The 70756-nt window shown below is 45.8% G+C and overlaps 1 protein-coding gene and 1 long non-coding RNA gene across 7 annotated transcripts; one reads left to right on the plus strand and one right to left on the minus strand.

Moving 5' to 3' along the window:
• Positions 1-2706: 2706 nt before the first annotated feature.
• LOC147650119 (uncharacterized) lies at positions 2707-17803 on the minus strand. The gene is made up of 6 exons (XR_015276966.1): positions 13743-17803; positions 12102-12167; positions 9376-9513; positions 9099-9280; positions 6342-6541; positions 2707-5906 (listed from the first exon to the last, which is right to left on the minus strand). It is a non-coding gene; the product is annotated as an uncharacterized LOC147650119 (long non-coding RNA).
• Positions 17804-30679: 12876 nt separating this feature from the next.
• On the plus strand, positions 30680-56094 carry DOK5 (docking protein 5). 6 transcript variants are annotated; one of them, XM_086852758.1, is made up of 8 exons: positions 30680-30994; positions 44507-44614; positions 50530-50644; positions 50763-50882; positions 51592-51781; positions 52127-52262; positions 53874-53994; positions 55473-56094. In XM_086852758.1, the coding sequence occupies exons 1-8, from the start codon at positions 30929-30931 to the stop codon at positions 55538-55540; spliced, it is 924 nt and encodes a 307-aa protein (XP_086708884.1). In that variant the 5' UTR covers positions 30680-30928; the 3' UTR covers positions 55541-56094. The 6 variants fall into 6 exon arrangements, with proteins under 6 accessions (XP_086708884.1, XP_086708885.1, XP_023795565.2 ...); XM_086852759.1 differs by having other exon boundaries at positions 30719-30994; positions 51631-51781; XM_023939797.2 differs by lacking the exon at positions 30680-30994 and adding an exon at positions 31148-31382.
• Positions 56095-70756: the final 14662 nt, after the last annotated feature.

Raw genomic sequence — 70756 nt, forward strand, 5'->3', positions numbered from 1 at the left:
CCTCCTGCCATGGCAGGGTGTGGAGAGCTTGCTGCTCTTTGATCCTAAAATTGGGATTGGCCATAAATACAGAGCTGGTGTTCAGGGAAGATTGCTCAGTGCCACAGATCTGATTTTCCCCTCATTTTCTCTCCCTTCAGGGTTTTATGTGTGTGATGCATTTTTCCTGCTGGCTTAGTCCTTGCTACAAAAATCTGAGGGCGTTTTTGCCCCTGGGCTGTCCAATTTCCTTGTGTGCTCTGGCCAACTGTGTTTGCAAGTCATTACACCTCCAAATTTTTCAGCTCAGCCTCTGAATTTCTGTCGTTTGCAGAGCTCCTGTGCCAAGCCATCATTTGGTATTTTTATATGTGTAAAGCAGAACGTGCAGGAAACACTTTTTTTATTCTGGAGTTGTCATTGCAGAAGTGACTTTGCAGATGGTGTGTCAGCTGCTTGGAAGTGTTTGACAGCATCCTGGTTTTGCCTTTTAATAACCTTTCTGTCATGAAGATCTGCAATTGTTTTTGAGCTGGCACTTAGTCTGTTCAGCACCCCATGTTCTGAGGACTTTTTATTTTTGGTAGATTGGAATCTGCTCTCACCAATAATGTTTCCTTTACCTGAGCAAGAGAACTGTTCATGAGGCCCATGAACCAACCCCTGGTGCTCTGTTCACCCCAAACATCTTGTGAATCATAAATATAAATATAAATATAAATATAAATATAAATATAAATATAAATATAAATATAAATATAAATATAAATATAAATGTTGGAACATCCAGGTCAGAGTGCCCAGAGTTGGGGGTGACATTTGAGAGGCACCTGGAGGATGAAATGTGTCACAAAGTGCTGTTCTTTAATCTCAGGGCTTTCAGAGTGCTGGGCTGAGGATCCTTTCCAGATGGAATCACCTGTCCAGCTTTTATCTAAAATACAATTTCAATACAAGTTCTGTTTTGCAAGTGACAGAGTCACCCATGGCTGGTTTTTTACCTGGCTGCAGCAATTAAAGCAGTGAAATACAGGTGAAATTCAGCTCATTTTGGTGCCTGCTGTCAAGGAGATCCCAGGTTTTTAAAGCTTGGTAAAACACGGTGGGATTCAATTCCTGCACTTGAGGTATTTTCAGGGCTTGTTTGTGATCCTGGATCTCTGGTCACAGGATCCTGTTTGCCACAGGATGATCTCCAGTGGAACTTTTATTAATCCCCATTTTGCAGAGCAGATCTGGCATCCATTTACACTCCACAATACAAATGTGGTGGCTAATTATTCAGTAATTATAGGAAATGGTGTGTAGCTGAAGCACTGATAATTTTGTGATAATAAAATCACATCCAAGGGCAAGAAGAGACTGAATTCTGAATACTGAAGCCACATTTTCTGTAGGAACAACAGAACTGAGCAGTTTGCTTTGCATGAGTCAGTGGTTCAGATAATTTATCTAATGTTATTCTAATAGTCTGATTCATGAGACAGAAAAAAATATGAATATATATAGGCATAATAAAGCCTGACAGAAATTATTTACAACCAGCTTTGTCTTTATTTAGATTGCATGAGTCACGCAGAAAATCAAATTATTTTGTAATTAAACTTTGACTGCTGCTAGGGCTGCACAGAACCCCAAGCACAGGCCAGGGAGGATTCCCCCAGCAGGAGATGGAACAAGTTTGCATTCAGGGGAATTTCATCCAGCTGATAAAAGGTGGCATAAAAAATGGAATAAATAATTACAAACTCGAGGAGAACATGGGGATGTGCTCAGTGTTGGACTCCAGACTAAGCCAGGACTGCTCCCAGCTGTTCCTTCAGGAAAAATTCTTGTTGGAATTCTCAGCACAGCCCAGCAAAGCGAGGAAAAACCTTGTTCAGTGGAGTTTTGGAGTCTGCCAAGTTTTACCCTTAAAGCACAGGACAGAATTACATCAAATCATCAAATTTGGGTGTTTTTTCTGTCTTTCCTGTAACAAACAGGGTTGTGCACACCAGACTTACAACACAGAGCTTTGGGGTTTTGTGAAATTCTATTCAGAGTTTAAATTTCTGCTGTCTCTTGGGTATCTGGGATAAATCTGAATTTAACCAAGCTCCTGTGTAAGGCCTGGACTTTGATCAACAGCCTACAGCACACAAATATATATTTATTTATAAGATAAAACCTGGCTGCCTTTGGGCACAGTCAACTCACAGGAAAATTATTAATCCCAACACAGATGGGCAAGGACTGCTGGTAACTCCAACATTGCTTTTTATTAACACTTGGGGGGAAAATAATAAAATTTTCAGTTCCATTGCTGTTGTGAAATCACTTTCCCCCCAGTTTTTAATCTTGCTGTTAAAAGTTCAGCCAGAAGAGCTTTGGTTTGATTCTGAAAATGTCTCCCAGCACCAATGCTGAACATACTTGGGATCAAACAGCCTCTGGGAAAGGTTTTACAACTAAACTTGTCTCTGTTTGTAGGGGTTGGAGGGTGTTCAGGGGTTTGTTATGTGTGTGCTGCCTAAAACAAATAATTGTGCTCATTTCAGCTCCTGAAGAGTCGTGGGTGAGCTGGGGATGTTCAGGGTGGCGTTTGTAGGAGTTGACTTTGTAGAAAATGCTGCTACACGTAGCAAAATAGAATAGAAATATTCAAATAGAAATATTAAAAATGACTATTTAAAAATAGAAATAATAAAATTTACTATTTTTATCTAAAAGAACAAAGTGGACTTCACTGTAGAAGACTGACACATTTTATTACAGTCACAACACTTGATTTTAGACAAGTGGTAGAAAAATCAACTGCAGAATTTATTTGACTCCTAAATTTATTTGTTAATTTGACAGATCTACAGTTGAAGATCTATTTCTAAATATCTAAATACAAATTTGCTTTTACATCTAGTGACTGCAAACCCCAAAGATGGTACCCGAGGTGCAGAGTGTGGGATCCTCACTGCCTGTGGGGCTCAGGCCGTGTTTTTATCTGGGTTTTTGTCTCTCACCAGGAGTGAACAGGAATGAACCCCGAGCCCTGGATTCTCTCCTGAGCCCAGCCTGATTGAGGAAGGGTCCATGGGGTGAGGGGAAGGAATGTGGGCTCTGGATGCAGCTCTGAGCTGCTTACACACCCAAATCAAACCTGTTCCATACCTAATCCAAGCCAAGCAAACAATTAAAGCTATAAAATATTTAGAAATGAAGAAAAACCACCACAGGCTCCTCTGGGCAACCTCCTCACCCTCAGAGGGAGGAATTTCTTCCCAATTTCCCACCTAAACCTCCTCTCTGTCAGTTTGTTCCATTGATTTGCTGATAAGTGCCTACCAACACAAGAACATATACAAAGAAAAAAATAAAAAAAATAAAATAAAACATAAAATAAATCACGAGGCTGCTGATGAGCTCAATTTGAGAGGCTTGGGCTCGTGCTAAACTGGGATGGGAGGCCTTTGTCCCTGTCTGTACCCCAGCCTGTCATTAGCCATTTGAACCCACAGCAAATGTTAACCAGGGAAATCTCTGCTGTTTGGAAATAATTTATTGGAGGGTGTTCTCATGGACAAAGAACTGTCAAATACCATTGGCACAGCCTGTCCATCTTTTGTGGGTTTTTTTTTTTAAATATAAAGCTTGGAGCAATATGGTATCAGTCTGTAGATTAAATGAAAGGTTGCAAAGTAGATGCTTTATCTGATTTTTCTGTACAAGAAGGCACAGATTTGCTACTGGTAATTCATAGGGCTCAGGAGAGATTTCATCTGCTCGTCACCCGGCGTGTTCAAGAGGAAGAAATGTTCCTTTGAATCATTGCAAAGCACATCAGGATTCCAGGGAGCTGAAACCACCAGGATCATTCCCTGGGCTGCTGTTTGTGCAGTGCAGGACAAGCTCACATTTCCAAATCTGATGGCATTTGGTGAAGTGGAAGAAGGAAATGTCAGCAGGGCAGTGGCAGGAAAATCCTCGAGGAAAGGGAGCAGCACAGCCTCAGGCAGGCTGGAATTGTCAGCAGAGCTGGGAATTCCTGACAGGAATTTCTGCTGGGGTTGCTGTGCTTGGGCTGAGCAGCAGCATGGGGCTGCCAGCAAAGCAAAGCTCTGCAAAGCCCCAAGGCACAGGTTCCAAGATTCCCTGGCTTCCCATGGACAGGAGTGTCCTTCCTGCTGGAATCTGGGACTCTCCCTCACAGCTGGGGATGCAGGACACCACTGCCTTGTGGGAGATTCCTCTCTGTACTGATCAGGAGAAGGTCAAACCCATCCTCACTCATCCTCCCAGATTTCCCCTGCAGTATCAGTTTGGGGGTGGTGGCAGCTAAACCAGAGGAGGAATTGATTTTCTGGATGTAGAGCGCAGAATTTAGCCGGAGACAAAACTCATTCCCACTGTCAGACACGGGGTTGGATTGTGTCCTTCATCCTCTTTTTGGGCAGCTCCAGACCAGCTTCGTACCTTTGGGTTATTTAGAAAAAGCTTTTGAAGTTTTGCTGAACAAATTGCTTTCCAGTGAGAAAACAACAACTTTTTCTGAAAAAGGGAGAGGTATTTTTGCCCAGCTCTAACAAAGTGATTGGAGCTGGCAGCTCAGTTATGAAGTCAGAGTTTCATTTTTCAGATGTTACACGGCCACCAAAAGACTTCCACGGGAGGAAGAAGTGTCAGTAACAAATGGTTACCTGTAGTAAGAATTATTCTGTTGTCTGTGGACTGCTTTAAAATCTGATTTTGACTTTCCTCAAAATTATTGTGCTGCAGGAGATCAGGCACTGAGACAGGAATTGCAGTTCTGACATCCCAGCATCAACATCCCAGCTCCCAGCTTCAGTTCATTATTTCACCAACTGTGTCACCTTTATTTCCTTGGTGACTGAAGTGATTTGGCAAAGCTCACTGAGATTCTTGAAATGCTGTGTTCAGAGAACCTGTAGATAGGATGGATTTTCTGTTTGCAGTCAAGTATTTTAATTATCAAGTTAAAAATCCGTCTTTTCCTTCTAAAAGAGAACACTTCTTGTGTGGGGTGGAGATTTGGTATGCAGAGCTTTAAAAAAACTCGGGCAGCTACAGAAAAATCTGAGTCCAGAGCTCAATTATTTTTGATTTTAGTGCTTGAGTTTAGTTGACGGCAGTGTGTCCTTTAGATTGTGGATAAACAGATAAATTTGTAGATAATTAGTTCCAGTAAGCACAGAGCATCCAGCAGCACAAAGCTGATGTTTCCAGGGATCTCATTCCGCCATTGGCTGAAGAATGTGTTTAACGTTTTCTGCAAACCACAAAATGACTTCTTTTCTCTCCCTCTGCTGTTTGATTTGCCCTGGTCTCTTTGCCCACTGCATTTTTCCCATCCAACTTCCCCAGTCACTCTGTAATTCTGATGATTAAATGTGCAATTAAGGCTTAAGCACTATTAGCACAAGGGATTTGGAAAGGAGGATGAGGCTGTAACACTGACATCAAATTTCAGTGGCAGCAGTGCTGGAACAAAAATGTGACTTTCATCCTTTGGGGAAGGGCTGGGTGCAAATTCCTCACCAGGACCCCCTGGAGCCAGCAGCAGCCCTGGAATGGATTTATCCACATCAATTTCTGGAATTCTGTGCGTGCTGACAACATACAAATAGCACAGCACAAATGATATTATTTTAACTTGTTTATCAACTTGTCAGAACAACCCTTTCCTTATTTTTTTCCCCCCGGTGCAGCGGTGTAAATCTGACTCATGCAGAGAAAGTCACAAAGATGCACTGGCCTGTCTGGATTTCCAGCAATATTATGATGAGAAATACATTCATTTGTCCGTATGGAAAGGATTTAAAGGTTGTTGCATTCATTTGTAACCAGAGCCTGAGCACTTCATCACACAGACTCGCTGCAGCAAGGAAATTATCTCTTCTTCCCAACTCCATTAACAGCACTTTTACAGAGTCCTGAAAAATATAAATATTGGAGGATGTTAATGGAAATGACACCTGTAGCTGATGTATGGGTGCCAGGAAATGTGATTAAGTGCCCTGTTAATTAACTCCTTTGCTCTGGTACTTGGAAAAGTGGAGTCATTTTTTAAAGGTAGCTGAACTGCCTGGAAAAGGGCACTGCTCTGATCTGGGGAAATGTGGGGGTTTTACCTGGAGAATTTTACCTGCTTCTGATTTTAAATACTTCACTTCTACTGCACACCTGATTTCCAAGACCCCAGCAGAGATATAGAGCTGGAGAATCAGTTCCAGGACCTGGTTCACTGCCCATTTATTTCCTTTCCTTGAAATATCTGAAATACTGTCAGGATTATTTTAAAATATCCCATTGCTCCCCATATAAAAATACCTAAGATGATGATTAACTCTCAAAAATGGGATTGATACCATCAGGATGCTCCTCTTCAACTGCTCCTCCTCTGGCCCAAGCAGCTTGCAGAGCTGGGGACAAATCCTCTGACAATCTTCATTGGTGCAATTCATTATTGGGCATAAATCGTTCCAGGTTTGCCACAGATTTTCCTGCCCAGCTCTGTCCATGTGTTTCACAGTGGTACAACCTTGGTGAAGAGACACAGGGGGTTTTCCTGCATTAAAACAGAAAAAAGGGCACCTTTTGGTTCAGGAAATTAGAGCCAACAGCAGTGAGTTGTACCTTTCAGAACAGCAATTTGTTGGCTATTTAAGAGGGGAATATTAATCCCTGTTAGCTTTCATTCTGGTTTTTTTTTGAGCTGCTTTCATTGACAGAACCACAAGAATAATGGTTGTAAAAATGATCAGCCCAGCTCTGAACCATGAACTCGCCTCTGGTTCCCCTCATTTGCATCCTGCAGCTGTTAATGAGTTAATGACAGGCGCAGGTTTAATGAACAGAGCATCAGTGAGGAGACAGGGGAGTGGATCAGAGTTCATGGAGCTGTTTTAATTACCCCGACTTCAGGTCATTAGCTGCATAACTACCTGTGCACGAGCTGATCATTATCCTCTCGTGGCACTGATGAATTTGGGGTCTGTTTGGACTGGGAAAAATGCAGAGATCCTTTCCATGAACAATTCACTGCTGGATCAGAGGCTGAGCACGCTCTGCATGTCTTCCCTCGCCCCTCGTGCTGCTGCACATTGGCTTTAATTACGATTTTCCAGCCTGACTTTCAATTAACTTTGCTGCAGGTGGACAGGAAATGCTCCAAGTCTGTAGGGCTTTGCTCAAAGAATCAAGCTACGAGCGTTTCATTTTTCATAAAGGAGTTGCTGAGTGTTCTGACAGTTTCTAGAAGCTGATCCTGGTTGTGTTGTCCTTGAACTCAGAGATGCCTCGATTCCCAAAATCGTGTGTAAACCAATATACAACATAATCCCTACCCCTGATAATTTTAGAGTGGATTTTTGGCAACTGTAATACACTTCTAAAATAAATGGAATTTATTTTAGCTGCTCTGAAAAGGGTGGCTTAAAATGTACATGGGGTAATTTTTTCCTGAGAGGTTGCAAACCTGTTTAATCCATTTTCCTCTGCACTTTACATGTGTAATTGCACTTGCCTGCAAAGAGCATTTGAGTGAATGCTCAGATCAAAGGAGCTGACAGCTCACATAACAAATCCTGTTTGCTCCTAATAGAGCTACAGGGCTGAGCATTTGCATGTACTAATCTGGGGAATTTTTAAATATCTGAAGTTACACTGCAATCAAATGGTATCAATCTCATTTCTAACAGTTAATCATCATCTTAGGTATTTTTATACGGGGAGTGATGGGATATTTTAAAATTGTCCTGACAGTATTTCAGATATTTCAACCAAAGGAAATAAATAGGCAGTGAACCAGGTCCTGGAACTGATTTTCCAGCTTTGTGCTTCTGCTGGGGTCTTGGAAATCTCGTGAATTATACACGTGAACACACAATTGAAGGATTTAAAATCAGAAGCAGGTGAAATTCTCCAGGTTACAACCCTGAAAGATAAAGAAATATTGAAGGTCTCCAAATTCCATCTGACTTACACAGGACAATGACTCTGATTTAAAGCACTGAGTAACCACCTGAGCAGTTTGCAGAGGGACTGAGGTTAATGTTTAGTGTGCACTGAACATAAAGCACAGGTGATGCTGGGGACTGGTTTATTCCATGTTCTGCCCTTCTATTTCCCATTTTCCCGCATTTATCTTCAAAAACCATAATTAAACTAATGAACCTCTCTGTCTATTGCTTGTCTGACAAGGAAATCACTTTCAGACACTTGAAAAACTGAGCTCAGGAATTACTCAGCTGGCTGAGAGTTTGGATCTGAGCTATCCCTCTCTTTTAAAAGCCATTAGGAAGGCTCTTGACACGTGGAATATTGGAATTGTAATCTGATGAGGAGAAGCAGCAAAGGAAAGACAAGTTGCAGTCAGGATGAATTTACTGTCAAAGCTAAACTACTTTTCAGCAGCCCTCATTTCCCAAGGAGCAGCTGGTTTAATTCTCTGAGCCAGCTGCTGATCAGTAAATGCAAAATCAGAGGTGGGGATTGAAAGAAGTGTTGGACACCCTTCAAAATCCCACAGGGCTCCAGGAATTCCAGCCCCAAGGAAGGGATTTTTCTTCCAGTTTCTTCAGGCTGGAGAGCTCACAGCCTCAAGTGATGGGATGTTTGGAAGTTGTGCCTTCAAAATTAGGTGAAGGAAGCAAAGAGAAGGCGGAGTTTGGGTGTTGGGAACTTGGTTTTGCAGCAAGAACTTGAGGCTCGGATGTATTTCCAAAAGTAACACCTGGAGCCTGTTGTTCCCATAGAACTCCCTTCTTCCCATTTCCCTGTGCATTGAAAATCCAGTTGTTAGTTAAACAGCTTATTAATTAATACAGGATCTTATTAATAAAACAGCTTATTAATTAATACTGGCCTTCTTCATCCCTCCAGATGCAGAGGGGTCACCTAGAGGTGTTGCTGACAAAAATGCCATTTCCAGCCTGAGTTTGGAAAGCTCCTTTGCAGCTTTGTTTTTTTCAGGAGTTTTGTTCAGGATGGATCCCCAAAGGGCAGCATTCCCTAAATTCACTCCCACTCAAATATCCCAGCAAAGGAGTGAGGGCAGGGTTTGTGTGTGGGGCTGGGTGAGGATCAGCAGCACATCCAACCCAAGCAGCTCATTTTTCACTCACTTTCCTTTGGTGCTGCCTGCAAATCCTGGGAGGCAATTCTGGAATGTGCTGTGGGTTTGATCCCGTTGTACCTTTGGAGCAGCAGTTCTGATAGCATTCCTCTCGATTTAGCACCGAATAAATGTCAGCTGTAATATTTTATTAAACTGTTCCTGCTTCTTCAGCTTGTTGTGTATGAGATGCTGGATGGTTAGTAAAAAAAAAATAAAAATAAATGGATTAAGAGAATGCTACATTCATTTTTCTCTAACTTCTGGGTCAAATTTAATCAGCTTACAAGTCAAAGAATGCTTTCTGCCACAGCAGTAAACACAGCTGGGATCCAAAGTGGAGCTTCTGGGGGCAGAAAAAAGGCCCATGCAGTTGAATTGTCAGCTAAATTCTTCTTTCAGGCTCTTTCTCACTGCTTGTGATCCTTGGGAGAAAGAAGCAACTTTTTAATTTCAGCAGGCCAGGCTGCCTGGGCCCCAGGATTGCTCATGTGGCTCCTGTCAGACTTTTCTCATCTCTAAGAAATCCCAGCTCTGCAAGTGCTGAAGGAGAACATTTATTTCTCTGGTGAAGCTCAAGTGGAGGGATCAAAACTAGAGAGGAAAGAGATTTATTGTGTGGTCTGGTTTTGTGACAATAATCAAAGCTGTCTGCAATATTGCACAAGGTGATGTCCCCAATAAAGGCAGGGGAAGGTTGGGAATTTATCATCCCTTTATCAAATTCCCCTCTCCTGGTGTGCACAGGCCTCATCTGTGCTGGGAAACAACAGAGCAGGAGAAAGGAGGAGCCTGACTTCACTGACAAACTGCAGGGAAAAAATGACTTTTTGTCAAATATTGACTAAGAAAATTGTGATATAATACATTATCCTCCACAGGTCTTCTTAATTCTGACAGTTACAATATAAATTTGGGATCTATTTTCCCCTTCGAGTTGGTTGCACCTCACCGGGATAATGTAACACCAGGATAATGTAACACCAGTTTAATGTGCTTTTTCCCAAATGCCCCATTGTGCTTTCAGCCATTTACATTTCTGACACCTTAATGCACACTCTCTGCTGCTGAAATGAATGTTTCATTAAAATAATTCAATAGAATCATAATTTGTTTTTATCTAGTTACGTGTCCTTTCAGCTGGCCCTCAGAAGAATTCAGCTCCTTGTCTCACTGCTGCAATGATCCAGCCCTGAGGAATTTTGGTGGGGTTTTTTTTAACCTCTGGATGCAATAAAACAGCTCTGGAGGGTCCCAGATTTGACATAAGCTGTGCCAGGGTTTATAGAACATCAGGGAATTTCTGGACCTGGAGAACAAGCAAAAAGATTTTTGGCTTGAGCACATCCACATCTCCAGGTGTTGTTTTTTTGGGAGGCAGGGAATGCACGTGGGAAAAGCAGGACACCTGGGAACCCCTTCCCACCTTGCTGTGGACACAGGGCTGGAGCAGTTGAATCCCAACTTGTTGGGATTCAGGGAATGGACAGGCAGTGCCAGGAGGTGGGAAAACAAGAGCCTCAAATTCTCCCACCCAGCAAACCCCAAGGTCTCCCCTCTCACTCTGCAGTGTCAGGAAAGGGGAAATTGCTCAGAAATTCCTCTCTGACACTTCTCTTTATTTATTCTTTTGACAGGATTGCTGCTTCATTAAAAAATGAAGGTTCATTGCCACCCTTGGGCTGTCCATAACCCAAGCAGAGCCTTTTGGGGAGCTGATCCAAAAGATCCAAGCCTGGCATTGTTTCCATGAATTCCTTGTTGGGAATTGCCCCTGGAGGAGAGCAGAGACCGAGGGCAGAGCAAAGCCCCTGTCCTTGGGAAATGAGGCTGTTCCCAGGTGGAGAGCAGTGTGGAAGTGAGGCTGGAGCAGAATTCCCACTGTTCCCACCCCTGCCCAGTCTGGGCACAGCAGGAGCTCTCAGCTGGCTGCTGCACAGGAACATTTTGCCCAGAGTTTGTCAGGTTTTGGGGGAAATCTGCTCGGAATCAGGTTCCCCCTTCTTGGGGCAAGGAGCCAAAGGCCATCTCTGGCTCAAGGTCACTCTTTGGGGTGGCCAAAGCCACACAGAACTCGTGGTTCTCACCTGAACTGACCAAACCTTCAGATCCTGATCATTCCAAGGGACTCCTGAATATCCTGAGGCCACAGGAACCTTCCCCTCCTGCTCTCCCTCCAGTGCCCAGCACTTTGGTTGCTGCTTTTGCCATTTTTTCATTGAAATTCCCCTCTAAAAATTTAAATTTTGTTTTCTTCAGTCAGAATCTCACCTGGGCCACATTGCAGTGGAAAGCAAAATTGTTTTGCTGGCATTTTTTAAATGCTCAGAAAAATGCTTTTCTTTTTCATTTTTTTTTTTTTTTTTACAGTCAGTGCCAGTGTAGCTTAATTAGAGGAAAGCAAGGAGGTTCATAAAGCACTGCTGTATTAATTACTACTGAAATATTACAGGTGGCATGGTGAGCACAAATCTCGTGGAATAATTTCACCAAAATTTGTGACTTTCTCTGTTTTCCAGCTCCTGTTTCTAGTCTAACTGAACCCAAAGCAGAATATCATTTTCTGATCACAATATTATTTTTTTTCTCCGATTGTTTGTAAAGCAGTGAATTGTACAGCATGTTCTGAATATTAGAAAGCATTTCCTTGCTTGGTCAGGATCCAGTAATAAGATAAATTATAATGAGCTAATTTCAATTCCAAATGAACTCATTCCTGTGCTGGCTGCTGAAAATGCATGAGCCACTGGCACGAGCAACTTGGATTCTTCCTTCTTCTTCCTGCCCACAGACAACATCCAGGCTGGAAGAGCTCAAAATGAACAGTTTGGAGAAGAAAATGAACACCTGTTCCAGCATTGCATTGTCTGGCCTGGTTTTGAGCTCCCAGAGTGCCCCACAGAAGGTTTTTAGGCACAGGAGCAGGGAGTGGTGCCTTGGGCTGTATCAAATCCCAGTGGGTTGGAAGGGTGAGGAAAATCCTGCTCTGTGCCAGCCTGGGGTGGGGGCTCACCTGCTCTGGTCAGGTCACACAAGTGCAAAAATCACTTTGCCAGCTCAGTTGGTGTTTGTGTCAGGTCTGAAACACAAGAAAGAGGGACATAAAGGCACTTAAACCCTTGAATTCCTCCCTCTAAAACACATTTTTGGGTAGTGGTAGCTAATCCTTTTTAAATTGAAGTCTCTGAACAAGTTCTTAAAAACCCACAAAATATCCCCCTGCTCTTGTCTCAAAATCACCAAGATTGAGATAAAAAGATATGGACTCTGCTTTCTGCTCCCATATTTCCAGTGTTTCAAAGGATTTTTTTTATATCAGTATTCAGTGCTGCAACACAGACTTTAAATGCCTTGAGCTCTTCTAAGAGGGATTTTAGCTTTGTTTTTTAGTTTGGGAAGACTCGTGGCAATCAAAACGTGAATCTGCTAAAATCTATGGCAACACAGCCTAGTAAATGTTAGCAGGGCTGCTCTCTGTGGCAGAAAAACTAGCTGGAGCTGGTTAAATTGGAATGTAACTCCAACCAATAATCAAATACAAAATATTCTGGTGGAAGGAGTCCCTGCCCATGGCAGGGGGTTGGAACTGGATGTTCTTTAAGGTCCCTTCCAACCCAAACCATTCTGTGATTCGAGGATTTTTTTTAAGCTGAAACTCCACCAGACTTTTCTTCCTACTCCCTACCTGCCCTTCCCATTTACTCTGTGTGCTTTTAAATAGACACCAAATATTCATTTCTGAGAGCATTTGAAACCCCAATTCACTCTTCCCAACAGCTCCAGGTTTTCATGCTGAGGCTGGGACAAAACTGATGATTAATCAGCCAAGCCAGTGACTGGAAATCTGATTTTGAGTCAGCAGCCTCAGTTTCCTGTGCTCGAGGAGGGGAAAACATCGACCTTTGTACCTGTCAGTGAGCACTGACTCACTGCTGATGAATCTGGAGCTGATGTGCACTGCTGGAAAGCTGAACCAGGGCTGCAAATCCCCGTTTTGTTTTGCCTCAGTGCTTCAGACGGGCCTGGGGAAGAGCCTCAGGCTTCTCCTGTCTCATCCAGTTATTCCCCAGCACCAGGAGTGTTGCTTCCCAATAAACCATTCCTCGCTGGGAGGTGAGCTGAGATCCCAGCTGGAGCTGGGCTTTGTCCTGGGGGGAAAGTGCAGTCAGGGGGAGCTGGCTGGGAATCTGCTGGATCCCAGCAGGAAAATCCTCCCTGGGCAGTGTGGGGGGAGCACAGGTCCCATCCTGACCCCCCTGGGGCTGCAAGGGAGGCTGAGGAATGGCTCGGGGTCTGCTGTTTGTCTCTGGAGATTCAGGAATCAAACTGGCTGCTTCTGACAGAACTGGGAGAAAATTTGGGCAAAAGCAGCAAAGAGAACAATTCCTGTTGGCAGCATAGGGCCAGAGAGACCCAGAACATCCTGAGGATGCTCTGGACCCCAGCTTGCATTCAGATATAACCTCTGGTATAAAATAGAAAACAAAGCAATTAACCTGCAAAATTAACTGCTGGGGTTATTCAGTGGAGCAATCCAGAACTTAGAGAGGATGCTCTGGACCCCAGCTTGCATTCAGATATAACTTCTGCTCTAAAATAGAAAACATAAATAAATCAAAAATAAATAACATAAATAGAAAACAAAGCAATTAACCTGCAAAATTAACCACACCCTGCTCCATCTCCAGCTGATCCCAGCAGAACATCCTGGAAGGCGTGGAGTGAGAACACTGAGAACATGATTTTACAAGACAGAATGTTTTGGTGAGCTCACTTTCCCTCTCCCCTCTCCTCACATCTGTGGTTTAAGTGTGACTGGAAAATGTGCTGAGGTTAAAAACTCCAATTCCAGCCAAGGTGAAGGATTCTTCCCTTCATTTCTTCTAATTCAGCTTAATTGCAAAATATTTGGTGTGATGTTAAGTTTGGCTTCAGACTGGCGGCATGGTAATGGTTTTAATTTTCTCTTCCAGCTTGAAGACTGCCTTGTAAACATTGGCTGACAGGCATATCTTTCATCTCACTGACAGCAAACTGATCTGTCAAAAATCCCAATTAATATTCCGAGAGGGAGAAGAAAAGTAATGCAATTCAAATCAGGTTAAATCACTTGAGTTAAGATTTGGGATTCCTCTCCCTGAATCTCTCAGGTGCCTCTTGCAGGTGTCATTCTGCAGGTGGGATGTCCAGCTGCAGTGGAGCTCTGCCTGTTTGTGCCTCCAGGGTTTATTTGCAGTGTCCTTGTCCTGCCCAGTGCTTCTTTCCTAGGTCATTCACTGCTGCTCCCATCGCTTCTGCATTTCCCTCTGTGAAAACATTGTTGATTTCCATGCATTCCCTGAGCTGAAGATCTCGGATAATTTCTTATTTACGTTTTAAAAGCCACCAAGTCAAACTCCCAGCACTTTCTGCACACTTTGAAGAGGCTTTTCAGTGCTGAAATCGCTTCTCTGCTGAGCTGTGGTTGAAATTCAGGGATTGCAATGGGCCAAGTGCTGCTCCTGCAATAAATTTTCTGGTCTTGTAAGGCAGCTGAGAGCGGGGTTTGATCCTGTTGTTAATCACCATAATGGTAAACAAACCCTAATGTTAGGAATGCATTAAAGGCAATGAAAAACAGCATTGCAGAGGAAAGTGGCGGGTGGCTGCATTTGCTCATTATCCACTGAATAACCCCAGCACTTAATGCCTTTGCAGGCTAATTGCTTTGCTTTCTATTTTAGACCAGAAAAGTCATATTTGAATACAAATTGGGCTGCCATGTTTATCATGGAGCATTTTTTTAATGACTAATTAACTTTCTTTTGCATTTAAACACTAAGGCCAATTGAACTCCAGGCTCATGAGCACCACTCTCTCCTTTGGGGAACACATTTAAAATTCCAGCAAGGGATCTGAATGCTTTATATGCTCTTAGACCCTCACTTCAGATCACTCAAAAATCAAAGTGATGCTGCAAAAGACTGTTTGTTGTGTGACTTGCAGAGTTCTCTGCTGTTTGCAGAGCAAAGCAATGAAATACGGAGGTGTTTGTGAAATATTGTTCAGGAGCGATCACTTCAGGCACTCCAGTTAAATCTTCCTATTTGCCACAGTAATTGTTCCTTTATAATGACAGCGGGGGTTGGAAAAGAATAGTTTGGTTTCTGAAGATTGAGTTTTGGATTGGAGGATTTTTTTCTCATAAATCACAGAATCTTGTGACTTTTGCCTGATGCCCACCCTGTCCCCAGCCCAGAGCACTCAGTGCCACCTCCAGGAATTGCTGGGACACCTCCAGGGATGGGGATCCAACCCTCCCTGGGCAGTTCCAGTGCCTGAGCTCCCTTTCCATGGGGAAATTCCTGCTGCTGTCCCCCCTGAGCCTCCCTGGCCCAGCCTGAGGCTGTTCCCTCTCCTCCTGTCCCTGTTCCCTGCCAGCAGATCCCAAATCCCCCCCGGCTGTCCCCTCCTGCCAGGGACTTGTGCAGAACCAGAAATTCCCCCTGATCCCCCTTTGCTCCAGGCTGAGCCCCTTCCCAGCTCCCTCAGGAATTCTCCAGCCCCTTCCCAGCTCCCTCAGGAATTCTCCAGCCCCTTCCCAGCTCCCTCAGGAATTCTCCAGCCCCTTCCCAGCTCCCTCAGGAATTCTCCAGCCCCTTCCCAGCTCCCTCAGGGATTCTCCAGCCCCTTCCCAGCTCCGTTCCCTGCCCTGGACACGCTCCAGCCCCTCCAGGTCCCTCTTGTGAGGAGCCAGAACTGGACACTGTGACCTCCCCAGCTCCCGGGACAGAGGGACAATCCCTGCCCTGCTCCTCTTGGCCACACTCTTTTTGATACAAATTTTCTGGTTTTTTAGGCCAATGGCATCCAGGCTTGTCCACAAAGGTGAGTTCAATCCCTGCAGATGATTTAGCCCGAGGGAATGATGTATTTTTAACAAATTGCAGTTGCAGCACGCATTTCCATGGCAGGGAGCTCATGCACAGATCCGTGCATGAACACAATTTCTGATTTTAGTTCGTATTTTGGTAACTCTCTTTTGCGGCTCCAAATGCACAACACTGCAAATCCTTTCAAACAGGATAGCAGAAAATGCTCTCCCCCACACAACTTCGGTCTCTAGTGAATTTTATACACTGAGTGACATTTTGGGCATGAGGAGGGTCTTGTGTTTATTTAAAACCCCAAACACATCCCAGCGAGGTGTGTCCTGAGCTGACCTGCCAGTTTGATTTTCTCTGGTTTTTTTGGGAAATGAGTGCCGTAGGGGCAGCAAAAGCAACTTCTTTTGTTCTGTTTAATTCAGCATTTGCTAAATTCCAGCATAATTCCTGCCAGGTATTGCCAGAGAGCCTGGATCTGCCAGCCTGCCTGGGTGTGCAGATGTTCCAGGCTCTGCCTGCCAACTTCCCGGAAGATTTTTCTCTCTCTCGGACTGGGTTACTAAGACAACAGCTCCACTCGATTCTTTGAAGCCAATTCATTATTTGAACGAGCAGAACGAGTCCTTCTGCCACTCCTTGCAGTTTCTCCAGTCATTTTTAGCTCTCCCATTGCCTCGGGGTGGTTGCAGGGTGCTGACTTGTTAATTATGCAGCCTCTCTGTTCTCTGGAGCTCTCACAAGGTGCTGGCAGATGCTGCTGGACCAGTTTTCAGTGAGATCCAGGTCTGGGATGCTGCTGTGTGACAGACACAGGAGGATCAGCTCGGGCCCAAAAGGCAAATTCTGGGTTCCTGGTGCATATTCATGAACAAATCCATCAAAACGAGGTGGCAGCGCGTCGTGGTTTCAAATTATCGTGATTCACTTCACTGTAACGTGATCTTTGCAACATGCACTGGACTGAGAATCCAACAGTGGGAGGAGAACAAATACATTTGGCTTGAGAAGAATTTCTTTAAATGTCCTGAAAACCAAAAATGAATGATCCTTAAGGAATCCAGGAATGTGGCTGAGCTGCAGCATTACAGAAATTCAGCATTCCTACATCGCTGTCAGTGCTCCCTGTGATGGATCAGAGGGATCCGTGGATTGAGTTAAGATTAGTCCTTCCAACATTTTTAAGACTGAGCAGTGAAATAATTTTGTTGTCTCCAGTCCTTAATTTGAGGCACTTAAAAAAAAACCACTGAAGATGAGCTTCCTAGAGATTTGATCATTGCTATAAATTTTGCATCGAAGGTGCTCCAGGATAATGAAGATGGTTGGAAAACCTGGACAGAGGGAGAAAGGTTAGCTGAAGGAAACATCCTAATTGCATAAATCATTACTCCAGGGCAAAATGTAATGAGAATTTTTTAAAACATGAGCTGTCTGCACCCAGACATCCCTTTAACCTCGTGCCATCATGCCACACCAGTAATTGTTAATTTTAAATGAATTCCTCTTCCCCCTCCATGTCAGTGATGCTTTTGATTATTCTGAAGGAATCACAACAATCCTGAGGGCTGATTTTCCTGTCAGAGCAGCTGCTGGGTCCCCTGGTGGGAGCAGGTGACACTTGTGGCCATGCAGATCTCAAATGAAAGGGCTGCTCTGGTGTCACGGGGAGGATTAAGAGGTGCCTTGTTTGGTGGCAGTCCATCCTCGCTCTGCCATATTAAAAACCTGTGGAAAATCGCGATTTTGGGGTTAAATCCCTCACTGCACATCCTCCCCTCTCAGTGGCAGCCCTGGCTTTGGCACAAGGGGTCACTCCCTATGTGCAGATGTTCCACTGGGGCACCTCCCTGGGCCTGGGCCTCCCCTGACTCCTGAGCAGGAATAAAAACCTCCCACACAGCAATGCTTTAGGATTTTAGCCTTTATATTTTCCATCTATTTGTAACCTTGTTTCTTTAGTGTGTACCTCCAAACTCCATGCACAGAGTGAGCTGCTGCTTCCCCAATTTGTCAGACACAGCAATTCCTCTCCAGGCCTGGGGATCAAGGTCACCTCACTGCCCCAGGCCCCAGAGATGGAAACAAAAGGGAATTGGGGCAGCAAACTGGGGGTAAATTCCTTCATTACCTGCAGCTGGAATTGGAAAATTAACCCCAATGTGCAGCTGGACCAAACTTATAAAAGTGTGGAACCTGTGACATTTTTGGCCCTGGGGGGCTTTGTCTGCCCTAAATGTCCCTGAAGGCCCTTCAATAAATATACCTGCTTTTTATTCCCTTAATTCTGTCTGGCCTATGCTTTTAGGTAAACCCAAAAAGGCATCAATAGGACGTGGTGGTGGAAATGTCTTTGCAGTCACAGGTGAAAAAACAGGAGCAAGACTAAAGGAAGGTTTTTATTCAGTAATGGCCTCGTTTGAAAGAGTGATAGTGAGGCAGGGCTGGCTGGGAGAGGCCCCATCCATCCCCGTGATGCCTCTGTGTGGCTGCTCACATTTCCACAGGAAAAATCGTCTGCCACCCTCAGCTTTTCCCTCCCCCCGGGGGAAATGCAAATCTCCATTTAGCTCACTGAAATATGAAATATGAAATCCCAGCTTTGGGATTGCTCCCACCTTCACCCCAGCTCTCATTCCTAACCTGGGGTGTCACCACTAGAATCTCCTTCGGGGATTTTTCCCCACTTCCAGCAGACAAATGAAGCTCTTTGTCTTATTGTTTTCTCTTTTATTCACCGAGTTGGAGGTTTGATGCAAATCCCATTAAGCTCCCGGTGTGTGTTGGATGGTTTTCCTCTTGCAGAGCTGCTCTGCTTTTCCTTCTGTTCCCTGCTGGGGAGAGGTGAGAGCCTGCAGCAGCTGCTGTCTGGCCTGGGTGTCTGCTCCTAATGCTCCTCTTCTGCTCGCCAGCATCATTTGTGGAGCTGGGACCACGCCAAGAGAGGGAAATTGGACCAGAAAAAAAAAAAAAAAAGAAGAAAAAAAGAAAAAGAGGTGATTTAACTCGCATTTTAGTAAATTAAAAACAACCAACCAAAACAGAACCCCCAAACCCCACAACATGGCAGAGGATTATGGGCTTTAATGCAATTATGGGCTTTAATAAACGATGCTTTTAATTGTCTTGTGCTGCTTTATCTGGCAGCGAGTCAGACGAGGATGCTGCTTGTAATCAAACCTGCTCTGAAGCACAGACCAGGCTCCCCCAGGGCAGATTTCCACCGGGAGTGCTGGAGGAAGGGATGGAGGGGACATTTCCAGGCTCTGGATGCCCAGGACCCCTCTTTGCAGGGAAATTTTGGGGTGGCAGATCCCAAACGTTGCCTCCTCCCGGCTGCTGGGAACTGCTCTGCTGGACCAGGCGTGCTTTTGGCACAGCCCCAAAGGGCAGCACCGTTTTTGTTGGGATTTGTGCTGGTTTTGACACGTCAGGGTCAGGAGAAGAGCCAAGGTTCCGCCACTTAATGGTGATAAAAAGATAATATTGTGAGGGTGGCTGCTGGAAGGAAAGCTGGTGTGGTTTGGGTCTCACCTCAGCTCCTGCTGCCTCTGGAATATTGGAGATGCTGAGGGGTCTTCTCACAGCTCTCGCCAACCCTGAGAGCGAAGCAGAGCTCAGGGAAGGAATGTGAATCACAAATATGATTTTTTGACTGGGTGTTGGGTTGGTTTTTAAAAAACACTTGATTTTCCCCAAATCCATGAAGATTGATCAGCCCCACAATGCCTGGGGACATCAAAGTGGATGGCTCCATTGCAACTGCAGTGGCTTCATCTCCCAAATGACAGCTTTTATCTTCCTTTGGCTTTCCTTTTTTAAAGTCATATCTGACTGATTCTGAAATTCTTGTCACTGAAAGACTGAGGAGCTGTGAGCAGCGCTGTAATATTTGCTTTTATCTGTCATGTATATTTTCACTTGCTTTGAGTTAATTTGTCACATATTTTATAATTACCATTAACCATCTGAAGCCTTCTCTGGATGAAGTGCTCTGCCAGCGTGGCCGTTTGCAGTCACTCACTTTCAGCAGATTTTTACATTAACATTTTGATCTTTTTTTATATTTTCAGGGCCTGCCTTTTAGCTTCACCACACTGGGTTTTGGCTTGTCATGAGTTCTGAGCAACCTTTTTGCCCAAATTTCCTTGAAAATACTGTGAAGTTCACATAGGCTGATTTCATTTATACTTTTTGTGTCTGTTAAATTATATTATTGAACTGTTAGGAGGTCTTTTTACCCCTTTCCTGTATTTATCAGTAAAAATATTTCCCAACTCAATGAATCCTCTTCATTAAGCTACAAGGAGCTATTTAGTTTCCATATGTGCAAGGTATATTTTATTTAATATTGATTGTTTTATGTTTTTGTAATGTGTGGTTTGTGCTTCCTTAAAGGCTGGGCTGCTTTTTTTTCTTACTGACTCATCTCCAAAAGTTCACCCAGAATTTATTGCTTTGCCTTCCAGTCCTGCAGTGCAATTGTTTCTGTTCTGGAAAGTTTGGGAAAACTCTCCCTGCCAGATAAGGACACATCAAAGCCTTAATAGTTTATTTTACAAGGATATTTTGGAGTCTTTCTAATCTGCTGGCACCATTGCTTATCTTCTGCACTGCCACTTGTTGAGAGAAAGGATAATCTTCCTTTTGGATTAGGTTGGGAATTTTAGAGCAGAAAGTGCCCATGTGAGAGGAGTTTATTGTTGCTCGTGGTGCTTCTGCTGAAGCTCAGGGAAGTTACTGAGACCAGAGCAGGTTTTCATCCTGCTTAGCCACCAGCATTAACTCCAACTCCCCAAAAAAGAGTCAGTAAAGTAAAATCAACAGAATTTGATAGAAAAAGTTTTTCTGCTTTTCTTCTAGAAATGAAGGTACAAGCAAAAAATGACAGTGAATCCGCTACAAAATGTTTTCTGGGATTACTGAGGGGGTCTGGGTTGAGATGTCCTTTAGAAATGGGCAGGACTAAATCAAAACTCCACTCACATATTCTGATTCTGGTAACTAAAAGATGCTTCAAACCAAGCTGTTCTTCAGGGTCTTGTTGTTATTCTGAAACTAAAATGATTAGAAATGTAATTTACATAATTAATAAAAAACAACTGGTGATGGTAAAAAAGTGTCTGGGGCTTTAAAAAAGTCAGATTTTTCACCTTTTCAATGCAGTTTTCAGAGGTGGCAACAACACCTGAATGTATCTGAAATGGACTTGGAGATTCCACTGGATATAAATATCATTCTTTCCTGTCAGTGGTTTCAAGGATTTGTTACAATGCAATGGAGTAAAATCCTCCATTTAAGTTGGATACAGGAAAAAAAGCTCCAGGAGAAGAGCCACAAAACAACTTTATCCATCCAAATCACCAATTGCTTACACTTTTAAAGCAAGAGATGCCACAAAACCTTTAATAATAGCAACAATAGGTTTGTGTTTTGCCTATTAAAATACCCAGTTGCTAAGCACATTGATAAAGACAATCTGTGTAATTAGATTTGCAATTATACCTTTTGTTTAGTGGCAAACAGTTTGGAACAAAGCAGAAAATGTGAAGACGACATTAAATATTACCCAGAAATGTTTTTTAGCAGAGCTGCCCCAAGGAGGTTGGATAGAAAGTGCTGGTTCTCATCAGAGGAAGGAGCATTTGTTCAGGTTTGGTGTTAGGGAAATGAAGTGTGCTGGGGGTGAGGGGGGATGACAGCAGAGCCCCTCCAGGCCCAGCGCTGCTCCAGTGCCCTGGGAACAAACCCCCATCCATCATTCACTGCCACAGCTCCATCCAAGCATCACTTCTGCTGTCCTGAACTGACCCACAGCTGGGAATTGGAGCTGTCTTTCACTGGAGCTGACCCATCCAGTGCCCCATCCATCCCGTCAGGCAGCTGAGATTATCCCCCCAATTAACCCTCCCAATTAACCAAGGAGCTGTTCGATCCTCTCTCAGCAGCCTGGCTGTGCCATGGGGACTCCGGGCGTCCCCAGGAACCACAAACAGCTCTGTGCTCCATGAGATAACTTGTCCCTGTTCCCATCGAGTGATCACTGCACTGTTGGCTGGGGTGATGGTCCAGGATGTTCAGAAAACAAGGAACAAGCTGCCAAAAAAAATGGATTAGGGGGTGACATCTCTCCAGAGCCAAGGCACTGCTGAGCAGGGAATGTCATTGTTGGTATCCCCACCTTCTGCAGGAACATTTTCCATCCTGTGTGAATTTCTGCAGTGAAAGATTAATTGTGGAGAAGAACTTCACGTGGTGAGAGTCTGGAATCCTGAATCCAGCCCTGGGGCCAGCACAGGCAGGAGCTGGAGCTGCTGGAGAGGGTCCAGAGGAGGCTCCAGGAGGAGCAGAGGGATGGAGCAGCTCTGCTGGGAGAGCTGGGATTGCTCACCTGGACAGGAGAAGCTTTGGGGTGAGCTCAGTGTGGCCTGGAGGAGCTGCAGGAAAGATGGAGAAGCTTTGGCCAGGGATGGAGGGACAGGACACAGGGAAGGGCTTCAAACTGGCACAGGACAGGGTTGGATGGGATATTGGGCAGGAATCAGCCCCTGTTTGGAGACCACGAGGAAGACTCCCAAGACAAAGGTCAGACAGAGGTCTCCATGAGTGCAGGTTGGGCTGAAGGGAATGAAATTCTGCCAGTTTGGATTTGCTGTGCCTCCAACCAAGAGTTACAACAAGCAGAAACTAATTCCTCCAGAATAAAACCCCGAAAAACCTCATAGCTGCTGTTATTGATGGAGAGTGAAACCAGGGCTTTGGAATTACTCATCCATCATTCAGGGAACGAGGCCTGGAACAGCCAGGGCCTGAGCACTGCTCAGGCATCATTCCATGAGTAAAGCCATTAATTTGTAATGTCACCATGGCAGTGCTTTAATTGAAGTGCACAGCAAAGGCTCCTGGTGAGTCAGGGCTGCACCTTCCAGTGCTCGTGGTCAGAAATTCCCAAGAATTGCAGGAGAGGAATGAATCCCTGCCCTCACCTTCCTGAGTGAGGGCAGGGGGGAGCCTGCCATGGCTGTAAACACAATAAAACCCCCTGGAACCTGCTCTCACTGCTACCAGCCCCTGCCTGCTCCTTGCCCTGTGCACTTTACCTGAAACCTGCCTAAATCTGCCTAAAACCTCCCAAATCCCCTGCAAAGTGGGAAAATCCTGCCCGTGGCAAAGCCTCCTTCCAAATGCAATAACCAGGCTCCCCCAGGAGCAGAGGGTGGCAGCCAAGCCCCAGTGAAAATTCATTTCCTTGGGCCCTTCTCAATCCCAAAGCACTCAGGAGATTTCTGGAGCAGCCCAGCCCAGTCCTGCAATGGTGCCAGGAGCAGGATTGCTGCCAGATCTTCTGAAAGGACAAACAATATTGTCACTACTGCAATTTAAAATGACTTCTCCCATCCCCACCTTTTTTTTGTGTTGAAAGAGAAGGCTCTGAGTGTATAAATTCACAAGGGCTCGCCCTGAAGGACCAAAATTTGAATTTCAATACTCTTAAGTAACCTCTGAGTCCTCCTAATGATGATATTATGAGGTTTTAACACAATATTTAAGTTTCAGCGCATTTTGTTGTGGGTAATGGAGAACACAGGTTCAGTAATTCCTCAGTGCTGCATTTTATAACAATTTCCAACCTTTTTGCCTCAGTGCTTTTTGCCACCCAAATTCACTTTGTTATTAATATTCATGTAACATTTAAACTGCTTTGTAAACTACTGATTGGAAAAATGTGAGCATAAAGTGAGATAGATGTGTCTGGCCACAAATAATGACAGAGAGAAATTTGAATTAATGTAACATTTAAATATCAGTGAGGAAACAGAGGCACTGCTGACAGGACTGGTTAACGTTGGGCAGGTTTCTCAGGCTGGCTTCCTTGGTTTGATTTATGAATTTATGAGTGTATATTTTGTATTTTTTGGTATATTTATTTTGTGCCTCTCTCTGCTGCTCATCTGTGTTCCCCCAGTCAGGACAGTGATGAGTCCCCAGAGGCAGGTGGGAAAAGTCACCTGTGTTAATGAACCCCCACTGGAAATCATTCACACAAGAGACTCAATTTGCAATATTTTCTGGGTAAATTGCAGGCAAATCAAAGATAATTGGGCACTGAGCGGTTCCTTGGGAAGGATGTGCAGGAGAAAGGGCTGCAAATCCCACCCACTCCAGGAGAAACTGGATAAACTTTGGGTGATCATAAAAGAATAAATTTATTATTATTGAGATGTTCTCCAGTCAGAACCCCTGAGTTCATGCGTTGCTTTTGGGTGACCTGGCTCAAAACTGAAATCAATTCTGGCAAAATTCTCTTTCCTGCCAAGGGAGGAAGACAAATTCCACCCTTCCCACCTTCCCAAGCTCCAGGGCATCGGGACAGCTTTGGCTTTTCCTACCTGCAGTCCTGGGGAATTCTCTTTGTTTTCCAATTCATTCCTTTTATTCAGGTGCCCAAATGCTCGTGCAAATTTAACCCTGCCCAAGGAAATGGCAAAATCCATCCCCCAAATCCCCAAATCCAGCTCCTAAGGCAGCACAAAATAACAAACTGCCTTGTAAACTGACACTGCTTGGTGTGTTTTTCAAATGCCATCTGCAAGGACTATAATTAGAATATCTCCTTTTCCCCAACTCATTTAACAGCAATAAAAAGATCAAAAAACAAAATTCCAAGCTGTAAATTTTCTGTAGATGTGCAGCAATAAATGCTTAGAGCTGCACTGAGGCAGGAGAAGGATTTCCCTTACGGCTATTTTGTTAACAGGGACACCAAATTAGCTCGACATCAGCTCAGGAATTAGTATTTAGGGCAAAACAATAGGTAAGAAATTCCACTGGAATCAACTGGAATTGGAATATCTCTAAATGTGTGCATTGAAGTCTAATTTAGAAACAGCTCGTGCTTAAATTTGTGATGTAAAGCAAAGAAGCTTCTACTTGAATTTTCAAGTGAAACACTTGAATATTTGGGTTTCAACTGAAACTTTCCTGCTTTTCTCACAGGATAATAATGGTAAATTCTTTATTGAAATAATAATATTATGTGTGTTATGTAATAATTTTGTGTACTAGCAGCCAGGTTCCTGTTCCAGCACTGGCCACAGCCTGAGTGCTGGTAGGGAGCCCCAAAACTTCTTCTGGACAAGGTTTAGATTCCTACAGAATGTCCTTAAAAATGTCAGATTAAATTAAACCATAAACATTTTATAAATAAAATAAATAATATTATTTTCTAAATAAAAAATAATTTAAGCTTAAATATTTCTGCCTTAAATATTTCTCTGGGTGCCATTAAAACTTTCCCAGTTGGGTTCTTTCATGAAGATACAATAGGTGAAATGTTCATTTATGGTAGGAATTGTACACCTTTGGCTGCTCCATTTCCCAGCTTGCTCCCCATTCCAGCCCTGCAGAGAATGGGGAAATGCCATCCCAGAGATTGATTTATCCCAGAAATTGATTTATCCCAGAGTTTGATTTATCCCAGAGATTTTGCTGTTGCCATCAGCAGGGATGATGATCCTTGGAAGGATCCCTTGGAGGAGTTATCCCCGGTGCTGTGGTGTGGGAGCTGAGGATTTCTGCCACCAAACCAAGAGAAATATTGTTTTTCTCACTTCTCCCCTGCATTCCCTTGGTGTGCACATTCACCCAACACCTGTTTATTCCCACCTTAGCAGGGAATTCCTTCCCTGTGCTGGCAGGAATTTTGTTTGGGACAAAATATCCCGAGCAGAGCAGAGTTTCCAGTGAAATGATGGAATCCCCCACCCCTCTTCCCTCTCTCCACCTTGCCCTACACAAAGCAGAATTCTTGGGATGAATCCTGCCATGGTATCACCGAGCACAGTGACACAGTAGCCCGGTTAATCGATTATTTATTGTCATTAATTATTGATTATCAGTGGTTCCTGCTGGCAGGCACTTCCCTGCGTGCTGCACAACGAGCTCTCTGCCTTCCTGCTGCTAGATGGGGTTTTTTTAATAAGTTTAATGTTCAGTCTCATGAATTTTCATGTTTTGGCACTGATTAACATCTGCATAGTAATTCTGTGAGCATTTCACTAATGCAGTTTTCTACCTGATGTGTTTCAAAATCCCTGGGGTGAATAAAGATGTTTTAACCAAGTCTCCTGCCCTCACTTCATGGGGGAATGCTCCAATTTATGCCAAATTTTATGGATGTTTCCTAAATTCTGTGACCCAACACACAACAGCTGACAGAGCTGGACATTGCCTGAGTCTGAGAAACAGATTGGGAACAGAAATAGGTACAGGACGAGATGGAACAGCAGGGAAAAGTACCTGAGAAATCTTCATTGCAGCAGAATTCATTCACTCAAAATTAATTAGCACCATGACACATAAGTGGGGAAGGAATTTCTGAGCAGTTTGATGCTGTGGATCCAGCATTTGCAGCAGAGGAGAACAAGTTATGAGGCAAAATTAATCAAATCTCTGCATTCTGAAAGAAAGAAATTTGGGATAAATTCCTGGGTTTTTTTCTGTCTTTCTCCAAAATTAAATGATCCAAGGCAGCACTTTGCAAAAGGAGAATAAGGGATTTCTCAGTCTGCAGTAACAAGAGAAAATAACAATTTTAATAAAGAATTAGAGTCTCTTATTTCACTCATTTTCTGTTTTATCTCCTCACGGCTAGAACTCATCAAAGTTCACAATTCCCACTGCAAAAATCAGGAGGAAATGTCAAAAATGTGCCTCACCCCACAACAAAATTAGACATTGGAATGCCCATAAGCTTTTAATGGAGACCCTGTGGATGGAATATCGGATTCCAGTAACCTCAGAGCCCTGGAAGAAGTCAGCACGCTTCAAGGGGATGTTATCACCTCCAAACTCCTCTGCAAAAACAAAACAAATGTGGAAAAATTTCAAAGAAAAATATTGATGTGTGTTATAGATTTCCAGAAAATCACTTCAGGGTGATCAAATGAGAAACTTTCTCTGTTTTTTTTTTTTTCTTTTTTTTAATTTTTTTTTTTAATCAGGAAATGCTTGACTAGTCCCAGGAAATGACTTTTATGGTAAATATTGCTTCCTGAAAATAAGCAGCTTTTTATCCTTTAATTTGGGAAGTCCCAGAGATGTTTGGCAGATTTCTGCTGTGATGAAACAATATCCTGAAATTCTTTAAATGCCAATATTTTTATTTTTTTTTGCTATTATTTCTTAGGAAGAGCCAAGGGTCTGGTGCTGCAGATAAATAAGATGAATGTAACTTCCTTTTCAAATGTCAGGATGGCATCTTGGGGAAAACCGAGTTAAAATTTGTGATTTGTGTTTGCAGGAGGTTAAAAGCAAGGAGCTCATTGTAGGGCAGCACAGTGAGAGGCTTGATGAGATTAAAATATAACAATAATCCATTTAAATTATTAACAACAGGCTGGTGCTTCAAAGTGGCCCTTGGCTCTTATCTTCCTGAGAAATATAGCAATAATATTGGCATTAAAAGGAAAAGAATTCCAGTGACAGCTTATTAAAGAGGTTTTTGACAGTTTGGAAGGTGGATAAAGATAAATATAGTGCTGCATTTCCTTGTGGTGAGGGCTGATGGTGACCAGACCCCAGGGAAAGGAAAATATTCTTGTCAAATCAACCAGAGCCCACATTTACATATTAACAAGTGGGGAAGAAATTTTTTTTTTTTTTTTCTGGAGACAGCACCGAGTGGAAAACCTGAACAAAGAGATTTTGTGGCACATTCTTGGAATGAATTGCCCACATGGGAATTAAAAGAGCATTTTCTCTTTGAACCATGGCGTGTGGAAGGGATTTCTGCTGTTCAAAGGGAAGATGTAAGTGGCCTCTAATATCCTAATTCATCAAAGAATAAGCACAGGCTTAAATCCACCTTGACTTAGGCAAGCTCTCAGGAATGTGTTTCCCTGCAGGAATGTGCCAGAGACTGATGAAAGCAGCAGTGAGTGTTTACAGGTCCTGCCAGGGATTAGAGGGAACGTCTAAACTTGCTGAAAAGCCATCTAAAGTGGCTCTGTCATTTCTTCCCTGCTCCAAATGGCTTTGAAACCCAACCAAGCCTCTCTGGGTTTGTTTGTTATTGTTATTTTTTAATCCTGGGTTTGGAACTCGATGCTTCCAGCATTGGTGCTGAATAAAAGTGTGTTTATTGGTGATTCTGCAGCCTGGGATTTGCCTTATGCAGCTGCTGTGTGTGGAGTTCCTGGAATGGTTTGGGCTGGGAGGGATCCTGAAGCTCATCCTTGGGCAGGGACATCTTCCACTGTCCCAGCTGCTCCAGCCTGGCCTTGGGCACTTCCAGGGATGCAGGGAAAACCACAGCTTCTCTGGGAATTCCTGTGCCAGGGCCTCACCTCCTTCACAGGGAACAACTCCTTCCCAAAATCCCACCTAACCCTCCTCTCTGTCAGTTTGAAGCCATTCCCTGTGTCCTGGCCCTCCATCCCTTGTCCCAGCGCTCTCTCCGCCTTTCCTGCAGCTCCTTCAGGCTCTGCGAGGCCACACTGAGCTCACCCCAAAGCTTCTCCTCTCCAGGTGAGCACTCCCAGCTCTCCCAGCCTTTCCTTCCTTACAGGAGAGATGCTCCATCCCTCTGAACAACCTGGCGGCCTCAAGGTCATATTCCAGGCTGATCTCAGAACATTCCTCTAATTTCTGCAGTGTTTTGGTGCAGGGGGGTGGAAGGTTCTGCTGTTTCTGGCTGGAGCTCTTTTATTTTATGCATTCCATAAAAAAGCTCCGTGAGAAAGAGAGGGAAGTGTAAAATCCCAAAGTGAGGAGTGCAGACTTGCCTCCTCTATCCTCAGTGAATCAGCCCTTCAGCTGGAGAGCCCTCCCAAATCCACTCCATCAATTAATATTTCTCAAAGCATAATCACCTCTCCAAGCAAGAGCTGTGAGCACCACGCTGCCCAAAATGAAGGAGCCACTCATCCAAACCACACAGGGGCCACTTCTACCAGAGCTGGATTTAGCCTCAATAATCTTCTCCAACCTAAATGATTCTTTGATTCTATGATCTAAATAAATATGGGCATCTCTTCCCCACAGCCCTGGGCTCGGCCCAGCTGGGGGCTGCTCTCCCTGGTGAGCTCCACGGCGCTTCCCTGCTCTGCCAGTTTTGCTGTCCCATTTGTAATTTCCATGGCAGGATAATTCCCAAAGTCAAAGTCAGGAGTCTGGCTGAACCTCCTTGGGCTTGTAGCTCTACTCTTGTGTATTTGTGGCTTGATTAGAAGCTGTCACACAGAGAGGAGCAGTCCCCTTGCCCAGGACTGATGCAAGAAGTCCAAAAGATTCTAATTCTAATTCTAATTCTAATTCTAATTCTAATTCTAATTCTAATTCTAATTCTAATTCTAATTCTAATTCTCATTGTCATTCTAATTCATTTGCTCTTTTACAACATTTAGGTATGTGAGGTACAGTAGGATAGGTGAACAACCCACGTGCTTTTGGAACAAGCAGCATCAGCTAGGAAGCTTCACCATCCCTTTAGCAGCCATCTCTCTTTCTTTCATCTTCCTCTCTTCCCAGTCCCACAAAGTGGGTCCAAGGAAAAGTGCTGCCAGAAATAGGAGGAGAAGTCCAGAGAACCAGTATTGCCACTTTCCAAATCCTGTATTTATAGCGTGGCACTGGCAGGCAGCCCGTGGGGAGCCACCAGAGCCCCTCTCTCCTGCACCTCTGCAGAGTTTGCACATTCTTGCAAAAGGAGAACTCGGAGCCACACGAGGCAAGCCCGGGGCGCGGTGCCAGGCAAGGTCTGTCCTTCCTGCAACCACAAAAACCTGTAAAAACACAGCTCGGGCTCCTGTGAAAACACAGCTCGGGCTCCTGTAAAAACACAGCTCGGGCTCCTGTAAAAACACAGCTCGGGCTCCTGTAAAAACACAGCTCGGGCTCCTGTAAAAACACAGCTCGGGCTCCTGTGACATTTCCCCGGCGTGAGGCACGGGGCAGCAGCTCGGGTCACCCGTCCCCGCTCCTTCGGAGGAGATTCCGGACAATCCTGCCTGAATTTCAGGCACCCGAAAGACTTCGTGGGGAGTGCGCTTTGCTGGGGGAGCAGCAGGGCTGGGAGGGAGGTGGTCCCGCTCGGAGGGGGCGCTCAGCCGGAGCGCAGTGCGGGCTCGGGGAGAGGATGCGGGGATGGAGCGGGGATGGAGCGGGGATGGAGCGGGGATGGAGCGGGGATGGAGCGGGGATGGAGCGGGGCTGTGACACCTCTGTCCCCGGCCCGGGGAGGTGCGGGGAGGAGCGGAGCGCTCCGGGGACGGTGCGGGCTCTGCAGAGCGCTCCGGGCTCGCTCCGAGGGCTGTGCGGATCGTTCAGAGGGGCTGTGCGGGGCTGTGCTGGGCTGTGCTGGGCTGTGCCGGGCTGTGCTGGGCTGTGCGGGGCTGTGCGGGGCTGTGCGGGGCTGTGCGGATAGTTCAGAGGGGCTGTGCGGGGCTATGCAGGGCTGTGCGGGGCTGTGCGGGGCGGTGCGGAGCGGTTCGGGGCGGTTCGGGTTGTTCCATGGGGCGATAATAAGAGATGCGGGTCGCTCCAGGAAGGGTTCGGATCACTCAGGAGCGCTCCCGGGGAGCTGCGGGGCGCTCCAGAGGGCGGTGCGGGGCAGTGCGCATCCCTCCGGGGCCGCTCCGGGGCCGCTCCGGGGCGGTGCGGCTTGTTCGGAGAGGCGGTGCGGCGGGAGGTGCGATCCTTCACCGGGGCGGTGCTGTCGGTCCCGGGGCGGTGCTGTCGGTACCGGGGCGGTGCTGTCCCTGCCGGGGCGGTGCTGTCCTTACCGGGGCGGTGCTGTCCTCACCGGGGCGGTGCTGTCGGTCCCGGGGCGGTGCTGTCGGTCCCGGAGCGGTGCTGTCCTCACCGGGGAGGTGCTGTCGGTGCCAGGGAGGTGCTGTCGGTGCCGGGGCGCGGCTCCGGCGCTGCTCGGCCATGCGGGCGGGCTGAGCGGCGCCGCCGCCGCCGGTCCCGGGCGAGGATGGCCTCCAATTTCAACGACATCGTGAAGCAGGGCTACGTGCGCATCCGGAGCCGGCGGCTGGGGGTGAGCGCCCGCGGGCTCCTGCCCTTTTTGCTGTTTATTTATTTATTTTTTTTTCCCCGCCCTGCCGCTCCTTTGTCCTCTTTTTGCAAACTGAGCCCGGTGGGTTTTTTCCCGCAGGAAACAAAAAGATGGGGAGAGAGGAACGAAGGCGCCAGAATATATATAAAATATAGGCGTGTGTGTGTGTGTGTGTATCTATTTATTTTCTCCTGCCTCGCCGGGGATGCTGCGCTGCCTCCTCCTCCTGCCCTTGGCTGCTGCCGCTGCTCCGGGCAGGGGGGTCCGGGGCGCTCCGGGCGGGGCCGGGCTGAGCGCTCGGAGCGCCCCGCAGCCGCTCCGCTGCCGGCTTCCTGCTGCTGCCCCGGCTCTCGGATCCTCCGTGGGACAGGTGAGGCTCTGCCGTGCCCTCGGGGCTTTTCAGAGTCGCTTGAGTTGCGCGAAATGAGAATTGGCGCAGCCCCCTTTAGCTGCTGGTTTAATATTAAAGTTATTTTCGGGTGGTTTTGCTGGCGTGGCGTGTTCCCGGTTCCGCCTGTGGGTGCTGGATGTGCCGGGAGTGGCAGGGCAGTTCCCCGCAGGACCTGGGCTGGAATGAGCTCTGAAATTCCAGGGCTGTTCCTCCGGTCCCGGAGCTCCCCTGAGCAGTCAGGGATGGGTCTGGAGAGCTCCGTGTTCCTGAGCGAGCCTGGCTCAGCGGGGATGCACCTGGAGCGAGGCTTTGTGTATATAAAACCTTTTAATTGCTGTATCTGCCTCTCGGGACTGGAAAGGAACTGATTTCTTGTGTTTATTAAGAACTGTTGGGTTGGCAATTCAGAATTTGCTCGTTTTGGGGCTGTCTGTGGTCCTCTGCAAGCTTTTGCTGCCTCACTGCAATGACAGTTCCCTTCTCTTGCCGGACCCACGGGCAATGACTTCTCCACGCTTTTGGGAAGCTGCACCTCCCTGGCTGCTTTGGAAACAGGAAAACATTGAAAACTCTTCCATCAGGCTGGATTTCTCACCCCTGCACTCACAGGCACAATTCATTCTGTAAAATCAGGAGATTCTGTGACATTTTGAGGGGATGCCATTCGGAGAGCACTTGTAGTAAATTCTGGCACAATTGGTGTGTGGTGATTCAGTCTCATTACTGAACAGATATCAGTGTTCAGTTTGCTCCTGCATAAAGGATGAGTAAGATTCAACTGTGATATATTTTTCCCTACTGTAACAGTGAAGCTTAATGAACATGTGAATAAGGTTTATCTAACTCCACAGTCGTAAATGCCATCACTGCCTGTGCCTTTCCTTTATTAAGGCTTTCCAGACCACTCTGAGGGTGCTGCTGGTGAGGAAATGTTGGGTGTCCTCTTAGGAGATGTGCATGTGACAGCTGAATGCAAAAACAGAGAAATGGAGAATGACAGCGAGTCCATGGAAATGGAACAAATGGGAAATGTCTCCTTTGAAAAGACAGTTTGGGTTTTTGTTCCAATTCCGAAGGTTTGGATCCTTCTCAGTGGCTGGGAAGTGCAGTTGTGCTCTTGTGAAGGAGTCCAGGCTGAGTCCCAGAGAGGTGCCAAGGCTGAGGATAAGCCCTGAGCTGCCCCCAGCTCTGATTTTTGTGTCCTGGAGCATTCCCGAGCTGTGGAGGGACCCTGGCAGGTGCTGGGATCCGGCTGCCACTGCTTTGGATCTGGTGCTGCAGAGCTGACCTCTCAAACCCTGCTCCACTTGACCATACCCAGCCTGGCCAAGCTTTTCTCTCCTGGTGGCTTCCAGCCTGGGAGGTGTTGGCCCCCGACTCGAGAGCAGATGTGGCTGCAGATTCTTCCTGTGGCATTTTCTGTAAGCTGCTTACAGCCCTGATTTGCAGCAGGCCAGGAGCAAGAATTACCCAAGAAATGGGGAATTATGATCAGCCTGAGTCAAGGCAGGGCTGGAGCGTGTCCTTGGTGCTCCTGGCTGCAGGTGGGATGTGCCCCTGGAGCTGGAGCTGGCTGAGCTCCTGCCTTGAGCCAGAGCCTGAATTCCATCTCACCCAGTGCCTGCTGTGAGCTTGGCTCCTCCAGAGGGTGAGGGATTTATGCCAACAGGTTCTTTTTGTGCTAGGGAGGGCTGTGGGACACCCAGGAGCTGGAAAGGGGAAAAAATACTTCAGAGTGTAAAACAGTAACTTGCAGACAACTTTCCCATGCTGTGAAAACACGGGAAGGGACGAGCCTGCTGCAGCCCCGTGTGGGATTGCTGCTGGATTGAGAGGGATCTGAGCACTCCCTGTGTGGCAGGATGTGAGTGGGAGTCGCTGAAATCCATTCCCATATTCTGGTGGCACAGCTGTAATCAGAGCATTGTCTCTCCAGGCTGAATGCAGCTCCTGCCTTCTACTCTGTAATGCCGTGGTAATTCCATCTCCAAGGGAACTGGGAGCAGAGCTTGGAGCCACAAATTACCTCAAGAAATGACTTTCCTGAGTAACTGGGGTGCAGGTGCCACGCTGGGAATGGAAGGGGTGCAGAGAAGCAGCTCTCTCAAATCCAAACCTCCTTTAAAAGGAACGTGACAGCTCTGGAAGGCCCTACTTTGTGATTCCAAAATTGAATTTAGGCTAATTAGTTTTGCACCTGAACTCTTTCTGTGCGCCTGAAACGCGTGAGTTTAATTGAATATTATTTAATAGAATGGTTTCCATAGCAACATTTGTATCACATGTGTCTTCTGCAGAGCCAAATATATTCAGGAGAAAGCTCACTCTTCCCGACTTTCCATCCTTATAGGGAGGAAAATAATTCCCTCAGCCAATGGTGTCGGTGTGGTGTGTCATTAGCAGCGACACACAGGAGGCTGTGTGCTGGAAAACTGCTGACAGGGCAGAAGCACAACCTCCCAGAGCTCTTTAAACCAGGAAAAAAACAGCTTTGCTTTGGGAGGAGGGATTGTGTGCCAGACCACCAGGACCTGTGTTCCTGCTTTTTGCAGCCACCTCTCTGCTTAAGGGATTTGTATCTATGTATGAGGCAGGGCTGCTGCTTTATGTCCTCTCTCTGTCTAAAAAGTCATTTTTGTGCTCATGGTTTTCAAGTGGTGCCTCGTTCTGTGGCACAGGTGTGACCTTCATGATGGGGGAGTGCATCACAGAGATGCTTCCCTGATGGAAAAGCCTGTTCTTGTCTTTCTGGGGTGGGTGGATGTGAACACACCTGAGCTTTCTTTTTAGGTTGGGCTGGCTCGATTAAAAACACCAATTAAAATCAAAACAGGAGCAAATCTTTGCAGAGGGAGGGGTTTGTAGCACTGGTGAGCACAAAGAGCTGTACAGAGGAAAAGGTTTTGTGGAGGCTGGGGGCTCCCAGTGGTGTTTGCTGGTTCCAGGCTCACACTTGGGTTGCTCTCCCCATTGAGGCTGAACTTCCCCTTCGGTCCTGAACCCTGGTGGGAGATGTGACTGCTGGGGCTACGAGAGTGGAATTGTTCCCTCTTTAGTGTGACCCTTGTTGAGGACAGAAATGGGATCTGTGTGGGTCAGGTTTCTGTGCTTGACAGGCCCAAAGCATCTTCATCACATCAGGGGGAAGGAATGTGGTGTCAGGGGTGTCCTCCAGCGCTGGACTTGGGCACTCCTGGCAGGGAATTGTAGTAATTCAGTCTTCAGCTTGTGCCAGGAGGGAGCTGAGCCTGCCACAACTTTGCAGCCAGCTGTTTGCTCCTAGGAAATGCTGGAGGGGTGTCAGCAGCACTCAAATATTCCTGGATTGATTAAGAAACTCAGTGAAAAGAAATAGTTCTTAGTTTTCTGGATTGCCTGCTTTACTTTGATTAATGATTTACTGGCAATGTAAAACTTTCACCTAAAATGAGGAGGATGTGGAGCCTTCCTGTATTTATTTGAGTGTTGGGTGAGGAGTTCCCTGGTGCCCAGCGCAAGACTGAGCTGGGAAAATCCATCAGCTCTGCCCCATGGAAGGAAGCAGAGCATCAGTGCTGGCTGCACACCCTCGTTTCAGGTGGGAAAACTTCTGGCTCGTGCTTAAAAAACTGGAGAAAGTCCTGCATAAAGCTCAGGACTTGTCCACTTCAGCAGAAACTGTGGAAGGCTCTCAGGGTTTGCTGTGCTTGATTTTAAATGAAGCCCAGTCCTGTGGCAGCTCCATTGAGGAGCTCGGTGCTGCACGTTGCCAGTGCCGTGTACTTTGACAAGTTCTGCACAGCTCTGCTTCTGTGAAACCCTGTGGGAGGAGAGGTAGAGTGGGGGAGAGACAATCTGCAGGACTGGAACCATATGGTGGGAGAGATTTGGTGCTTGAATACATGTGCCAGCAAGTTAATATGGGGATTTCAGAGCCTGAGCTGTGAAAACTGGAAAGAAGAATGATGTAAGGCTGGGGGAAGGGGGAAGGAGAAGGCAAAAGTTGTCTTTATCTCCATTTGAAACAGCTTTATTAATAAAACTCCGTTCACCTGTGCAGCTCCTCTCCTTGGAAGTTGGAGACAGGGAAAAACTGCACGGATTTCTCAGGCACCAACTCCAACCTGCAGGATATTGAGCCTGCTGGAAATTCAGAGTCCTAGCGAGCTGCTAGATAAGGTGTTGGAATATATTCACAGATATTAAGATTTCCTATTGCTTGGAGCTTGTCAGTGGCAGCAGGGGTGGGATCCAGAACATTCCTTGGGAAGCTGGAGTGTTGTCCTTGAGCTGATGAAGGGAGGGACCCCAAAAAATGCCAGGCAAGCTTGGAGCAGCCCCAGCTGGGCACTGGGGCAAGGCCCCTGTGGGTTTTGGGGGCACAGAGCTCATGGGATGAGAGCCCAGTGTCCTTATGGGGTCAGCTCTGGGGCTGGGGCTGCAGCAGGCTTTGTCCCTTGGCTGCTGTCACCTTGTGTCACCCCTGTGTTGGGGGATCAGGGTGCTCAGCCTGGCTCTGGGAGAAGCAAGAGGAACTTTTGCAGCTCCCATGGTGGAATTATGTTTTATTCCTTTTAATGTTTGACTCGTGGGAACAGCATGGAGGGATGAGGGCCTGAATTTGTTCCCAAAGAACCCCACCAAAATCCAAAAAGGAAAACCTCAGAACTATTCCTGCTTTTCCCCTGAAAGATTGTGCAGATCATGATTTGGAGTATGAAGCTCTTGTTTTGATGCTGGCCCATTTTAGGAGGAGGAATGGCATTTTCTGTGCCTTCCAGCCTGTTTTCAGTTAAATTGCCTTCTGTGCTCTTTGGAAGATGGGCTTAGTTTGGTGAAGTAAAACAATCAATTCCAAATGTTTTCGTGGACTGAATTGACTCCTAAGCAAGTTCCTCTTCCCCATTTGCTATCTTGTTCCAAAGATATTTTATTGTACCGAGTTTAAAGCAAATCTGACCCTTTCTCCTTTACCCCAAGCACTTCCCTGACCTGCTGGTTGTGGATCCTGGCTCTCTTTTCCCTACTTGCTCTTCCTTTGGTAGAAAATCTGTGATTTCCAGAGGTGACAGCACCAGCCTCACAAGGGTGTGTCAGGGATGGTTGTACAGGCAGCAAAAGAGAAAGGAAACCTAATTCTAAACAGGTGAAATTTTCTCTTTGGTGACTCTGCTGCCTTTTCATCACCAGTTCCTTTCCCAGTGGGAAGGAAACTCTCCCACTGCTGTGCATGGGCATTGCCCTGGAGTGAGATCAGGGATAAATAACATTTTGCAGTGGCTGTGGAAACACTTGAAAGAAAGTAACAGATGCAAGGGCTGCTCCTGAGACTGACATCTTCATTTGAGACTGACATCTTAATTTGGTGCTTGTGTAGCTTCAGGAATGCCGTGGAAGATGATGGACTGTTCCATTGTCTTTTTGTCTGACTCCATCAAGTGCTGTCAGAAATACCAGGGAGAGTTCAAGCTGTTGAAATGAATATTGGTGGGTTTTTTTTTGTTTTGTTTTGTTTTTATTTTTTATTTTACTGCTAATAATGTCACTTGTTTAAATTCAGAATATCAGTAGGGTAAAATGAGTGGCATTTCCCCTCAGCAATGTCAATGTAGGAGGTTAAATTGTCCCTTTACTTGCCAAGTGATGTTTGTCTGGGGAACCATCGATGAATTCGCTGTTTGGCAAAGGAGAATTTCCTGTGAATGTCTTCAGGAAGGTGAGGGGGGGTGTTTGCTGATGTTCTGAATTAACTCATCCCATTAAATGGCAGACTCCTGGCACGGTGCTCCTGGTAAAATACAAGTGGCTATTCCCTGTTAAATGGAGGAGTGTAAAGCTTTTATAGACATTTTTAATGCAGCTTTCTCCAGTTTGGATCTTCCTAAACGTGAATGAACTCCTGAACTCTGTCTTTAATTCCACAGCTGGGATGTGAGAAGTTCCTACGAGCTGGGTTTGTCCATTTGAACTAATGGGAGGAAGCTGGAAAAGGGCAGGAGGGCTGCAGGAGCCAGTGGGAAAGGGAATTCTGCCTGGGAAATATTGGCTCTGGAATCCCTGTTTTACTCAGTGATTCTTTAAGTCAATATTGGTCCATTCCTGTAACTCAGATGGAAAAAAAACCCCAAACAAATAAAAAGGAGCTTTGTGTCCTGAGGAGCCCAGAGCTGGGAACAGCACTCCAGATGTGCCTCATGGGGCTGGCCAGAGGGACAGGATCCCTCCAGATGTGCTGGTCAGAGGGGCAGGGTCACTCCAGATGTGCTGGTCAGAGGGGCAGGGTCACTCCAGATGTGTCTCCCAGGCTGGGGAGAGGGGCAGGATGACTCTCCCTCCTGCCCAAGCCCCTTTCTGAGGAAGCCCAGCCTGCAGGGACTCACTGGCAGCACGATTTGCTCTTCCATGCAGATTCACTCTGGTTTTAAAGCTGCTCCCCAGCAGCCCGGGCAGTGATGCCAGGAGTGAAGGGGAATGTGGAAGGAATGGGATAAATTTACCTGGTGCTGAGACAGTGCCATGGACTCACCTGCACACCTGGAGCTGTCTGCAGGGGTGGCACGAGCTGGATTCACTACAGAAATACCTCTGCTGCTTCCTGGAGCTCGCAGGTGAGTGGCAGAGGGTGGCAGCAGGCCAGGATGGGAAGTTATTCCCATTATCCCAGCTGGTAGAGGGATGCTTGCAGGGCATTTGTCACCTTGGCTGTCCAAGCAGTTCCTAACAGGCATCATCATTACCCGAGCTCTGCAGGGTTCTTTATCCTGCTCCCAGGCACAGCTGAGCTGCTCAGGGATGGAGGAGCTGCAGCCCTTTTCCTGTGCTGGAAAAATTCCTTTAGTGACAGAAAAGCTTCATTCGTGTGCAGCTTCTGCCCTTTTTTTTGGCTCTCCTTAGGTTTAATCTTAAAATTCCGAGTCCAGCTGTGACATAAACGGGTGCAGCTCTGAAATGCAGCTCCCAGGGGTGACTGTGTGCTGTGGGGGGATGAAAACCTGAGTGTGTGAGTGAGCACCCTGCTGCCCTGGCTCCTCCAGGAGTGTCCCCCAGGGCTGGGGCGCCTCTCACCCAGAGCAGCCTCCTGTGGCCTAATTAGTGAGCTCTGGGAGCTCCTAATGAGCTGCAGCACTGCCTTTCCATGGAACTGGAATAGCCCAGTCAGATACTCTGGCACAGAGGAATCATTCCAGACCCTGGTTCATCACAGACTGATCTGCAGCTCCCTGATCCCACAGTGTGCTGATTCCCAGGATTGTGCCATGGCCTGGCCCAGCAGGGCAACACATCCAGCTGCAAATCCAGCTGCTGTCAGCATGAGCACAGAGCCCAGCTCTAGCCTCCAGGGAAGCCTTTACTATTTTTCTTCCCCAGTTACAGTCCCAGGCTGGTTCTCTCCTATCCAGTTTCATGCCCAAAATTAACTGTGCCCATGTACAAAGCTTAGCAGATGTTCAAGGAGCCAAATCTGATACTTAGCTCCAGCCTGGCTGGTTTTTTTCAGCTGTCACTGGCAAGGGAGGGTTTCTGCTGTAAATGATTCTTGGCTCTTCCCTTGGAATGGCTCTTCTCTCTCCTGGTGGCCTTAAGCAGCCCTGAACTGTAACCTGCTCTGTGTATGGTTTATAAAAAACCCCAAGCAAGCCAGAAAACCTGGGCTTTGTGGGCTGTAGGTCCATAAAATAAGAGGGAGGATATTTAAGATAATAAACACTCTTTGTAACGACATCCAGCTCATCAGTTCTGCAGGGAGAGCAGACTGGGACTCGAGTCCTGCATCAGTGTCCTTCAGGTCAGAAGCACCTCCTGGTGTGCCCTGAGTAGAGGAGGAGAGGAATGATTCCTTTACACAACACTTGGGACATTCCTGGGGATAAGCAAGGTCTAAACCCCAGCCCTGTCTCCTTAAAGACATTTCTGCATTGTGGGCTCTCACTGTCCAGCTGCAGGTGCCACCCTCCTGGGTGTCCCTGTCCCTCCAGGTGTCTCCCCTGCCCCGCCTGAAGCACCAAAGCCTTGCAGAGCCCTCCAGAAGCTGTGTGCCAGAGGGGTTTCACTGGAAAATCCTTCCCCACCTGGCCAGGATCTGTAATTCAGGAGCCTCTGAACTCCAGAATTGCAGCTGCTGGGTGCAGTTTGAGGGGGACACTGCTGCTGGGGTGCTTCAGTGACACGGGCACTGAGCACTCTTGGAAGCTCCCAGGTGTCCCTTGAAGGCAGTTTCCCGATGCAGTGAATCTTCCCTGTGGAATCAATCCTGTGTGGTCCTGAAGGACCAGAAAAACCCCAAATAAATGAAGATGTGGGACAAGGCTGCCTTTGATTGCTGTGTCAGGCGGGAATGCATCTCTGGGCTCAAATCAGCTCTCAGCTGTTTGAAACTCAGGTTGGAGAAATGGCTTTGAGCTTGAACCTTTAACAAAAATCCCACTTCTGGCTGATGGAATTCCAGCTGGGGAGGGGAGAGTTTCTGAAGAGAAAAGCCTTAAAATGCCTGATGTTTCAGAGCACTAGAAATCTGTTGTGACTTGCATTAACAAGAGTTAAAAGTGCACAGATTCCTAAAGATCTGCCAGGCATTTCTTTGTGCACTGGCCTTGCAGCAAGTCCTGGCCAGAGCCAGAGCTGGGTTTTGTAACTTGGTGAAAAATCCTTTGCAATCCTGAGTGGTATTGTGCATTCTGAATGCAATCAGCAACGAGTTACAGCCTCATTCCCTATTAGCAGCTGTGGATGACTCTCATGTAAAATGTTGGTGGTGGAGATGCAGCCTGAATGAGGGGAGGGAGGGAGGTTTATCCTTCCCCAAATGTGTTCTCAGGGGGAGGGAAGGAAAAATCGAGATTATTTTCTTTAGTGCCCAGGAGAAGGAAAGAGCTGGATGCAAACCAGCCTTGATTGATGCAGTCATTAGGAGCGGGTCCCAGGGAACGTGGCTCACTCCTAACACATGGAATGGGTGTTCTGGGACAGGGAAATTGTCTTGCTGCCAAGAGCAGGGCTGGCTTTACAGACAGCACGTGGGCAACTCTGCTGCTGCTTTTACACAGCCGCTGATCCACTCTGCAGGGATCATTTAACTCCTGCTGAACACGATTCCAGCTGGAGACCGTCACAGCCACGGGGGTTTTTCCAGGGATCCATCTCTTTGTAATTGTCCCGTGCTTATATTGTGGCTTCCCAGGGTGAAATTGGGCTGGGCAAGCTGGCAGCGTGGGGGGACGTGGGCATGGGCAGGAAAAGGAGAGGCAAGCTGTAGTTTTGTGGAGGAAATAATTCCAATTAAATAGTTTGTGAGCTGTTGGGAGGATCGTGGGATGTTCTCTAGGGTCACCCAGTCCCGTGCAGATGAGGGACAGAGCAGGGGGGTTGGTACCCAGAGCTCTTTACTGGAGAGAAGCTCTGCAGCTTTCCAAGGGAGCAGATTCCAGCTGGGAGCTGGGGAGGGCAGGGAGCAGAGGAGCTGCAATCTGTCTCTCTTGGCACAGCTTCATTCTTCTGGAAGCAGAGCAAAATTCTAGATCCCGACCCCTCACAAATTCCCTTTGAACTGGAAATGATTTCAGGGCTCATTTCCCACCTTTGGACTCTGAAGTGACAAATTAAAGCATTTTTTTTTCTTAAATAGAAGCATGAAGATCCAAACCCTGGCTGGTTTGCTGTGTGAACAGCTCCCTGCTGGAAGGACCTTGGAGCTGGAATTCCAGCCCACTGGAGATTGCCTACCACAGCCCACCAAAGCACTCAAATGATTTTCCATCTGCAGCCTTCAGGGTGTGAGCTTCCTACCAGCCTTGGGTGAAGGGGCAGCGTCCTTTTCCTACAAAAGAAAAACAAAAAAGGCAAATTTCGGAAGAGACTGAGGAATTTCTCCGGCCTTGTGCTGTGCCTCTACTGTTTTATCTGTTTCTAGAGGTTACCAGAGTCACAAAAAGCAAATTCCTGGTGATTTCCCAGGGTTTCTGGAAGGCATCCCAAGCTGCATGAGAGAACTTGCAGCTCCTGCTTTGGCAAAAAAAACAAAAGAAAAGTTTGTTTTTATTTGACAGCAAGTTCAGTGTCCCTGTAAATGCAGCTCATTGGAATTCTTTGTTTTAGGGCAAAGTGCAGAAAAACACAACAGGGGAATAAAGCAGGGCAGCTTCCCCTAAAGGTTCACTTGTTCTCAGAGGAGAAATTTGCCAGCTGAGACTTTGTGCTGCTGTTTGTGACCTCTGGGCCCCTCTGAAACAACAAACAAGGGTGGGATGATTTGTTTTAGTAGTAAAACATCTCTGCTTTCCTGGAGTGTGGTGGAAGCCACATATCTGAGTTTTTAAAACAGCCATTTTAACCCCCCTGCCTCAAGATCTGAAAAAATAACCTCCCTATGTTTATTTAGATTGGTTCCTGAACAAAAATAATGAGGGTCGGGGCAAAGTAATGCAGATTTTAACTCCTAAATTCAAATCTTTTGTTTGTTATCGTGTGGAATATTCTATTTGTGCTCACTGGGTGGAATAATTTGTGTTTCATAGATAAGGAAGAGCATTTTAGGCACTTGGATATGCAGGCCTTGGTGATTTTGAGCTCAGCTGAGGAGGTGAGGGGTGCCAGGTCTCCCTCCCACCCTCATTTCCAGGATGCTCCAGGGGTTGGGTCATCAGCAACCCCTGGTTTCAGTTTCCCTCTCTGCCTGAGAATATTCTCAAAGCTGAGAAAACCAGAAGAATTTTTTCCACTTTGCTCAGGCAGATCCATGCCTGGAAGTGTTTGGAGGGCAGGTTGGACAGGGCTGGAGCAGCCTGGGACGGGAGAGCTGTCCCTGCCATGGCTTGGGAGCTCCAGCTCCAGCTGAGATTTGCTGCAGCCCCAAGGATGGATGGGCATTCCTGGGAATTCCTGCCTGCTTGGGAAGCTCCGAGGGGCAGGAATGCAGATCCTCACTTTGCATCATTCCTCTGAAGTCACTTCATGGTGGCAATGATTTATGGCAGATGCAGGCAAAAATAGAAGAGACTTGACCTTGGCCATGCAATGCCTCTCTGGGGTTTGGGGGATCCACTTCACACACAGCCATGATATTTCCTTGGAATTTGGTGTTGTTACCTGCTCCACCAGCTCTGAGAAGCTGAAATTTTCAGGAGAGGCCATAAGGAGATGTTAATTTTTGATCCTTGAATGAAATCCCGAGCTGGACTTTCTCTGATATCCCAGGGAAAACTTGGTGAGTTTTGGGTGTTTTGCAAATTCCAGCTCCGTGCCAGCACATCGGATCCCAAAATTTGCTGTTTGCATTCTCTGATCCCTGTCAGCCCCAGTGCTGGCAGTGCAGGGAATTTCAGCACCACCTCCAGCTAATTCCCAGTCCTGGGGCAGCAGGGAAAACGTGGATTTGGGGGTGGGAGAGCTCAGTATTCCTGATGGAACAGGCACCTGGGAGCATCTGGAGCTGTAAAAACCAGGAGCTGGTGCAGTCAGTGCCTGACACAGTGACAGTCTCAGCACATCCCAGCCCTGGTGCCACCAAACACCTCGTTCCTTACTACAGAGCTGGGATTTAATTCTCTGTCCTGAGCACGAAGGTGCTGCCAAATTATTCCTGGAATGGTTTGATGGGAGGGGAGCTTTGAAAGCTGCCTTTTTTTATTGCTTTCCTCCTGGAGGATGAGGGTTTCCTGTAGTTTTTGCTCCCTGGAGGTGGTGCTGGTGGGATTTATGAACTTTGAGGGCCCAGAGGTGGGGCAGTGCTGACAGTGCCCATTCCTGATTCCTCCTCCATCCCATTTTTGGAGGTTTTAAGCAGATTTCAAGTGAGGGTGTGTGTGTACCTCCTTTTGAGTCTGGTTATAAATACAACAGCAAATGATTACTAAAGGATTCTCCTCTTCTCTGGGCTTTTAAATGCTGAAGTTAAAACAACAGGGTTTTGAAAAGCAAAAGGGCTGAATACTCAAACTTTCCACCTTCTCTTTTGGGTGGGGTTTTGGAGGTTTATTTTATTTTTCTTGTCAAGTGTGAGGAGAAGGCAAACCAAACTCTCAGAGGGAAAACTGTACAAAGTCTCTCCCAGCAGGAGTAGGTGCATATTTAAATTGTGGCTTTGGTGAGAGCTGTCATTGTGGTCAGTGATTTCTGAACAGCTCAATTCAAAAACTTGCATTAAACAGAACAGGCTGAGCAGCCAAAAAGCTGGAAAATGGGAAAAAAAAAAAATAAATCCAGTTTCAGCTGGTGCCTGGCAGCCTGGCCATGACCTAAAATCTCCTGCAGCCACTTGGACCTGGAGTGTGAGGGTCCTTGTGTGAGGTGGGAAAGCTGAGGGGAAAATAATAAAGCTGGGAGAAACAGCTAAAAACTGGTGAAAAAAACACAGCTGGTCAGTTAATAACCTTTTTTGGGGTTCAGCAGGGGAGTTCTAGCTACTTTCCATGGACATTAAGACTTTTTTGGCCCATCAGGGGTGAGAGGATGAGCTGTTTTTCTGGTGGGAGCTGCCTCAGGGGGCAGTGAGATGCTGTGATCACCAAATTTCTGTGTGAAGGACTCGCTGACAGCCTGTCTGATGAGTTTTTTATTGTTGTTGTTGTTTTGCTTTAGAAATCACACTAATTTTGGTGGCAGTTTTGATTTCTTTGGGAGCTGCCAGGTGTCACTTTGGCATGGCTGATGGAGTGTGGGCTGTAAGGAGCTGGCAAGGCTGGTGGTTCCTGCTTCTCCAAGGCAGGGTGAGCTCAGAGTGGGGCTCTGAACTCAGGGAGGGATGGGAAGACTGCAAGGAATGGTGGCAGCAGCCAGACAGTTGGAAACTGTGGTGATTTCAAACCCACTTTGCACAGATTCTGCCCAAAATAATTTGATTTAAATGCAGTCAGACCCTGGGAGCGAAGTGACAGCATGGTCCTGGGTCCTACAGTTAAATAATCTGCTTTCTGCATTATCACTAACTCAGTTCCTTTGTGTTTCCCTTGTTCACAGAGTACACAGACAGCCTCAAATAAACCTCACACACAGCAGTTTCTGGCTGGGTTGGGCTTATGTTCCCTCTGAACTTGTGAGAGTGCACGGCTGATTTAGGATTTAACTCCTCTGTGAGGATTGGTGACATTCAGGTCAGTGGAGGTGCCAAGTTGGTTCTTTTGTGTCTCCAGATTTACCAGAGATGCTGGTTGGTGTTCAAAAAAGCTTCAAGCAAAGGGCCCAAGAGGCTGGAGAAGTTCTCAGATGAACGAGCTGCCTACTTCAGATGCTACCACAAGGTAGGGTTTCTCAAACTTTGATTACTCCTTGTAATACCAAGAGTAAAATCTAAAGTTTTGTGTATTAGCTGTCCTGAAAATTGAATTTTTTTTAAAATCTTAAGGTCCTAAACCTCTGTGTGTGCTTTCATTCAGTGGAGGCAAAATGAATGGTCATTGCAGCAAATATCTTGCTAAGAAAGTGGAAAATGGCTTTTTGGCCTTTCCTCTCCTCAGCCCTTCAAAATCACATCTGAAATATTTTGCAGTGGCTCCTGCTCTTCATATTTACAGGATCAGCCATCCCAGGGAGCCTGGGGATTCCAAAAGCACTTGGAGGTTCCCATTTTCCTGGGGTTTTGTCTCTGTGGGAGGACAGGAGCCAGCTGCAGCCATGAAGGACATTTTTACAGCACCGTGGTGTGAAAAGCTCTGCTAAATTCACTGCTGTGAAAAGAATGAAGAATTTCCCCCCAGCCACTGCTCCAGAATGATGCACATTTCACATTCACCTGAGAATCTCCGTGTGTCCTTCTCCCAGGCGTGGAGCTGGAAATAAGAAACCTTTTAATTTATTAGAATTGTAGACAAAAAATGAAGATTAGGAATTCTGGGCATCAATTCCCAGGAGCTTGAGGCTGCTGTGCACTCACTGTGGCAGACATTCAGGAGGAGATCCTGAGGGAATCCTGCCTCTGAATCCTGTCTGCATGCCACAGAATCTGTAATTGATTGGTCATAAAACCTGTGGCTATTTCTAATAAGTCAGGCCCAGAAATAATTCAGATTTCTATTAGGCAACTTTCAGAAGTAATGAGGTTTTTTTTTTTTTTCCCCTTTTTTGTGTGGGCTGCACAGTGCCTGTAAGAACTTCCAGCTCCGTGTGAAACACTGCATTTATTTTATTACAACTCTGTCAATTATTGATGCAAATCTGTGTTTTTTCCGTTGTGTTGATGCAATAGATGAGCAGCACCTTGGGTAATGGATGTGAAATCCAAGAGGAATCTGAATGAGGCTGGAATTTCTTCTCTTCTTTCGGGCATTTCCATAGGTTAGCACCTGTTTGCAGGTGTTTGACCCACCAGCAGCCCGGATCTGCAGAGGGAAGCACCGTGGAAAGCCTCACTGGCTCAGAGGGATTTTCAATTTTAAGCCAAGCTTAGTCTCAACTTAACAGCTACTTCATTTCAAACTATTGCTTCTCCTATAAATTGAATTTCTGGGTTTCTCTAATAGCTGATTTGACAGGAATGAATGATGATCAGAGTCCAAAATCAGTCACTAACAGACAAATTTTATGTGGTTTTTATCAGAACTTTGCCAATCATAAGGGCAGGACCTCAAAGATCCCCCAGTCCTACCCCAGGGACCCCTTCCCCAATCCCAGGTTGCTCCAAGCCCTGTCCAGCCAGGCCTTGGACACTTCCAGGGATGGCTCTGGCTGGTGAAAATTGGGAAAATTTGGATTTTCTGGGGTTCATTTGGATTTGGAGAATATTCTCAGGCAGAGAGGGAACAAACCAGGGATGTTGAGTGAGGCTGTTCTCTGGTTTGGAGTCATCAGCTCTCCAAACTGACAGGTCTCCTTTGTTTTTAACAAACCTCACTGAGAGGCAGCTAATGAATATTAAATGGCATTTCTGGGCAAAATGGGCTCATTTGTAAAGAGCACAGGTGGATAAAAATGTGTTGTTTTTTTTAAATAAACCTTGTAAAGGTGTGAAATTTAAATGTGGTGAATGATGGAGCTTCTGAGAGTATTAAATATGAGCTGCTGCAAAAAGAGAACTTGTCCCTGCTGCTCTGCATTAGGCTCTGAATGATTCTCATGAAAATCAAAGTGAATTATAAATAAATGATAACAAAATTATAAAAAAAAAAATATTAAAAACACCCAACAAAGAATATGACAGTGCCTTCAACACTCACTGCTTTCCACCTGCTTTTTAGTTATAAAGATTTTGGTGATGTGATTTATGAAAATGTTGGGATTTTGGTGCTCAGAGCTCTGGGGTGATCCCAGCTCCCAGGCTCTGCTGTCACAGAAGTTCATCCTGCAAAAAAGAAAACCCCAAAACCCAGGCAGTGCCACGAGGCTGTGCTGATAAACCCAAGGTTCAGCCAGGCAGATGAGAGCAAAAGCTCACCTGCACATCCCCAGGGTTTCAGGAAAACGCTGGATGCAGTTTTTAGTGGAATATTAAGGATTCTGCTGGCACGTCACAAAGCCAAAGGAAATAAGAATTTTTTTTCCCTTAAAATAAACTCCTACCTGGGCTCTGGAGTGATTCTGAAATGCTGCTGAAAGCAGCATCATATCTAAAAATCCTGAGGAGCCCTCACTCAGCCCATCAGTCTCAGGAGAGGTTTAATCCATCATAAAACCGTAAAGGGTAGAAAAGGAAAATGATGAATGGAGCTCATTTCTCACCAGCACCTGCCTCCTTCACTCAAGTGTTTCCTTCTGGGGCTTTCCTTTTGTTTCCTGGGATGGATTAAAGTGTGAGAGTTCTTTGGTTTATGTTCTTCTGGTTGTGTGGCACCAGTCCCTGGGGCTGAGAGTGCAGCTCCTTCCTTTCCCCATGGGAATTTTGGCACTTCTGTTATTCTTTCTTTATATATTTATATATTTATATATTTATATATTTATATATTTATATATTTATATATTTATATATTTATATATTTACATATTTACATATATATTTATATATTTATAAATCTATTTATATATTAATATATTTATATATTTATATATAAATATATTTACATATTTACATATTTATATATTTATATAATTATATATTTATATATTTACATACTTACATATTTATATATCTATATATTTATATATTCATATATTTATATATTCATATATTTATTTATATATTTATATATTAATATATTAATATATTTATATCTTTATATATTTATATATTTATGTATATCTATACATTCTGTTATTTTGTCCCATTTGTTTGCATTTGGATGTGGCCTTGTCTGCAGCTCTGCCTGAGTTTGGGCATCCTCACCACTGGAAGCAGAAATAAGAATTTTTTTTTTTTTTTTTGGTCGAATATTAACCTTTAAATCCTTTCTAATCTAATCTTGCTCTATTTTTTAAAAGTGGAAAGGTCACGGTGCCCTAAAATAAAGGTCGTGTGAGAACAGTCATCTGTGGCTGTGGAGTGAACAGGGAATTTGCATACACAAAGCAAATTGCCCACTTAATTCCTTTGGTGCCACAAGGGAGGGAAAATAATTAGGATCCAGGCTACAAAATCTGCACAGAGAGTTGCTTTTCAGGTGACTGTCTGATTTTCACTTGTTAAACATAAATAAGCAACCACAAATTGCCACATTCTGGAACAAAATGATACTGGAGGAAGGGAGAAATTCTTATTTCTCTTGACTTTGTGGTGTGCCAGAAGAATCCTTAAAATTGCAGTAAAAACAGAGCTAATGGTGTCCTGCTGACAGGAATACACCGAGCCCTCGAGGGGTTCTGAGTTTTAATCCGATTGTATTAATCTTGCCTTGAAACAGCAGAAGTAATTTAAACAGTCTTTTCTGTCTGGTTATGGAATAATCCATTTGGAAAATTGGATTGTGGAACTTGTAATTGTTTTCCAGGCAAAACTGTATCAGTAGCAAATTAAATGTTTCAGGTCTGGCCACTCTGCTAAGAAGGAGCTGTTGAACATTTATTTTAATGATTGCTGTCACTTAGCTGGGAGTGAGGCTTCAGGTTCTGGGCTTTAAGAGAATTAAAGGAACTTTTCAGGGGATTTTTGGTGTCTCCACTAAAATTCCACCCAGTGGGGCTTGTGGGATGTTTGTGAGGAGGAGAGAAAAGAGAAGAGAAAAGAGGGGTGTGAAAAGAGGAGAAAAGAGAAGAAGAGCAGAGAGAAGAAGAAAAAAGAAAAGAGAGAAGAGGAGAAGAGAAGAGAAGAGAAGAGAAGAGAAGAGAAGAGAAGAGAAGAGAAGAGAAGAGAAGAGAAGAGAAGAGAAGAGAAGAGAAGAGAAGAGAAGAGAAGAGAAGAGAAGAGAAGAGAAGAGAAGAGAAGAGAAGAGAAGAGAAGAGAAGAGAAGAGAAGAGAAGAGAAGAGAAGAGAAGAGAAGAGAAGAGAAGAGAAGAGAAGAGAAGAGAAGAGATTAAACTGGATGGACTTTTAGGTCCCTCCAACCCAAACCCTTCCATGATTTTATATAAAATTTAATCTGTTATTTATATTTAGCAGGTTAGAGATGTGCAGGCAGATCTTACAAGCAGAAGTGAGCAATATCATTTTCTATTAAATGTTCCCCTGGGGTTTCCTGGGAAATGTTTTATCTATTCTCATCAAGGGGGTGGTTTTCAGGAAGCCAAGACAGAGCTATGAATCCTTAATTAAGATTAAAACCCAAGGTGCTTGGGAACTGTTGTGTAGGCAATAAATACAATCCCTGGTGTTATGCTTTGCCATGCTCCCCATTTTTGGGAATTATCCATTGATTCAAACAGTACTTGGAATGCTGGGTCATTTTTTAGGAAACTGCTTTTTTTTGGCGTGTTTTTGGTGGGAATGGGAGGGATGGAAGGGTTTTGGCTGGGTGGATGTGTCAGGCTGAAGCTCTGCTTGTTCTGTCAGCTGGGGAATGACTGATGGATTAATCCCTGGTCCTGGTTCAGAACTCTGTCACCCCACAGCTCTGCAGGTATTTTAGTTTTTAATCTAATCTAATTATGAATGCTTTTCAGTTCTCTGGATTGTCATTGTAATCCAAGGGAGGCTTGGAAGGGAAAAAGAGGGAGGGAATATGCAAAGAGAGGTATTTAAACCTCAGCAAAATATCATTCTTGTGATTTCTCTGTTAATACTGAGGTCTGATATCTGTGGTTTAACCCCCATTTTAGAATTAAGTTGATAAATGTACATTAGTTCCTGATCTCAGATAAATAAAACATAGATGAATTAGACTAACCACAAAAACACTTCCTTTGCAAGAGCCTGGCAGGAGGAAAGCTATTTTAAAATGCAAAAAAAAAGAAAAAAAAAGAGGGAAAAAACCCCAAACTTCAGCCTCCAAATATTTGCAGGTGTTTGGTGCCTGCTCCTGCCTGGGCTCCAGGAGCGTGGGGGTGTTTGCAGGCTGCAGTGTGAATTCCAGGAGGATGTGCCAGACAGTTTGGACCATCTGTGGTGCCAGGGGGAGCAGAGGGAGGCTGCTCAGTCAGCTGGGCTGGGGAGGGCACTGCTGCTGCCACTGCAGGTCAGATATCCTGATTTTTCCCCAGGGCTTCTCCCCTGGGAGCGCTGGCAGCAGGAATTGCTGCTTGGATAAAGCTCTGGGTGGTGCCAGGAGCCATTCCAGAGCGGCACTGGGGAAGGTGAAGGCATCCTCAGCCTCTTGGGCAGCTCAGGGGCCACCAGGACAGCTGGAGGTGCAGGAGGAGACCTTGAGGCCCTGCTCTGTCAGGTGTCACCAGCTGCCTGTGCAGAGTTTGATTCCAGACGTGGAAATCAGCTTCCACCATGGGATGGAAGTTGGGGAAGATGAGAAGTTGGGTTCCAGCCACTCTTCTGCAGGGAATCACTCGTTCTCCTGACCTCAGGGTGCCAGGTTATCCCTGTGAGTGCTGCTGAGGGAAACCCAGCCTGGAGAGGAGAGCAGAGCTAAAATTCCATCAGAGTGGTGTCACACTGATGTCTCCTAGAGAGCTGGAGGACGTGGCTGCTGCATCTCCCAAGGGAAGATGGAATTTCCCACGGGATTCCCGAGGTGATTCCTGCCCAGGCTGCTCCTCAAGAGCCATCACCGAGATTCAGAGCCCGCTGATGCTGTCTCACCTTTCTCTCCCTCTTTTCCCTTCTCTCCTCCCCTTGCCCAGCCAAGAATGGACAGATCTCCTCCCAAGCTCCTCATTAAAATCCCAAATCGTGCCTTTCCAGGTCACGGAGCTCAATAACGTGAAGAATATCTCCAGGCTGCCAAAAAGCACAAAGAAACACGCAGTGGGCATTTATTTCAGTGATGACACCTCCAAAACCTTCGCTTGTGACTCAGGTGGGTAAAGTGGCCGCACTCCTCAGAGCACTGATTGTGGAATTATAAATATTATGTACCTACACACATAGGTATTTAGATATAGATCTAAATATAGATTTTCTGGGCATTTCCACAGAGCTTGAGGCGGATGAGTGGTGCAAGGTGCTGCAGATGGAGTGCCTGGGAACACGAATTAATGACATTAGCCTTGGAGAGCCTGACTTGCTGGCATCTGGAGTAGAGAGGGAGCAGAGTGGTAGGTACAGAAATGTTGGCCATTTGAATTTTTAGTTGCATTATTTTCAAGCCTTTTAGGCTGTAAGTACGGATACTGGAAATAAAGAACAGCAAAACTGTTCTTCCAAGCTCTCCTTGCTGTTTTGGGGGGGTTGCTTTTGGTTGTTTGGGGGTTTGTTTTTGGCTTTTGGTTGCTACCAGAGCTGATAAATAAGTTATCTGGGATTATTTTGGAGTAGCACTTCCCTTTCTCAGATGAGTTAGCTGCTCTTGGAGAGGGGAACTATTTGCTGTGTGGTTTTCTGGTGTGATGGCAGTGACTGAGGCTTTGTAAAGGGAATAATAAATAACAGCAACTGCATGCAAAACCTGAGCCCGTGGCTACTCCACTTTCCTGTGCAAATGAGCTCAGTGCCTGCACAAGGAATGGATTTATTCACACACAAAACTTTATGAGCTGCTTGCAAATACCAGGATTATGCTATATATATATATTATTCTCCTTAGGCTCTGAGTGCAAACACAAATATTTGAAGCCCTTTGGGTGCAGCATTTGACTGCCCCAAATGTGGAGTTTACCAAGTTCTAGGAAGGAATTCTTTCTGTGGGAATGAATAGTTCTAAGTGGAAATAATAGTGGAAATAGAGCTGGAAAATAGGAAATTCCTTGAATGACTTGCACATGTGCTGGGCAGGGATTTTAGACTAACCTTTTGTTTTTCTCCCAGAGAGATTCAATGTGTATTTGATGCCATCCCCTAATTTAGATGTGCATGGGGAATGTACCTTGCAGATAACATTTGAGAATATCTGTCTTTGGGACATCCACAATCCCAGAGTCAAACTCGTCTCTTGGCCGTTAAGTGCCCTGCGGCGCTACGGGCGGGACCCGGCCTGGTTCACCTTCGAGGCAGGCAGGTGAGTGCCAAAATTCCCCTTCCCTTCCCTTCCCTGGCTGCTCCAGCCCTTTCCAAACTCTTCCCAAGGAAAACAGAGATGATCTTCAGCCAGAGGCTGGTCTGGAAGGGCCCTGAAGCCCTTCAAATAAAGATCCTCTCTTATATTAATTACCTCCTTACTAAAATGACCTCGAGCTTCATTTCCAGGCTGAGAAAAGGCAGGAGAGAGGTGGAAACAACTCTGTTCCCTCTTCATCCCCCTTGCTTTCCTCACCCCTCGTGCAGGAGCAGCAGGGGAAGGTTTTGCTGGCTCCTGATGAGCTGGAAACTTCCACCTCCCACTTCTGTGCTCTCGCCCTGGCAGGATGTGTGACACAGGAGAAGGGCTCTTCATCTTCCAGACCAGGGATGGAGAAGCCATCTACCAGAAGGTTCACTCGGCTGCCCTGGCCATCGCGGAGCAGCACGAGCGGCTGCTGCAGAGCGTCAAGAACTCCATGGTACGGAGCTTGCTGGGGTGGGGACTGGCACTGGGGCTGGGATTCCACACTGGCCATCAACCCAAACTGTGCTGCTTCAGGGGGAGGATTATTATTATTATTATTATTATTATTATTATTATTATTATTATCATTATCATTATCATTATTATCATTATCATTATCATTATCATCATCATCATTATTATCATCATTATCATTATTATCACTATTATCATTATCATCATCATCATTATCATCATTATCATTATCATAATTATCATTATTATCATTATCATTACATTCCTTTTCGTTATCATCATTAATATTATCATAATCATCATTACTATAATTATTATCATTATCGTTATTATAATTACTATCATCATCATTATTATAATTATTGTCATCATAATTATTATCATTATTATCTTCATCATTATTATCATTATTATCATTATTATCATTACTATCATTACTATATTATTACTTCATCATTATAATTTATTATCATAGTCATTCTAATTCTAATTATTCTAATTATTCTAATATATTATTACATCATCATAATAATTTATTATTAGCATCATAATAATTATAATTATTTTTATCATTATTATAATTGATTATTATAATTTAATCATCATTATCATTTATTATTATTATCATTATTTAATTATCAGATTCCACTTGATTATAACATGTAGGGCAATGTGTATAAGTGGGGCTCCCGTTCAAGGATAGAATCCAGCCAGGGCACTCCCTTTCCTCGATGTTTGTGGGTGCAGAGTTGTCGGGTGTGAATGAGCACAGAGGAGATCAGCTCCTGGCAGTGCACGGTTTCCTGCCATTGATCAGCACCATCGCTTTGTTTGGAAGCATTTCTCATCAATCTGTTTGCAAAACGCGGCTCCTGCTCGGTTTTCCACTTGCTGAGTGGTGTCTGTGCTCCAGGGGTGCTTTGGGAAGAATCAGAGAGGTTTCCTGGGGAGAGCTGGACACTCTGATTCTTTCAGAAAGGTGAGAAGAGCTCACCTGCAGCAGCAGTGCCGCCCATTTGCCCTGTCCCAGTAAAACACCATCTTAACACCATCTTTGCTGGCTTCTACTTGGTTCTTTAAAACCTCTCAGTTCTGGTTAATGAAAAGAGTTCTTCAAAAATATCTAAATTTATCTTCAGTGGAGACAGATGGATAGATGAGATGAGTATTCAACAGTGACTAAATTAAGCAGATTAAAATTAACCTAGGCTAGGTCAGCACAACTTCACTAACATCGTAGCCCAGCAGGGTCAGCAGTGCTGGAGGAACCTTTTGGGAGAACAATTCCATTCCCAGGAAGCAGGGGTCACTTCTGAAATGACAGAGACCAGGTTTACAGGCCATTTGGAGTTTGTTTGCTTTGCGTTTATGCAAGAACATCTTTCACAGCCGATGTAAAACCACGTAAAATCACAAGATGATGTAAAATCCCCACCACCTTCCACGTGCCCACAGACTCAGCAGCTGCACAACCTCCCCAGCTAAAGTCTTTCTCATCATCCCTGTGTGGCAGCCCCAGCCCTGATGCAGTTGTGCAGCGGCTGCAGTGGCAGCTGTGCCCTGCTGTCCCTGACCCTGTCGTGCCTTGCAGCTGCAGCTGAAGCGGAGCGAGCGGGCAGTGTCCCTGGGCACAGTGCTGCCCCTGCCCCGCAGCGCCTACTGGCACCACATCACCCGGCAGCACAGCACCGGGCAGCTCCTCGGCCTGCCAGGTAAGGGGGGTCCTGCCCACACCTGCCACCTGCCAGGGGACACCCCAAAACCCCTCTGCTCCCTGGGCACAGCTCCGCACGGGCTGCTAGGGCTGACGCTGGGATGGGATCCTTGGGGATGTTGAGGTGTTGGAGCAAGGCTGGGGAAGGGTCTGGAGCACAAATCCTGTGAGGAGATGGGGGGCAGAGCAGGCTCGGGATGGACCTGCTCCCAAATTCTTCATGGCTCTTTTTGGGCTTTATTTAAACCCCTTGGCTTCCCCTCCCTCTGCATGGCTGCCTTGCACTGAGAACCCTCATCACTGATTTTGTGTTAAAATTCACCCAGAGCACATCCCCCAAACCAAAGGTGAAATGAGGGGAAGTGAAAGGAAATGGCCACGATCAACCTGGGAAAGTGTTTATTGAGCACCTGCAGGTGTCTCCTCCAAATCCAGGAGGATCCTGGGGCAGCACAGCTCGGTCCCTGTGCCTGAGCAGCTCCAGGATGCAGGGAGGGATGCTCCAGGGTTCAGGGAGGGAGGGATGCTCCAGGAGCAGCTCCAGGATGCAGGGAGGGAGGGATGCTCCAGGAGCAGCTCCAGGATGCAGGGAGGGAGGGATGCTCCAGAAGCAGCTCCAGGATGCAGGGAGGGAGGGATGCTCCAGGATGCAGGGAGGGATGCTCCAGGAGCAGCTCCAGGATGCAGGGAGGGAGGGATGCTCCAGAAGCAGCTCCCTGTTCCCAGCAGTTCCTCTGTGCTCTCCAAGGGACACCCAGTGGTCCCCAGTGCCTGGATGGGTGTGGGAGGGACCGCAGCACACCGGGAGGAAGGAGAGGCTCTGCAGGGAGCAGCTCTGCCCCCAGGGATCTCAGAGGGCTCAAATCTGAACTCCAGGCTCCGGAGAGAGGGGAAGCTGCAGCACCTGAGGTGCAGCACTGATGCCTGGTGCTGATGTGCTTCCCCTCCTGGAGCAGGAGGTGCTCACACCTCGGAGGAGCTGCGCCAAAAGCAGCACCGTGGAGTTGTGTTTGTTTTCAGAATTAAAAACCCCAGCCGACAGTAAAAAAAAGCCTTAAAGGAAATATTCTTCCTGGCTCTTTCTTTCCAACACTAGAGGGGGCAGGCAGCACATGGAAAGCTCCATCCAGAGGAGGGATGAAGGATAAAAGCAGCACTTCCATGCCTGCTCAGGGCTGTTCCATGCATGAGGGCTTGGCAAGAGGAGCTGCTGGTGGCATTGACCCTTCTGTGCCTTTATTAAATCAGTAATTCAGCGTGTAGCTGGCCCGAGATAAATGGGCTGCACAGCTACAAACCACTTGTTTTATATTTAAAAAAATACCTTGCTCGTTAGATGAGGAAAAAAGAGCATTTTTACATTTTAAATGCAAGTCAGAACTTCGGAAAAAAATTAATTTGTGCAAGTTTCTGTACTGGCTGGGGTGCCTGTGTTTAACTGGGCTTGTTCTGTTTTTCCCATCTGGCTCTGTGAAGATGTTTCCAGCCCGGTGAAGCTCCACCGCACGGACACTTTTCCAACCTACAGGTCAGAGCATCGATAAAAATCCAGGAAGAACTTCACAAACTCTTTGGCCTCTGACCAACTGCCCCAGTGGATGACAGTGGTGATGACCACCAAGGATGGACATGCAGAGAAGTTCAGGTTGGATGAAAAAATTCTTGCAATACAAAGGATTTTTTAAACTTTGCCAAAAGCAGAAACTCTTCTGTGGATACCGGGGAGAGGAACCAAACCACCAAACCCTCTGGTGTATCTTTTATATCTTAGAGCTGGACAGAGAAGAAACCACTCCCTAAACACTTCCCTCTGATTTTGTATGATAGGTATGTTGTAAATATGTGAGGCTCCTGCTGTAGTGTGGTTATTTTGTCTCCTGACACTGCTGTGTCACCCTGGTTTGTGGCAATGCTTATCTTCAGTTCTTCCCATTATTGTTCCCCTGTTCCTCAGCTCTGGAATGGTGGCCAGTTTGGAGCAGCTCTTGGATACAATTTTTCCTGTTTGAAGACTCGATTGCTTTCTTTTAAAAGAATCTCCTCTTTCCTGTATTTATTTCCATCTCTGTAAACACTGAAAATAAAAAGTCCCATGCAATTTGTGGCTCGGTGTTTTTTGTCACTTTTGTCATTCATTTAGCACAGGCTAATTTGCTTCCAGGACAGAATCCTGGTCTGGGGCTTTGAGTTACAAACAGCAGAAGGTAAATGTTGGATTTCCACGTGCTGGAGTGTTGTAGGAACAGAGCTGGAGGGGAGGGAAGCCAACCCCTGAGAGTGGTGCAGGGGGATGTGATAGTGAGGGAGGCAAAATCAATCTGCCATCGTTGTGGAAGGTGCCCCACAGTGCAAAGAGAAACTTAAGATATTGTAAATAAGGATTATGTTCATTCCAGAGCTGAACTGCTCACACAGCTAAGGGATTGAAGGGCATGTTGTGACTGATAAGTCTTTCTTTTCCAGCTTTATTTCTGCTAATGCATTCCCTCCCTGGCAGCAGCTGTTGTTTTATGGTGGATATGACAGTTCAGTAAATGCTTTTATTCACCTTTCACTCATGCAGTGATTGATAGAACACAGCTAGCTGTGGCTCAACACTCCAATTACAAAGAAGACAAAGGAAAGCCACTCTAACCTTGGCCTTTAAGTGAAGGGTCATTAAATCAACCAGCTCTGAGATTAATCTTGCCAGTGAAACTGCCTGGGAAGGCTGGGAAAGCAGCCTGGAATTCACTTTGCTTTGCATTGCTGGGTGTGGATGACACAGGATGAAGAAGCTGCTTTGGTTTGGTTTTTGGTACCAGCACATGAAGTTATCTTGGCACCGGTGCTGGCCCAGAAAGCTGAGGGAATGAGGGAATTTGCTGGTCCTGGAGGGAATGGCTTTCTGGCAGTGGAAAGGGCTCCCTGTGTTTGGAGCTGGGAGTTGAGGCTCTGTGGATGCTGGAACAGCTGGGAAGGACTTGGAGTGGATCTTTCAGGTGCTTCTGTCTGATGGACTCCAGAAAATGTCCTGCAAAGCCTCTGTGGGGCTCAGGGCTCGGTGGGGGCCACATCCTTGAGAATTCCTCATCTCCAGTGCCTGCCCTCCCCACATGGGACCCTCCCCAGTAACAGCCCCTCACGAAGGGGCTTGGAGCTTGGGCTCTGTGTGAAAAGGAGAATAAAAACTAATTTACAGACTGGTTTCAATTGCCCTGTGGATTTCCAGCATGGCCTTTTTGATATCCTTCAACCTCACGGAAATGCTGAACCCCTGGACCCTTTCATCCCACAAAATGCACCTGCAGGTCAGAATAGTGGAGATGTTGGGGAAAGGGAGCAGGGAGGAAGTGTGGAGCTGCTCACCCCACTTCTCAGATCCCTGCTGGGAAGTTATTCCTGTTATTACAAACTGTGATAGCACAGTGGGTAGAGGGAGAGGTCCAGACTGCAGCAGGTAATGATCCTAAAATGCCAATCTCGGAATCAAATGCATTAGGAAAAAAAAACCCAACAAACACATAAATCTAATATCAAGACTTCCCATTACATTTCTTTTTTTCAGATGTTTTTATGGCAGGTAACAAAATGCAAGTGGCATGATTTAAATAGCACAGAGGGCAACACAACTGCTGGAAATAAATCCTGGTGCTGCTGGGAGAAACGGGATGGGTCACATCATCTCCATTTCCATTTCAAGGGATGAAGGGACATGGATCTGCACCAGGATTTGCTAAAAGTCACTCAAAACCTCGAGGTATTTTTATCATAGTTCAAACCTTTTTCTTTTCCCCTAATAAAGGAGATCTTCCATTTTTTGCTTGACCAAGATTTAATAAAGCAATTTTTGCCTCCTTGAGGGAAGGCAGTGATTGAAGTGGGTTGCTTTAGCATTTGTCTGAGTGAAACACCTTTTATTTTTCCAGCTTTTACTGCTCTCAACTCCTGTTCTTAAAACTGTCTTTAGTTTTCCTTTCCCTTACACCTCACAGCAGAAAAGCATCATGGATATTTAAGTAGGTGAGCATCTCTTGAAGTTTGTGACTTACAGCCAGATTGGCATGAATTTAAATAGTGATAAAATAAATATAATAATAAATATATATAATGAATATAATAATAAATCTATTTATTATATAATAAATATAATAAACCCAGATGAAATGAATTCAGTGGGAGTTGCTGAGCACTCATGGGCAGTGCAGAACAACCCTGCAGCCCCAGGCAGGGAGATCAGGGCAGGATGGGAAATCTCGGTGTGCTCATTAACTTTCAGCAGGGCACATTGATCCTCTGTTTCCATGAACACTAATGAACCGTTCCCTGGTTTTTAGGGAATATTCTGCCCCTGCCACGAGCCCTGTGGTGTTTAAAGCAAAGCTGGTTTCAATCCGAAGGCTCTAATTAAAACCCCGGCCTCGGCTCTATTGATTGCTCCACGCTTCCTGCATGGATTTACAAATACCAGGGAAAAGTTTGCTGTGGATGCTTTTTATTGCCTATGGGATGTGGTTTAGACAACCCAAAAAAGAAAAAAAAAACAAAAAACCGAACTGGAATTGGGTGCTGAGGCATTCCGGGTGGTTGGCTTGTCCATGGGTGTTTTCCCGGATTTTAGCCGCTCTGGGAATCTTGCAGGTGAAAGGAGGGAAGGATTCATCTGCTCTAAGCCATCCCAAAACTCATTTCTTTGGCGCTGGTGAAATGCATTTGTGGTTTTGCAGCCGCGGGCTGTCGGGATGAGGGAATGAGGGAATAAGGGAATGAGCGGGAGCGTTTCTGTGGGCGCGATGCCGGCGGCTGCCGCGGGATGCCAGCCTTGTCCTGCAGCGAGCGCTCCGGGAAAATCCCACGGGAAAATCCCACGGGATTGATGCTGCTCGGTGACCCCTTCCAGCATCCCTGCATCCCTGCATCCCCATCTCTTCATCCCCTGCATCCCTGCATCCCCATCTCTTCATCCCCTGCATCCCTGCATCCCTGCATCCCCTGCATCCCCTGCATCCCTGCATCCCTGCATCCCTGCATCCCCTGCATCCCCTGCATCCCCTGCATCCCTGCATCCCTGCATCCCTGCATCCCCTGCATCCCCATCTCTTCATCCCCTGCATCCCTGCATCCCCTGCATCCCCTGCATCCCTGCATCCCTGCATCCCTGCATCCCTGCATCCCTGCATCCCCTGCATCCCTGCATCCCTGCATCCCCTGCATCCCTGCATCACTGCATCCCTGCATCCCCTGCATCCCCTGCATCCCCTGCATCCCTGCATCCCTGCATCCCTGCATCCCCATCTCTTCATCCCCTGCATCCCCTGCATCCCTGCATCCCTGCATCCCCTGCATCCCTGCATCCCTGCATCCCCTGCAACCCCTGCATCCCCTGCATCCTGCATCCCCTGCATCCCCTGCAACCCCTGCATCCCCTGCATCCTGCATCCCCTGCATCCCCTGCAACCCCTGCAGTCTCTTCATCCCCTGCAATCCCTGCATCCCCTGCATCCCCCGCGCCGCCGCAGCCCGGGATGAAGGGAGCGCTGTTCCCAAGGGATTTGGGGCTGTGGGAAGGGTTTGATGTGCTCAGCTGAGGATCCAGCAGTGCCCGCGTGGCTTTCCAGGCTCTGTTTCCAGTCCAGCCTGGATTTATTCCTTCCCTCTTTGCTGCCCCGGATCCCTGCGGTGCCCAAGGCCAGGCTGGGGGGACTCGGAGCAGCCTGGGACAGTGGGAGGTGGCTCCGTGCTGGGATTTAGGGTCCCTTCCCACCCAAACCATTCACATTTCATGGATATTTCATTTCCCACATCCTCACAGTGGGGACACCACTCCTGCAGTCCCCAGGATGATCCTGCAGCTCCTGCCCTTTTCAGGAACAATGGGATAAGGACCACATGAAACAGTGCAGGGAAGGACCTGCTCCTGCTGGACAAATTATGTGTTAAAGAGCACATAAAAACGGGATTTAATTACCTGTGCTCATTAAGATGTTTTTGGTTGGGTTTGGGTTATTTTTTTGGGCAGGGGTTGAGACTTTCTCCCAAGCCACAGTTAAATCTGACAATTGCTTTAATTTTGTCTCTCAGATTTCCGGGCTGACTTTCCCCAGCCTTGTGTCCTCTACTTTTATATTCTGCTGTGAACTTAACAAGTCTTAACACATGCAAGGAAGGGCCTTTTACTGTTGCTTTAATTAACTTTACCCATTTTCTTTGGAGCCCAGAGTGCTTTCCCTGTCCTTGGCTGCCAGGTGGGCAGGGCTACAGCTGGAGAAATTGTGGGAAGCAGGACACAGCAAAGCCGTGACAGGAATCTGTAATTCCTGCAATGCATCTTTTAGCTGCACACATGAGAAATAAAAATATAAAACCTCTGTCATAACACACTGGTTCTGCCAGAGACAACTTGTACCCTGGGTTGTGCAGGAGCTCACAGGGTCAGAAAATCTCCACTTCCCAAGATTCAGGTCCTGCTTCTCTCCTTCCTGGCACCTGGAGAATTTTGAGTGGAACCTTGGTTTTGTTCTCCCAGCACTGCCTGAGGACTGCTGTATACAGGAACCTTCATTCATTTTATCTCAGAGCCCAAATTCTCCCTTTCTTAAGCAACAGTTTCTCATCTCTGTCACGTTCAAAACCAGAGCCTGAGATCCAAAGCCTTTTGCCCCAGGTTTGGGTGAATCCCCTGGGTTAGAGCAAAGCCCTGGGGTGCATGGCACAGAGCCAAACCAAAGCACAATTTGGGAATTCCTGCTGCTCTCTGGGGGCAAGCCTCGCTTGCTATCTCTATTTTGGGGATATTTGCCTTCTGCTGTATTTCTCTTAGCAAGGAGTTTTTTTTCTCTGGCAGCAGCAAGGCAACACTAAAATCATCTTTTCCCATTTCCACACAGGCTGGAGAGCTTTGGATGCTCTTGGCCCCTTCCAGCAGCCCATGAGTGTTCATCTCCTGACTCCTCTGAGAGGATGTGACTCCTCGTGGCATCCCTTTTGTAAAGGCTGACATTTAATGGGTGAGTTTCACCCCCCTTGCCAGCACTTGGACATTTTGCAGAGATTAAATCCTATAAAACCCAGTGGAACCTCCTGGGGATGGGATTTTCTACCAGAGGCCTCTCCAGAGCTGCTCTCCTCATGGGAGCCCATGGGGATGGACATCCAGAAGAGCTCAGGGTTCCCTTGGGGCTGGATTTTGGGGAATTGGCTGCACCTCCTGGTGCTGCTGGGGCCAGATCAGCTCCTCACTTGCTCCTAGTGACTGTGAAAGTCCAGCAGAACACACTGATAACCGAAATATCCATTTCCTCTGCTGCAGCAGAGATGGGAGATAGGATTCATTCCACCAGGGAGGCACCTGAGGGAATTCTGAGCTGTCAGTCCAAGCTCTGGGTATAAACCATCCCTGCCTCTCCAAATATTTGTGCCATTCCTGGTGAGGGCTTTTAATCATTCCATGGCTCAGGGCAGGCAGGAATATCCTGCATTTCCTGTCCTGGATGGACTGTGCAGATATCTGTGTTGTGCCTTTCTGTTCATTATTTTAAATAAATAATACCATCCTTCTTCAGAAGAATGAAGCCCAGACTGTCCTGCCAATAGACACAAATTTATTTTCCCACTATGCAAGGTGCAGAATTGCTTGCCCAGATATTCTCCCTGTTGCTGATCCCTTTCCTGTGAGCTCCAAACAACCACAGCAGATGGTGAAATTCCCTGTATCCCCTCAGAGCAAGGCAGGAGGTGCTGAGTCTTCCATTCTGCACCAGAGTTCTGGGACCCCGAGGAAAGGACGGAGCTGAGCTGAGCCCTGCTCGTTACAGAGATCCTTCTCAAGCAGGATTTCCCCCTTTTTCCCTTTCAGATTGTTTGGTTTTGGGGTAAGCTGTTCCTCTCTGTGTGGGGATGCTCTGGGTAGGGCAGAGCCTTTTCCCCTGGCTTGGTGAAGTGTCCTGAGAGCTCGGGGTTTATTTATCCCTCCTCCCACAGGAATGCTGCTCTCCCCTTGGTTCCTCTCACTTCAGCTGGCACTTTTGGATTTATTGACTCCCAGGACAAATATTTATCTCCCTTGGCTGTGGAGTGGGAAGGCAGTGATTAGCCATGCAATCAGGAGATGCTGATCTCCATAGAAATCCTCTCCTTTCTGACATGAATAGGAATTATGCACCCTTAAACTGTATTAGTTGCACGCCTTAGGCTGCCCTGTGCAGGGAGCCAGGCGAGTTCAGCAGCCCCAGGAAAAGGCTCTGCTCATTTCAGTGTGCTTTGAGTCAGGGCAGGAGTCTGAAGTGATTATATCTGCAGGATTGGAGCAGGGAAGGAGTAGAAGGGCTCTTATCTTGGAGCTCTCTCACTCTGGAGATGCTGGAACATCACTGCTCAAACAGGCAAACCAACAACCTGCTCCAGCTTTTGGGAAGTCAATTAAAATACCAGATCTGATTCCTATTTTAGTGCTGAACACCTTCACTGCTGAAGGCAGCGTTGTTCCTTCAGCTCCCAGGGAGTGCCACTTTATTTTGTTCTTATTTCTGTGTCTCTCACTTTGTGGGTGTTGTTCTTGCACTGGAAAAAACAAAAAGCAGCTCAGATGTGTCTGACTGAGCAATCACCCCAACAAAATAGCAATTATCCCAGAGGGTCCATCTACATAAGCACACATAAATCTACTTCTTAAATATGTAGTGGAGCCTTTCCCCTGAGGAGACTCTGGAGCTGTGCAAATGTGTATCAGTGATTAATTACATGGCAGGAAAAGACTCATATTGCATGTGAGGACAAATAAAACAAACTGTGCATTACCAAGAGGTGTCTGTGGGGTAATGGGAGCTGGGCAGGGATCTCAGCCAGTGCCAGTGTAATGTTTAATATCCTATCAAAAGGAAAAGTGCAGGGGTTTATTTGAATGGCATTTTCTGTATGGAGCAGCTATTTATTTTCACAGCTCATATTTTAGACAAACAAAAACATTTTATTTCCTTCTTCCCAAGAGATCTGGCTCTATTGGTGCTGCAGAAAAAGCCATTTCTTCTTTTAGGAACTGCTGCTGAACGTATTATTGAGGTTTGAGGTATTAAATATCACTGCCCTGTGTGTGTGTGAGCTGGAGATGAGAAAGAGTTTCTGAGAGCACCTCCTGAGCCCTGTTCTCTGCCTTTTACCATTCCAAAGTTCTGTGCACCTCAGCCTTTCTCTGCTGTTTGTTTTATGCTTGCTGCAGCAAAGATCTCCAAATGATGTGCAGGTGGAGGTTTAACCCAAATCTAAAACCTCACGAACAATTTCCAGCCTGATTTTTCCCATGAGTCATTTAACTCCTAGGAAATCAGGATCTGGATGCAGTCACAGTGTGTGGAGGAGCGGCTGCCACACTTGTGATGGGAGGATTTGCTAATATGGATTTAAATTCAGGGGATTAAAAGGGGACTCAGGATCTGGGAATTTCAAAGCCACCTGGGACGCTGAATGTAATTTCTTGCAGCAGGAGGCAGCAGAGAGAAGGTTTTGGTTTGGAATATCCCTCCAGACCAGAACACCTCCTGAATTTCTGCCTCCAAAACTCAAAAAATTCCTGATGTTACAGAGCCCTGCGGTGGCAAACACAGGCAGAGGAGGCCCAGGATGGGCTGGGAAGTGCTGTGCTCATCCCTGTTTTCCCAGGCTGGAGGAAAAAGGGAAATCCAGCGCTGATTGCCAGAGACCCCCTTCCCTCCTGTCCAGGGCTGGTGTCGCAATTCCCCGGCCAGGAGATCCTGCCCAAGCTCACAGCTCCCTAAATATCTCATCTAAATGGTTCCTTTGCTCGAAACAGCTTTCTGACTTGTCCACAACCTGAACATTTCACCAGGTAAAGGCAGGGCACTTTCTGAAAAGCAGTTCAGGACTGCAGAGCAAATTTATTTCCGCACAATTGAAGAATTATTGCAGGTTTTTTCTTTCCCCTGTGAGTATAAAACTCAGTTTCTAAGAAAGAGGGGGGAAAACATATTTAAAAATCAGGCACGGGGTGTTTCTACCTGGCTGGAAATGGGAGGAGGACTGGAAAAATCGAATTTGAATCATAATGATGGGTGCAACAAAAGGCAGTGAAGAACAGAGGGGAGAACTTGAGGGGAGATTTGTCAGGTCTGATTTTAGAGTGCCTGGATTTGCTGTGTGGATGAAGAGCAGACTTCATTTTCCACTGGGGTAAATTCAACATCTGCTCACCCAGCCCATTTTTTAAAAACAAATCTAAGTGGAGTAAAATAATATCTCCTGCCAGAACCTTTGAGAAGGTATTTATATTCCCTGCTGTCTGATGTGGGAATAGAGTGTGAGGTTTAAAATATCTCACTTTCTTCTTTTCCTGAGCACCTGTGGCACTTTGCCAGCTGAAACGATCTTAAAATCTTCTCATTTTCAGAAAGTAAAACCTGCTTGGCTGTTTTTCCCCCCTTTTTCTCAATGCAGAGTGTCAGAAAACAGCAAGGAGAGCAGCGGGCCGGAGCTGCTGGGGAGTGCCAGCTTTTCTCAGGAAGGTCATTTGGAGAGCAGAGATCCCAGAGCAGAATTCCCCCCCTGCCCCCCGAGCTGCTGCACCTCTTCAGCAGATGGCTCTGGGCTCACCTGCTCCTGTTCATGCTGCAGAAGCACTGGATGGAGCAGGGAAGAAAATCCTGTGGGGTTTTTTTTGTAAATGTTCGCTACAGCAGAGCTTTTCCCCAGCACTTTGTCTTGGGAGCGTGAACAGCCTCAGCAGGAAAACCTCCTCTGTGGTGTGTGCAGGTCTGGATGAGTGGAATGAAGATTATTTTGATCATACAGCTGCCTATTTGTTCTCCTAAGTGACCCATTTGTTTTAAGGACAGGCTCCAGTGTGCACTGAACACACATTTGCATGATGGAATGTTTTATTGTGCTTCCAGAGCTTTCCTGGGGTCTGCAGACATTCCTGAGAGCAGGAATGGGCTGGAGCAGGAATCTGCAAGAATTCCTGGGGCAGCTCCACCAGATGGGGGGTTAGAGATGACAGAAGTTAGGATGTTATCTGCCTGCTGTGCAAAAAAACCAGTTTTAGCTCTTTTTGCAGAAGAAATCCCAGGAACCCCTGCACACAGGGGAATATTTGCCCACAGCCCCTGATGCTGAAGCCCAATGGTTCAGGAATAAAGCAGAAACTCAGGGATCACCTCCTCTCTGTGCTGCCCAGAGTGGGGTTTTAAAATGTAAATGTCCTGTGGCTGAAATACTTCAAAGAAGCTGTGGTGGCTGATCAAAACCAGTGGTGGTTGTTAAAATTTTTGTAAACCTTATCCTGGCTGTGTCTTTCAAAGTTTTCAGTAGCCAGTGAGAAGAGATGATTTCCTTTCAGAAACAGAGGAATATTAATATAATACAGTTAATTTGGTCTTTCCCCTCATTAAGGATATGCAGGTGCCATAATGTCATTTTTGTCGTGATTTTAGTCAAGACAGTCCTTTCACCATCATTTTAGTGGATTATTTTTTGGTTGAAATATAAATGAGCTGATTCTGAACTGGGGCAGCATTTTCATGGCCTTATTCTCCTCCACTGGAGAGTTTCATATACAGTGAAGAAAAGGGAAAAAAAAAAAAAAAGAATATCCTGGGTTGTTTTTTCTTAACTTTGTAATTTCCTGCTCCTTGCTCAGCCTTTGCAATAACATCTCACAGTGTCAAGCCTTGATTAATTCAATGAATTACAGCAGAACTGGAACTGTCAGGAGGTTGCCAGTGTGTTTTGATTGATATTCAATTACTTTTCATGTAAACACCAATGATTTTAATGTCCTTATGCTCTAAAGTTATTTATGAAACAAATTTTCTGCAGGAAGAGCTGGGGCTGGGCTGCCACACACAGGCCCGGGGCTGATTGGGTTGAAATGTGCTCAAACACTTGAATTTGCTCACCAAAAGGATAGGAACAGAAAAATCCTTGAGGTTGTGTCCATCAGAAGCTCCTGTTGGTGCTGCCCAGGGTGGGAGCCCATCCTGACTCCAGCTTTTATCATTCCCTCCTCCTCCTCCTCAAGTATTTGTACATCCCTCTGATCCTGCCTGCGCTGTTGTACCTGAGCTACAGAATTTTTTCTAAGGAAAAAAGAGCAGAAATGAGCCCTGAGCTGGTTATGGAGTCCTGATTCCCATCACTGAGCAATTCTCAGAACAATCCCAACACCAGCAGCGATCCCACACTGACCCTTTAAGGACTCTCTCCTTTATGAGCCCTCAGTGACAGCGAGCTCCAGGCAATTCTTCCTTTTCCTCCAAGTCCCACCCCAGGGAAGAACCTTCCAAATGTTAATTTAGCACTTGAGAATGAGGTTGAATGTGGTTAAACCTGGCGACCCGTTTTCCAAGATGTCATCAAAATGTCAATTATTAATAGAATATAAATTAATTTCTGACCTTACACTCGTAAGAAGCAAAATGATCAGGAATGCACCTGCAGTGTAACTTGGGGAGAGAACACTGGGATGTTCTGCACTTGTTGATTTTAGGGGTTTTGTTTTTCCTTAATGAGGTCTGTGTAAATCTTTAATGAGCTCAGGTGTTGCCAGCTTTATCATCAATTGCTGGTCAGGTCTGGCTCGGTGTGGAATGACCTGTGTGCAACAGTGCTGGAAAAGGAAGGAATTTCCAGAAGGCAGGAAGAGAGACTTTGGCAAAGAGGAGTTCACCAACTTCCCAGGGAATTCCTGATATCCCACTGGAATCTGCAGTCAGCTTCCTTGGTTAACCCTCAAGTTCATATTCCTTCCTCAAAAGATTGCTCTCTAAAGAGATTATTTTGCCATTTAACAATATTTTTTATGGCTTTGGGATTAACCCACCCGTGCATTACACGAATTTGTTGGATACCCTGGAATCCTTAATCATCATAAACCTTGGAGGAGAGATTTTACACTTGATCTGGAAACAAAAGAAGCTGAAGGCTTTCATTTCCAATTTCTGTTTAAGCTTTTCTTCCCCCAGAGCAAAGGGCAGGCGACCCTGAATAGATGCAGGGGACTGAGGAAATCCAGCAGCCCCAAACACCTGGGTGTTGTCTGTCAGATTGTTTCTATTCCCACATTTCATGGGTTCCAAACCTGCCTAGAAAGGTGGATTTAATGGGAATTGATGAGCACACTCCATGAAATGTGGCTGCTCTGCAGTGGGGAGCTCAGGTACGGCACAGCCGGCCGGGACAGCGGCTCCTCCGAAGGCTGTGCTGGGAATGGGCTGGGAAAGGAAAATCCAAATGAATCCCATTGGCTTTTACAGCCAGAATTGGAGATGTGCAGCTGCCTCTGAGCTGGGGCTGGCTCACACAGAGCTCTCACTCCTCGGGGGTTCCCTTGGTTGATCTCTCAGGTGCAGGTGACTTTATCCAGACACTGCTCCATGTCAGCTCAGAATCTTGGTTTAAAGCTCCAAACCAGTGAAAACCTGCAGATTTACCCTCAAAAGAAATGCAAATATTAGAGGAAGGCAGCTGGGTAAAAATAGAGTTCCTGAGCTGAAGGTACACGGAGCTGTACGTGCCCTGGGCTAATCGATCCCCCTGCCTTGGGATCAGCTCACAGGTTATTCCATGGCAAGAAAATCGATGCTGCAAAAGCGAGGGAAAGCTGCTGGTAACAAGAAATGGCCCCAAAAAAGGAGCTCCCCTCCTGCAGCTGCCCAGGTACCAGGGGTTTTAGGAAGGCAGTGATGATGCAAATCTCACCAGTTAAGTTTGTTGGACGTTTTAAACCTGAATTTAAGGTTGTTTTTTCTCCTGGGGTTTGATGAGAAGGTTCCCAGACCAAGATTTGCCTGAGAGAATTCACTGGCTGGGGCCAAGGGGCTGCGTCTGAGGCAGGAAAATGGAATTATTTCTGGAGCCAAATGAGCTCTCTGGTGGGCCATAGCTATGGGGGTGTTATTAACTAGCAGAATTGCAATGTGCTATCCACCCAAAAGGTTAAAAAATGACTTGTTTAACACCAAATGTGTTTGCTGAACTCAGTAGCCCAAACATGGAGGTATTTCAAACACCACCAAGGGCAGCCACAACCTCTCCTAATTCCAGAATGTTTGTTTCCTAAACCTCCTCCTGTTGCATCTTTTGAGTGGTTAAGTGCTTTTTCTCTTGAAAAGATTTAAAAGATTTAGGGGCAAAGTGCTGCAGTTGAAATAAATTTGTTTTCAGCTTCCCTGCCCAGGAAATGTGTCCCTCCAGCCAGGAGCTGTAATTGAGGTGCTCTTCCAGAGGAACACATTTATGGAATTATGGAATGCCACTGGAATCAAGGATTTTAAGGCTCCTGGACTGCCTTGATTTGGTGAATGGGACCAATTTCTGTGAAAATTAACTTCATCTGCTAACAAATACCCCTTAACACAGCGGGGAAAGCAGGGCTGGGGTGGCTTGGGGAAAACGAGAGCAGCTCTGTCTGTAAAGGACAAATTGGGTCTGAGCAGTGCCACAAACTGCAGGAATTTGTGAATAAAGGGAGGATTTGATGGAAATAAATAAAAACATGGAAATAAAGAGCAAAATCAGGCAGCTTGTGCTGCCAAGACAGCGGCAATGAGACTTTTGGTGACCCCTCCTTGTCCTTAAATGACCTCCCCACATTTCCCAGTGGCTCTGGCAGTGCTGCCCTCGTTATTCTGGGTGCTTCCTGCAGATTGCTCCTGCAATTTTGGAATTTAAGGGCCTGGAATGCCCCAAAATCAGCAAATTGTGATCCAACCCCTTCATCCTCACCCTCTGCTGCTCTGGAAACACTGAATTTATTAAAAAGCATCTTCAGAAATGCAAGCCAGAGTCTCAAAAAAACCCACAACCCAAATCATTTAAATTAAACTCTTATTTTATTATTAAATGTAATTTATTTATTATATATAATAATATATAAAATATATAAAATATAATATATAATTAATAGATAATAATATTATATATAATTAAATAAATATTAAATTAAACCCAGGCTTCAGGGTGAGATTAAAGCACATTGATGTGATCTTTTCTGGGGGGGAAGAGATCTTTTATTTGCAAATTTATTTATTTTTAACTGGGTGAACAAGAATTTATAGCGCTGTCAAGCTGTCACTTTTAACAGCAGGTTATTCATTTATGAATTTAAAATCAAATCTCAGCCATAAAGCTGAAATGGAATGTGGCTACTGTGATTAAGGTGTTTATTATTCAGCTAATTTAAGGGCATTGTTAGGAGGAAAATAAAGAATTTAAATTAAGTGTTGCAATAAACAGCTTTAAAATCTTTTAGCTCAAATTTTAGTAACCATTGGTTGTCTGCCAACAGAAATTTGGTTTTTTAAACAGCAGGAAATTCTTCCAAATTATTCATTTGAGGAACTTTGTTTAACAAGAAGGAAGAGGGTTAGGTAATTTAATCCATGATCCTCTAAAGATCTCAAAATATTCTCTGGGTTTGGAGTGAATATAATCTGTGGTAAATTCACCTTTCCCAAAGAGGTTCCATGGAAGGAATATTCTGCATTTCCAGACCTGTGTTTGTAAATTGTACATGGTTTTAAATGATTTTGGAACCTCAGCCCTTGGAATTTGAAAATGCAGGATGTTCCATATTTTCTATGCCATGCACAGGTAAAACTGGCTGCAAAGCTTTATGTAAAAGTAGATTTAAAAAGCAAATTGTTTGAGTAAATTGAAAATCTTATCTTGGTAAATATTAAGATGTGGCCTCAAAGTGAATGAAGGTATTTTATATAAACCCTGAACTGACTGGAAAAAAAAATATCCTAAATCCATAATCTCTATCAATGTTTTCCTTTTAATGTACTCTAAGAAATGTACTCCCCACCCATCCTGGTTAAAACTGATTTCTGCTCCTGCTGGGGGATCATTTCCTTGGCTTTCTTGCACAGTTTTTAGAAAACTCAGTGCTTTTCCTAAATTAAAACCCCTTTTTTTTAGGAGCTCCTACAATCTAAAATTACCTGTAAGGTGATGCTTCCCTTAAAGACTCAATTTGTAGGAACAACCTCACGCTCCTGGATAATTTTCTCCTCCTCTGCTGAGCTGTCAGGGCCCAACAAAATAAACCCAAAAAGCCTTTTCAGAGGTTTGGAAATGAACAGAAATTCCCTGTTTCCATTATGTGCTGGGATAATACACAGAACATGGTTTTAGGCATTTGTTTGTGGCAGCCCAGCTGTTGTTGCAAGGGGAAATAATGAGATGGAAGATGTAATTATGGGTTTTTTTTAAAAAAAACCAGTTTTTTCAGGATGCCAGCGTTGAGTGGAGTGATTCCTGCAGTGCTGCCTTGGAGGGAATTCAGCTCCAGCTCTTTTTGTGTTTCTTTTTGGGAGCGCTGGGGGTGAGGAGAGAAGGGAGGATGGAATAAACACACCAAGAATGAGGAATAAAACACATCTCCCAAACTCTGGTTTTGTTCAAGTAGTGCCTGAAAGAGCTGAAAAAGATGGAGAGAGGTTAATGCCAAGGGATGGAGGATACAGGGAATGGCTTCAAACTGACCAAGGGCAGGGTTAGGTGGGATTTTGGGAAGGAATTCCTGGCTGGGATTGGTGGGGAGTGGCACAGGAATTCCCAGAGAAGCTGGAATTCCCTGGATCCCTGGAAGTGCCCAAGGTTGGAGCAGCCTGGGACAACGGAGGATTTTCCTGGGTGGAAAAAGACAAACTTTCCATGCTTGCAATTCAAACACTGAGAGATAAATTGATTCATTTTTAATTGTATTTTATGAGTTTTACTTTGCACTCGGGTTGGGATATGATCCATGAATGTATTTCCAGAGCTGG

This window comes from Cyanistes caeruleus, chromosome 16, assembly GCF_971803275.1.
Source record: "Cyanistes caeruleus chromosome 16, bCyaCae1.hap1.1, whole genome shotgun sequence".
Taxonomy (NCBI): Eukaryota; Metazoa; Chordata; class Aves; order Passeriformes; family Paridae; genus Cyanistes; species Cyanistes caeruleus.

Coding starts and splice junctions, on each gene's coding strand:
- DOK5 (XM_023939797.2), top strand. CDS start 31,218: ATGCTGCGCTGCCTCCTCCTCCTGCCCTTGGCTGCTGCCGCTGCTCCG. Junction 31,383..44,506: donor TCGGATCCTCCGTGGGACAG/GTGAGGCTCTGC, acceptor TTGTGTCTCCAG/ATTTACCAGAGATGCTGGTT. Junction 51,782..52,126: donor TTCACCTTCGAGGCAGGCAG/GTGAGTGCCAAA, acceptor TCGCCCTGGCAG/GATGTGTGACACAGGAGAAG.